We start from the raw sequence: 72,089 nt of genomic DNA, 5'->3' as shown, positions 1-72,089 counted from the left end.
TCTGACTGTAAAATCAGGAAAAGATAGCCGTGTTTTTGTCGTTTCAAACTCGATACGGAAATAAAACGACGTGTCCTTGATCGCTTTTTACTTTTCAGGTCAATGACACTAATTATGAAAGTACTCCTTGGTCGCAAGATCAAGCGGTTCCCCCAAGTATTATTTTATACTTTTTCGGGCTTGAGGGACACAAATTTACGAAAAAGTTCAACTTGGAGTCTTCTTAAGTTTTTCAGACTCTCTAAAATTGAAAAACGCTGAGTTTCTCCTATACTGGGCTCGTTAAACATTTCACAGTAAAGGACCTGTTCAATTACAAACAGGAACGAACCACTCCTTCCTAGGGTTCGAATCAAAACTGGGTTGGACTCATCCGAAGGATGAGCTTATAATCAAGCATATCTTATCCTCCTCAAGCTTGTTAAAAATAAAGAGGTACTTGCCAGAAATGGTGGGGGCAAAGAGAGAAGAATGAGCCTATTTGTTACCTTTTGTCTCAAAAGAAACTTTATTACCACTCTTGGACACGACACTTTTCATTCACCTGGGTTGGGAAATCTTTTACCTCACAGTCAATCAAACCGGGTGCGGACACAGCTGACCTTCCTAGAAGTCTAAGACATTCTAATGACAAACAAAACAAACTGGAGCTATCCTTCTCTAAACATACATTATGATATGAGAAATCAAGTGTTTCATTCTTACCTTTGTCCAAACGCTGTTGTAGAAGTCCAAGCTTTGTTGATCCGGATGAGCTCCTCCCTTTCTCCAAAACCTGCAACCACCAACAGTCAAACAATTAAATAGCACCTGATTATAACATAAAACAAAGCATATTCAACACATAGACCAAGAAGTACATGAAATAACCCATAAACAACAAGTTATCGAGAAGAATGGACCAATTTGCATTAAAGGTAATCAAAAGGAACCATTACAACCTGAGCCTTGGTGTTGTGCAAGCTCCTTCCAGGGTCCACAAGAGTCTTCCTCTACTTTGACAAAGCTCACCCACTTCCAAATAGAACAAGTAAAGATGACAATCTCTCCTCACAAGCTTCTAACTAGGAGTCCTAATTCCTGCAGCATTTACCCTTAGAAATCTATAGCTTTCAACCTTCTTCCTTCTGGCTCAATGCCTCTTTTTATAGTGCTCAAGAGGAAGTTAATCAGGTCCACCATCAATGGGATAGTCCCCTCTTTGGATGGGATCACTCCCTTATTGATGGGATAAGTTCCTCTTTGATAGGAGTGCATGAACCATCTGGAGGCGCTCAATACACATCAAACAACCTTCTAGAATGCTCTAGAAATGACCACAAGTAAGTTTTGAAGATAAAACTTGCGCATTTTAACCTTTTCAGAGGGACGCACCTGCCCCTTTAGATACAGAGCGTCCTTGGACGCAGACCTTATGAACAATAGGTGCGTACCCGCAGGCAAGGCTTGAGAGAACCTGCGTACCCAGAGATAAACATATTTTTAAAGACTTTCTCTCTTTCTTGGAGTTTGACATGAATAGCAGAGGCATAAGACTTGCTCAAGAGGGTAGTATGACTGTTGATAGAGCCATACCAACTGTAAATAGCCATGGTGACATTTTTTAGTGTAACAACGTGTCCACAAATGCCATACATCGAGAAATATTATTTGGCATGTTAACATTGAGAAATATTCACCCCACACATATTCATTGGCATGTTAAAATCAAACAATAGTATTTGGCATAAAGCAGTATTCCCCAAACATCAAGCAATATTCGCTCCACAAATGCCATAAAACTCTGGCAATGTCTGAGACATTTGAGCAACTGCACCAAAATGGTCTCTCTAGCAAATCATTTTTTGTTCTAATGACTTCTTCATATTGACTAACTATATAACGCAGACTAACATAACTATTCTAGTATCTGCACTCTATTCCTATGTATCCTAACAAAAATTCTGCAATCTCTCTATATATCCTGCTAACATTCCACACCAAATTGTGTAATGTTCCACAGGTCTACCAGAGGTAATGCTTTATATTTTTTTCATTTTGCACTGTAATGTATATCTTCCATGATCTAATTTCCGCCAATCCAATTGAAACTGTATTACATCCATCGATTCCTATCTATGTTTGGATGAAACTGATCAACGTTTCCACAGCCATAGGTGATGAAGAAGACTATGTAATCATCCTCCCTTCAAACGCAAAAACCATCCTCCAGGCTCTATAATGTAGACTTTGTAACATTTAGACTTGTAACCTCATGTCTTTCGACTTGTAAATTTCTAGATGATAACTTCTCTGGCATTTGCAGAAGCCTCTATGTTTATGTCAGTATGACATTAACAAATAACATATTGCATATGTTTGAGATTCCTCCTTCTCTTATAACTAATACCACAGGTTCACATGCTAACTCCTCTAATTTGTAACCTTATATTCATTACAGGGCAGGTTATCATACCATTGTACCACTATTTTGCCAGACTGATTCCAAGAGCACATAATTTCTTTATAAAATTGAAACCATTTTGGCACCTTAGTTTCATGAATTTGATCATCCTTTGTTGTCATGCATTTTTTTTCCAAAAAACTTGGCTCAAAATCATCCTCAAGCCTCTTGAAACCTTCATCATCTACTCTTACACCATCCATGCCTTTTCTCTCAAACCTTTCTTTCGATAAGATAAAATTTCGTCAACATCACCAAATATATTCCGATCTTCTTGTAAAGTTCTTCATTGATTACTTGCTTGAGGGAACTTGCATTTTTGTTGCATCTTCTTTTGATAAACTGATGCAAGAGCATCCAGCTAAGGGCACCATGACCGGGTGTTGGTCTCAGCTAAGGTGGAGAGATTTATCACATTTGGTTTTCTTTATGTTTGATTGATCAAAACAGAGTGTAGGGACTTGTTTTCTTTTAATTTCATTATTAGTTAAGGGGAACCTAGGAACAGTACAGTTAGTTTAGGGTCGTTACCGACACTATCTGTCTTTTTATTGATTAATTCATCTTACAGCTGTTTTCTTCATTTAGAAAAAAATATATAAAAATTGTATATCTTACAGCACAAGAAGACCCGAAATAAGTTATCGATTATGTAACTGAAAAAAAGCAACTGAAGAATAATTGTGAACAGTTCAGGTAACTGTGGGCAAACAGTACAAAAACCAATGTAATACATTTTGGAAAGGTTCGATTGAGGAGAACAGTAATAGAATACAGTAGAAAACAATTATCAAAACCCTGAGTATCTGAGTCCATCTGTAGCAAGCAATCCTTCATTTCAATTTCTTTTTTCCTACTAATTATTGTGTATGACAATCAAACACGGAAATGTGTCTCTTTATTTCCTAGCAATCTTTTTTTATAACAGGCAGAGACAAAGTTCTTAATTTTCGAACGATGAGAATAGGAAGCATAGCACTAACAAGGAACAAAGTTACGTAACCCCAACAAGAAATACAAGTTCCAGAACCATGGCACAAGCAACCACTAAAGAAGAGAGCAAACAGAATGCAAACCCTGTAGAATTCCTCCACGACAGAGGTAACCATATGTAACCAAATCTTTCGTTTCCATTATATATAATTTAATGTTGGCATTTCGAAATAAATAACAGTTATCAAAAGCGTAAGACCAGCAACAACAAACTGGAGTGACCTCCTCCTCAGACAGTGACAAACAGTGAAGCTAGGGTTTGAAACCCTATATGACTACAGTACTGTCGAGAAACAACAGACAGAGGAGCCAACCCTCTCATTCTTCTAACCTACTGGAAAACTAAACCAGCGACCAGAGAAGAAAGACTACAAATGGAAAATCTATAGCAGAGAACGACCCTACCAGTTTCACTGACAGAACCCGAGCCACGACTCGACCTGGAGCCAAACCCCAACCTGCAGTAGAAACAATAGAGAAAAGTTAGAGAATGTGTTCCAAAAACAAGTGTGATAACCAGCAACCAACATTGGAAGAAAGGGTATTAGCTTCATTTTACCTGAAGGATAGATAACGCTAACAGAACGAGCTCGAAATTGGGTCGCAGACACAAAGGGAGCCCTGCTCATAAGGAGCGGCCACCATTAGCATCACAATAAAAATGAGTTGATAGCTATAGCAAGGAAGGAGAAGACTTACCTTGCTAGAATCTGTTGAAGCCGAGCATAGGGGTCCGTTGTGAATGCGACCTGGAAACCACGGGGAGTCAACAGCAGACTAACCAGAAATGCCACCAAAGTAAATCATGCAGTGAAAGTTAAAAAAATAACAGAGATAGCAGCATCCATGGAGAAGAGTGATAACTAGCCAGAGGAATCCATAGCCAGGCCCAAACAAAGCGCCATTACAGAGCTCAATACAGTCGCATACAAACCCTCGTTGCAGGCATAAACCCTCATTGCATTTTTGCATAGCGAAAACAAGATATGACCGAATGACAAAGAACCGAGGCTTTTGGTAACATCAAAGAGCGGGAAAACAGTAACCGAGGCGGGTACAACCAGCAGACCGCCATTAAATTTCGACATAAATGCCAACAAACAAATATCCAGAATAATCATTTGCTTAGAGCCTAATCATATGTATTGACCCCAGATTATTTGCTAATCACACATTTGTTGATTAAAGCGTTGGTGTATTATTATTATTATTAGTATTAAAACATAAGTTACGGGTTGGTCCCATCATAAACCTTGATTTAATTGTTTAATCAACTGCTATATGCCCATGTTTATGGAAATTGAAGCACTTGACATCTTCCAATAGGGTAGCAAAGGAATTGTTATCCCTCCTTTGGAATCTTATAGGCTTCCTAAACTCATCTCTAGGTGCAGATTACATTTTTAAAAATACACTTTCTTAGTCTCATTCCTCAACTACTAGTTTTGCTGCTTGTTCTTTCTTTCTTCTTTTCTAATCATGTTGATGGCATATTCTCCTACAAGCCTTTTTGGTGTTGCTTTATTATCTTCTGTGCCTACCTTTGAGCTCTTACTATTTTCTGACTTATTTCTCATGAAGACAACCTCTGATTCTAATATTTCACATTGTTTATCTCTTTCCTTCAGTTTGTTGTTGATTACCTCTTCAACTCTTCTCACTTCTTCCAATTGTGTCCTCAAGCTAATGATTTCTTCTTTGAAATCATGCTCTTTCTCATTACATATCTACAACAATTTCTTTTGATCTATGTTTTCACTTGTAAGTCTTTCTATTTCAAACAAGGCTAAGTCAAGCTTGGCTTGGTCTTCAACTAACTTATCTTCGTGACAATTAAGTACTTTCACACTAGTAGAACAAGTCTCATTTGGCTAAACAATTTCTTTCTGAGAGTCCTTTTGCTCTTGTTTCTTCCAATTGTTGTGGTGTCAACCTTGTAAGTTGTGGAAGGCTAGGAGAAACAACACTTCCATCTTTATAGTTGTGAGGGGTAGAATTCCTTATTTCCATAATTTTGCTTTCCACTTTTCTTGCCAACCTGAATGCCTTCTCCAGTGAATCAGGTTCCCAAAGACGAACCTCAAGTTGAATGTTATCCTTTAAGGTCCCTATGGAGACATTAATCCTCTGCTTCTCTAGAATATCATTTTCCCTTATATTCATTTTTGAAAGTCCTCACTGTGCTCTTCCATTGAACACTTTTGTTTGAGATTTATCAATTTGCTAAAGAAGGTGTTTCTCTTTGTATCCTCATAATGTGCTATCATTTCCTCCGTGAAAATTGACCATGTAAAAAGTGGTTTACTAAAACAAATCCCTTTATACCCTAAAAATTGATCTAATTCTAAATAATTAGATGTAATGCGTACCTTTTGTAACATTGGTACACCATGTAGATCAAAATATTTCTCCATCTGTAGTATCCAATTTACTGGATCCTTCCCATCAAACTTCCTCATATTGCCTTTTCTTGATTTTAGGAGCTCAATCTTGAAACGATTGTAACTCTGTAATTTTGGATCTTCCAATTCTAAAATCATGACCTGCAGTAGCCCTCTACGTCCTCTTTCCAATGCCACCAGTCTGATCGAAATTGGATTCTCCAAGAAAGAGTTATGCACAATCTCCCAAGATGACCTGATTATATACCTTTTTAGAAGAGTGAACTTGTATGAAGTGCCATGTGTCACTATTTTGACCTTCAGATCTGAAAAATATACACAGAAAACTACAATCCATTCTCTTTCTGTAACTTCTTACGAAATTTCAATCTGATGCTCAGAGAGAAAGTTATGACAATTTTCTCAAGTCACCTGTTTAATATGTAATTTGGGAGTCTACAAACACCCTAACTTCCTCAGATCATATATCCGAAACTGTAGAGAAAAAAGATCTAAAATTTGGACCCGAGATTCAGATTGCTTTCTTTTCAAATGGGTTGTTTTAGCTTCTGAAACTTCATAGCGAACACGTTATAGCGAAACTTCCACGATGACCTGTTTTAGATGAAATTCTAAAGCTTGCAAAACTCTAACTTCCTCATATCACATCTCTAAAAATATAGCAAGAAAAGATATGAAATTCGGATCCGAGATTCAACAAGATTTCGTTTCAAATGGGTTTTTTTTTTAGCTTCTGAAACATCATATAAAACAAGTTATAGCGAAAATTCCACGATGACCTGTTTGGAGCAGCGAAACTCTAGAATCCAAAGCTCTAATACCAAAGGTTATGAAACCAGCTCACAAAAACATAGAAAAGATAGATCATGCGTTAGAAATAAGCCTCTTCGAGGGGGCAACCTCCTTTACATTACACAAATGAAAAATTCTTAGATGATACAAACGACAAGACCTCCTTTCTATATATAGGAGTCTAAGGGTTCATAATAAAATCAGAGCCGACATAACAATAATAATGTAAGGGCACAATAATAACAATAGTGGGCTTTTATGGGGCACAATAATAACAATATGGGGACTACATGGGCACAAAAATATAATAAGGGGGTTGTACTAATAACAATAAGGGGTTACACTAGTAGTATAAGGGCCTAACACTCTTTACAACTTTGGATTGTGTTTAGCTTAGGAAATTTTATAACTGGCTAATTATATTTTTATATAAATTTTTATGTTTTTTGGCTGGAAACATTTTTTGTATTTTTACTTTAAAACATAAAACAAAGAAAGAAAGGGAGTTAGTTTAAAATATAAGAAATTAGCACACAAAACAAAGAAAAAAAGGGATTTTGTTTGAGGATGGGACATTAGGAGCGGAGTAGAGGCAAACCCTATAATTTCACATGAAAATTAGAATATGTGCACCATGAGATGATTGAAATTACATGAGGGTGACATGATAGCCATGCCCAAGGTAAAGGGTAAGGATACTTTAAAATATGAGGAAGAGGATATAGTATTTATTGACTATAGATTTACTATTGCATATATGGGAAAGAAGGACATAAATTATTAGAGAATCTATAAACTTGTAATGTAGGATTGAAATCGAAAATGTAATTTAATGAACTTTGCCTTGTACCAGTTTGTTTGGGTGGAAATTTAAAACGAATTTAATCAATTTTGCCTTAGACTAGCATTTTAGGGTTGATTTCACTCGACTAGTTTTTGCAACAAGTTAATCATGTATGAATCATTTGTAATTGTATATCTATGATGTATGAATAATTTGTAATTGTATACCTATGTTAATAGTTTCACTAGCTGCAGTTTGGAAAGCAGTATAATGGGATAGAACTTATTTTCGAAAGGGTTGTGTAATAGGATAAAACTTTATTTTCAATGGGATAGAACTTATTTTCAAAAGGGTTGTGTAATAGGATAAAACTTTATTTTCAAAAGGCGTTGTTTTCTTTAGCTGGGTGGAGTCCTCATAGTAGCCCTCATGAGGGTTGGGATTTGACAACTTAGGTAAATAATGATACTTAATTGAGTCTATTTGGAATTAATAATAACAATTGTGTACAAATAATAATATGGCTATGTACAAAAATAAAAAATAATATGGTGACGTATAAATTAAATAAAAAATAAATGGTTGTCTAAAAATGTCCAAAATACCAAAAATTCAGTTATGAAGAACTATATAATTTTGTTTACAAGACTTACAATGAAGTATTTTCATTTTAATTTTTAACAATTAATTTGATTTTCAATTTGGTTATTGAGAAATTTTGATATAAAATATATATTTTAAAATAGAAAATATTCTATAATTATTGATTATATAGAAATAATCAGATTCAATAACTCATTTGTGTGTTATGGTCATTTTGTATTTTTTGTTATGATAAATATGTGACATTTTTAACATAATTGTGTTATAGAAGGGTAATCTTTTACTCAAAACTTTTTTGGTGAATGGTTAATTTATTATCAAAGCATCACTAGTGAAGAGTAAAATTTTAAACATAATATTCTTTGACGGGTAGTATGAAGATCTAAAATGTCAGAAAAAAATGTTTATTCCACATATATGTATGTCATGTCAATTATTAGTCAAGGTTGATTTGATTATATAAAAATATATAAAAAAAAAATTATAAAAAAAAAATTGTGTAATTTTTATATTATTTATTGAATTATGTATTAGATAATTATGTATGGAATGGGAAATTTATCTTTAATAGTGATCTTTTTGAGCTCCCTATAATCCGGACACATGCGCCATGATCCATCCTTCTTGTGCACCAATACTACTAGAGCAGAGAAAGAACTTTGGACAAGTTGAATTATACTAGCCTCTAGCATTTCAGTAACCATACGTTCAATTTCACTCTTTTGGGCTTAGGGATATCTGTAAGGCCTGATGTTTGGAGGAACACTTCTTGGAATCAAATGAATAGCATAATCATGATCACGAATAGACCAGTTTAGGTGAGATCATGATAACTTGAGGGTGGAGGTGGTTTAACCTTTGGAGTCCCTAGTTGGTTATGTCTTGGTTTATCCCATGATATCCCTCATTCATGCTTGGACTATGGAACAGGGGTGATTGGTTGAAAGAGATATTTGGTTCAGCCTAACCTATGGTCAGGTGGTATGTGGAAGTCCCTGACTTGGTTGGATTTTTCATATGTAACAATGAGCTATTTTCCTAATGTGATGAATGAGAAAATGAATTTGTTATTATGTTGATTTCATGGCAGATTTGTCATGGTTTCTATTATGGTTATATGCATGGTTCTATGATGTGTTCTAGCTATGGCTCTTGTTCATTTGATAAGTTAATAAATGGTTGATGAATGCATGGGCTAACAAGTGTTGTTGTAGTTAGCTTGAGAGGGAATTGAGCCTTCTTAGTGATTCTCATATGAAATTTAGACTCTTATGATCATACATGCATTCATGACTTGTAGCTTCTATGTTTACCATATGTTTGACGAAATGTCTATCATGGATTAGGAATGGCTAGGTCAAGTTCTTGTTAAAGTTCTAAATGGTTAGCATTATTAGCATCTTGTTATTTTTTGGAAACTTACAGGCAGTTCTAGGTCGTGGTCCAAAGGCTAGCCTAGAAAAGTGGCTCAGATCTCAAAACCGCTTGCATAGAACTAGAGTTTTCAGGTCATAACTACATGGAAGAAAGCCTGTGAATGTGGTTATAGCCTTCCATCTGCATGCATGAAGTGTCAAGGGTGTGGTTATGAAGCTAGGTCAGAGAAAAAGGGTTCCTGCTGAGGGATTGATCACTTGGGGTGCCTATTTGGCTCCTGAGTGGTCTGTGGTCCCTAAGGGATGTCAAAGAGGTTTTCAATTTGTAGGTCCCACTTCCATAATGGGAACTTGGATGTCCAGTCATGTCATAGTGACACTCAACTCATGTTTAACCTGGAGGGCTTGTAAAAGTGGGTAAATGTGGGGTGGGGCATTACACCTCGCCTCCACATATATCATTTCATTTATAAAAAAATATCATTAATGCATATGTAAAATATAATAATAAAGTCAAAAGAAACTAAAATCCATAAAAATGGATAGAATGATCACAAACCCATGATCGTCTTTAACAAAAAACAACCCCCATCATAAGAACAGTTGTAGCAGGGCGATTCCAGTGATCCGGATCTGAAATTTCATTGTTAATACTGACAACATCTTCATTCATGTTGTTTTTTGTTTTTAGTGGATTCTCTAAAAAGAAAAATTCCTTGGGAAAGAAATAGGTTGACAAACTCGCAGCAGATATCCTTTATTTTTCTTTTTTAAACATTTGAAACAAACCAAAAAAGTGTTCTACCTTTTGTAACTAAATTTCATTTATAAGCCTCTAAATTATGGCTTGTAATTCCTTTTAAACCATGACAAGTACCCTTCCATGGCAATTTCTCTCAATTTTAGGGTAAAGTTTCACCATTTCCACCAGTGCGACCATCGTCAATAGTTGGTGGGAAACTTGTAAAACCCTCAATTCGCCCCCAAAATTTGGCCCAACCAGGCCCAATGTTGGAAAATAGGCTCTGATACCACTCGATAATGTCCCGAACCTAACACAAACGACATTAAGCAGCCATAACAAAAAAATATTCTTTTTTTCCATAAGTTACCATGTGCCTCACAAATTATAATTAACTAAATATTGAAGTACCATCTACCACACACATATATTTTACATCGCACACAACAAATATCGCATACCACAAAGAAAACATAAGGAACTTATCTGAGCACACATATTATCATGATTGCAAAATTGAGCCATTTATAAAATTATGTAAAACCCTAGCTAGGGTTACAATACACACCCCACAAATTATAAGGTTTAACACACACATAGAGAGGTAACAAAACTTCCCATCTTAGGGTTTACCATCAAAGCATATAAAAACATACGAAGGCACCCATAAATCATTTTAGGGCACATAACACACGACATCCATAAAAAATATAAAGTATACATGACAAAATTACCAAATAATAACAAACAGTTAAGCACGAAACACTATAAGTAGGGTTTCTCTCTATTTTAGCTCAACAATATCAAACATAAACAAATAAACTGATACAGGTAACTTTGAGGCACTTATCTATATAAAAGAGGTCGACTGGTTGTGGGTTCTCTACGTTCCACCCAACCATAGCCCTAGTGGTTCATAAGATCAACCACCGGACCACCCTCAAGTTGGGACAACAACTCCAAAGGCAATGGTAACTGAAAATATCCACACATCCATGGCCAAGGTTCCAACCCAATGGTCACGTTGCTCCACAGCTCTAGACAGCCTCTAGATTATTTTCCAAGGTGCCAAGCCAACAAAAATGACACTCTAGGGCTCCAAGCACTCTCTACACCATAAAATTACATCAAGTTCCCATCAAAACTCCATTTCCGCCAAGCCATAAGCAGGATCGTCAGACCCTTGTAGCACCAAACTCCCAGATCCAACATAGGGGCTCACATCATAACGAGATGCATCCATATGGCACGATTAACTTAATAATTGGAACTCGGTCAGTCCAAAGTCCAACCCCATGACTCACTGGACATTATTTAGTTTTAGAGTCCACCCCAAAAATCATTAACTAATTCCCCCTCTAACCATCCCCTGGATGAATGAATGAATTTGTAGGAAAACATAACCTTTTATAACTGCATGGCCCTAACTAGCCAAGTGGCACTCCCTGGAGCCCCATGGGCCTCGGGGATCACTTTTCACCAAAAGAACACAGTCATTGCTTTTTTGTCTAAAGTTGCACCCCCCCATTCTCTTTTTGTGGAGTGGGCTCCATAGCTAGCCTTATTTTTATTATTATGAAAATATTTTATTCTATTAATGATGATTCTTTCTCTAAGGCCTCAGAACCTTTCCAGGCTTATAAATATTCGGCCACGTTGGCCCCACAATATATTTAACTTCGTTACATGGACACACTAGCCTCAAAATATCATTCCGGCTCACCATCCTCAATAATAATATTTAATGAAATTATGAATGGTGGGGGTATTACAATCCTTCTTTCATTGATTCTTTTGACATTCTTAGTGTCTTCCCACCAGATGGAAGCCCTTCCATTCAATTGGAAAATGGCCACTGTATTATTTATGTTCCCTGGGTAGTTTTATACTTAGAAGCTTTTCCTCAATCCTAACAACCATGCTTCTAGTTCCTCATCTTTCTTAATTTTTCATGGAATGTAGGTGAATTTTCCTTCTTCAACTCTTTATGTAAGGAACTCCTACAATGACTTTCCCTTCTTTTCTATGGGAGCTTAATATGATATCATTGATGATAATCTTTCAAAAGTGGGTGTCCTCTCATTGGAGTATTCTACTAAAGTGTCACCGCTATGTGCGTCCCTCTTGGTACTCCTCTTCCTTTTTCTTTAGGAACTTCTCCCTATGTTACTATTTTCTAGCCTGTGGTTCTAAACTTGTAATTGGATTTGTATCATTCTTGCATGATTCCTCTTTGTGTTATTAGCAGTTGGTCCTTGTTGCAAGTTCCTTTGTATTTCAAATAAAATCTGCAACACTAGTTTTAATTTATTCTACTTCTCTTATTCTCTATTGAGCCTTTCATTATCATGTCTACAAATCTAAAGTTCAACCTTCAAAATTCTCATTCTCTCCACCAAATATAAAGGAGTTTGTATCAACCTCATCTCATCTAATTCTTCATCTCTAATATGGGAGGTCTCTTCCATATTGTGTTGTACCATTTTGTCGATGTTTCTTTACTTCATGGTTTTCTAAGTGCTAAAACAATAAGATACAAATAGCCAATCATACAATTCAAAATGCATGTAGAAAATTGGCCTTGATAATGCTTTCATTGACCTCTATAAGTACAAAACTTGGACTATTCTTGCTACAATTCACAGTTAGAGATTTCTACTAGTGTAACAGTATAATTAACCTTCTTGCAACATTCCAGCTATTTTAGCACTGATACAAATATGTTATAACTTAAGTTCTTCATATTTTTAGACCCAAAGTAAGGAAATAAATATAAATATTTTGTTGTGAGACATTAGGGAAAACTTGTAATCTATTAGTTTTGCAATTACAAATTTTAATTTTACATTATCTCAACATACTTTTTTTCATGACTAGAGGAATTGACAAACGAACCAGTTTCTTACTTGCATGATAAGGGGTCAATTCTGACTGCTACCACTATAACCTCTAGGTTCATAACATATGTCAATTTTGTGGACACAAGTAAATCGAGGGGATTTGAACCTTGAATCTCATGGTACATAGCACTTCATTATCACAATGGTCACCAATTGAGCTTCCAAACAAGGGCTAATCTCAACATAGTAGTTTCCATCATTGGAAATTCCATTCTCCTAAGCACACATAGCCTAAATGTTGTAAGATTGCTCTAATACCACATTGTAACAAACCTAACCTTCCAAGTCACCTTGAGGAGATGGAAGTCATAAATCATTGCTTCTCTCTTCAATTTTGAACTCAATTTCTAAGGTTATCTACATCCTCTACTGACCAAGATATTTTTAATGATATAGATTTCATCAAATCTTGAGTTTAACGCGCCAAATTATAGATGCCCTTGGAAGATTCCACCATTTGTGCCACATTATCATGCATAACACAATTGACATGTGGTAGATAATGTGGAATCCTACGTCGATGTGTTGCTTCAAGGGTGGTGTGGCGCCAATGGAAAATCTTCAAAGGGCTCTAATTTGGCACTGTAGACATACAATTCAATAAAATTTATATTTTGGGAAAACTCTTAATAAATAGAGGATGTTGGTAACCTCATAAATGGGATTTGAAATAGATGAAATACGTATATATTTATGACCCTAATCTCCCCAAGGTAACTTAGGAGGCCAGGTTTGTTATTACCACATCCACATTTCAATTGCTTTGGACTTTTTGTTCTAATTATTGATTGTTTTATAAATTCATATATAATTATATGTCGAAGGAAACAATTGTTTTCCCCAAAAATAACTTTATGTAATCATTAACTATTACCCAAGAGCCATGTGTGATTTGCCGTTGTTATCTTTAAAATGCTAAGGATGAGATATGTGGTTGAAGAACTAGATCTACAACTAGATGCCAAAAACAATAGGTATTCAATCTTAATTTGATTTGGATCTTGGAGATGGTAGAACCTACAAATATCTTTGAGAAAATGAAGAGGGGTTTATAAAGGTTTTCTTTGATACCATGACGATGTTCACAATAACATCCCAAGAACATAAACTTTAGTGAAGTAATAAAACACGTTATACAAGGGATAGTGGAATTGATCTATTAGATTTGTTGTATCAAATATAAGAGAATGTCTAATATATATAATAAAGAAAAATATCTAGTTTTCTTTGTTGAACCAATAAGGATGCCCACTTAAACAATCAACAATACTTGGTTGTATTTGAAATTTGGAAAATAACACTAACAATTTTTAAATCCCACTATGCAATTGGAAGTAAAATTTATTATAGTTGAAACATTTAATAATGCGTTTCTTAGTATGAAAGAGATGTGCAATTCATTTCATGTTTAATAGAATGGAAATGTATAATTCTTTCCATATTTAACATAAATTTAACAAATAACACCTTTCTCTTTCACATATATATATATATATATATATATATAATTAATGTAAATCCTTTTTATCTCTAATTTTATTATAAACTAAAAAAATAAAAAATAAAAATATTTACATCTCCAAATATTTAATTTAAAATAAATTTAAACTAATAATTATATCTCGATTGATAAAAATATATTAGCGTGAGACTTCATTGTCCACCATAATATTCACTAACAATAGTATGGTTACGCCTATTATTATTATTGTTACCATTTTCTCCATAAGAAAAATATCATTGTTGAAGAAAAATAATTTAACCTCACACTTTACCATGACTCAACTCTTCCAACTATCAATAATTCACAATGACGTGCACCACGCGAATGATGATTGGTGACTATTGACTTGACCGTTAACTAGAGGGGTCTTTGATCAATTATTCCATCGAAAGTCGATGTACCGCGTGATGTAACGGTTACTTTCCACAAATCTGTGTGCCACGTCAGGCAATGGCTAACGGGTGTTGACTTCATTAAGACTCTGTGAGAGTGACGTGACGTGCACCATGGGAATGGTTAATGATTAATTGTATTATAAATATTCCACGGAAATGATTTATGAGAATTGACTTCAGTATCTAAAAGTCTTTGAGTTATCAAATTATTTTATTTGAAATTCATGTCATTACAAGTAAAAGTCTTTGGATGACGAATTATTCTTTTGAAGTCTTTGTGTGCCACGTCAGTCAATTCTTAGTGTGGAGTACAATTATTGCGAGTGACGTGCACCACGCGAATGGTTAGTGACTCTTTTAACTTCTTCCTTTTAAAAGTCTCTCTATGTGTGCCACATCACTCAATACTTAGTGTGGAGTACAATTATTTTATTTGAAATGCATGTCATTACAAGCAAAAGTCTTTGGATGACGAATTATTCTTTTGAAGTCTTCGTAGTGCGTGACTGGTTAATGACAATTCACTTCTTCCTTTAAAAAGTCTTTGGTCTCTCTGCCACGTCAGTCAATACTTAATGTGGAGTACAATTATTGCGAGTGGCGTGCACCACGGGAATGGTTAATGACTCTGCGCGAAAAGTAAAGGTATGGATGATCAATTATTCTATGTAAAGTCTTTGTATTATAATTATTCCGCGACTTCATTATTTAAAAAGTCTTTGAGTTATCCAATTACCTTCATGAGTTACCAAATTATTTTATTTGAAATTCATGTCTGTGCACACATATATAGTCACTAACCGGATGAAGGTTAGTGACTATTGACTTCATTTATATATTTGTTAGATAAAAATATTTCTAGATTATTAAATTTTGATGATTTATAATTTAAAATTTTTAAATTCCACTAGACCACGCTTTCAACGTAATAATCTCTTTATCGGGCAAATATATGACTGTCGGTTTGTTTTGGAAAGTTGATTACTTCATCCTACAGTGTAATACACTGTACACACTTTACGGGGATATGAATTAATAAAAACACTTTTATTAATAAATATTTGAGAGATATGAATAGGTTTAAACCATTTTTAGAATATAATAATATTCATTAATAGGGTGATAAGGGGTTATAAAAAATTTTAATAAAAAATTAATTATTTTATTAAATCAACATATTATAATATTATTTTATCAAAATAAAATAAAAAAATTTAATTATTTAATTAGATTTCCTTATATGTTTTGGTCAAAGCCCCGATTTATTTATGTCTTTAGTTAAATTTAGTCAATTAGTTATTACTCACTAACCACTAGTTAGCAACAATATCTCTTATGTGATTTTTCCGAAAGATGTTATTAAAATTATTATGGATCACATAAGTCTTAACTCAAAAATATACATAATATTAAAAATAATTCAATTTTATGAAATAATACTTGAAATTATTACTATTTGTTTGTTTTTGCAAAAAATTAGGGGCCATATTGCAAAACAAAAAAACTTCCTAAATTTTAGCCGAATGAATATTGTAATGTAGAATAGATTTTAGATTGAATTAATTAATAATTTTTAATTTTAGTAATCTAAATTATTGTTTTCTTCTAATTAAACTTTTAGTAATTAAAATAAATGGCTATATTATCATATTTATTATTATAACATATGAATAGAAAGTTTAACATATAAGAAACATTAAACCATAGCAAATTTAACATATAATCAACATTAAACCATAGCATAAGAAACTAGGCATAAGGGCAGCACATGGAAAAACCACGAATTTGTTGTTGTGTTATAAAGTAAACACCCACTCCCTTTTTACATCATCTTTTGTAGGCTCCAACCTCTTTTCTATCTTGTGAGATACAACTTGTTGGAAGCACCCACTCCCACATACATCAATTTTCTGCAGGCGTCTACCTACATGAGGCTTCTATCTCGATTTTCTTTTGTAACCTACAACTTGGTTGGAAACTCCTACTCCTTCTACAAGATCTAACCTGCTCTTTTTTAGGCTACTACTGGAAAGGAGACAACTATCCCCTGATAAGATTACAATTTTATTTTTCTAGTTAGCCTACTCTTTATCTTTGCTACGTACTTTGTCTCAACCTCCTCTTCCTCAATTCTGCTTCACATATGCTCTTCTTTCTCTTTCTTTCTTTACTGGGAAATCCACAAACTTGGTCTCACAACAACTCAATCCTCAAAAAAACTATCCTGCCATCCAAAAGCACATATATTTATATACATGACTTGTTGATTGTTATTGTTCCATGTAGGAATCTGAAATGAAAGGTTGTCTCTTTGTATTTCACATATTCATTTCACATTTTTAAGATTTTGAATATCAAAACAAAATTAATGGTCTACCCCCCTGATCGAGGTGCAATACAAATCATTGTCCCTCTCAAGATTTTCGTCATGCATGAAAAGATTGGTGACAGGGCTGGAGGGCAACTCGACCCTTGCCCTCACATGTACGATCAAGATAGTGGGGTGACAAAGCGCATGGGAAGGTTTAATGTTGAAGCGACGAGCTGCAGGGCTCTTAAAATCTAGGTGGGGAGGGCGTGGAGTCCCACTCATGCAATTTTCTTGTCTTGGAGCTCAGTTCTTGGAGGTAAGCGCAAACTCTCGGCTTTCAATCCTCTGTCTGCAAGAATGGTCGGGAAGTTCTTCTCTCGGGGCGTGACTGACCTTTGGTCCATGGCATGCTTGGTCGGATATGATTTTTTCCTTTTCTCCCTTCCTCGGCCACGGTTTGTTGACAATCTCTATGAATTGAATGTTGTAAGAAAAGGAATTGTTTTTTCGGAAAGTGGGAAAGTTTATGTGGTTTTGTTTTATGCTGTGTCTGTTGTTTCTATGCCAGGGTATGTTTTATTTGTTATTCTATTGCTTTGAATGGGAATGAATGGAAAAATTTGGGTTATTCGTCTTCTGTTGAAGGATTGTCTGCCTGATGGTAATGGATATCTTTGTGATTTGTTGGCCCTCAGCAAGGGAATGTCCTTTAAATCTTCTTCTCTATTTTTTTATGGTTAGGGTGTGGTTTTCAATGGTATTCGGCTCGCGGAGCTGGTTTGTGGAACCTCCCTTCTGAGGCAACTGACTCTCTCTAGATTCTCTCTATCTACTGGCCCAATTGAGCACGAAGTGATCGTTATTATAATAGAGTGGCGTCGGTGGCCGCCCTTTTCGACTCTTAGTGTATATGTAAGGCTCGATCCTAACACAGTCCGTTTCTTGCTCTTATTTTATGTAATTGTGTCAAGTTTTAAAAACTTGTGTAACCACCTATCCTGTGAGTAGACGACCTAGTCCTCGCCTGTGGCTTGACTTGTTCAGTTGAAAGTTTGTAATTTGATTGACTGGTTTCTATTTCAAATGGATTTTCCCTACCCTGGTGTTGGTTCATCTAGAAATGGGGGTCGGGGTTGCAGCAGAAGTCGGGGAATTGAGGTGGTCAGGGTTCTTCCTTCACTCGACCACCTTAGAAAAGCAGCCACAAGTCGGATGCTCAGATCATCAATGAGGCAGCCCAGGAATATAATACGGGGACCCCAACCCACCTAAAACAAACTATTTTGACATGGGAAGCATAACTCAATCAGCGGGAAGAAGTTGAAGTGTAGTTATAAGACTGGCGAGTCCTAGTTCCAGAACCCAGACACACTCATTGGCGTACCACCCAGTATAAACAAATTGTTCATCTGTACTGGATGATGAAAAGCATTGTGGCCAGAGCTATTATGACCTCTCCTACAAGTTCTGTCAAATCTGATCTAGGTTTCCAGGAAATTCAGAAAGAATTTCAACTTGTCCAATTTCAAATCCAACAGCAGAATGTTTGCCTTGACCGTATTGAGAAGCACATTTTGCTAAGGACCCAATTCCTATGGATTCCTTTGGTGATTAGTTGTTAGTTTCGATGTAGAAACTCCTTATTTTTTTATTATTTTCTGATGTATATGTTGGTTAGTAGTAGTTATTATAGTTTTTTAGGTGAAAATCTGTTTACAGACACTCAGTCATATAAATCTTTGTTTGACAGACTTAATTTATTTAGATTTTGGATGGCATACACGATGGCCAACAAACTTGGCTTCCCAATTGGCAGGTTGACGCCATTGAATGTCTTTCATGGATGTAATCTTCTTTTTTAAAATGAATGAATGAAAAGGTCCTACCAATCTTACAAGAAAAAAAAAATCATGGTCCACCAAATATTATTTAAAAGAGTAACATTAGTTAATTGTAATGATTACATAAGCCAAAACAATGTAGATTTATTTTTGCACATTGCAAGATGCATACTCATATATATGTGGTCTTCTCATTGAACAAATGTGTATTTTCTATTTCATTATGGTTTTTCTTGCCGTTTCTTTCAAGAACACCAATATTCTTCGCTCATCTTTGACTGACAATATACAACAATATTAGTAGCAACTAAGCACTCCAATACTCTGACAAGCATATCTTTCAAGACACACTAGAAATACGTTATCCTCAAGCATTTACACCACAATTTTTGCAAGCATTTGCATCCCAACATTTGCAAGCATTTACATCACTATGTTTGCACTTGTTGCAAGACCATACTTCTAACAAGCTTCATACTCACTCAAAAGCTTACATGATCAACGAATTTACATGAGAAACAATACATACATAGGAAAAATAATACATATTCAGCAATATCAATGACGAATACCTCTAATACTAAATGAACATCTAAGTAGGTGCTAACTTGGGTGAACAATGTTCTCTTTGACATAATTTCATCTTTTAAACCTTAAAATTTATGTGGATGCTGACAAGAAATTGCTTCATATTACACAATGACCAACACAAGAAGGTTCATTCAACAACCCTTGCTATTAATGAGAACTTCACCAACAATCTCCCCCTTTGGCATTGATGACAACACTGATTTAGTCCTCCCAAATGTTTTCTTAAGAATCATTCCTCCCTATTTCTTCTTATTGCTCCTAACCTCCCCCTTTGACATCAATGGCAAAAGGGACAATGAAAATCAATAAGGAGAGAACTCTTTTAAGACCACAAACTTCATTATTTGCACAAATAGGGAAACCATTGTTGTACGTAGTTCCATATATGTTAAAGATTTTTTTTAGGTCCTATATAGAAGACAAGCATGATAGAAGATTGAACATTCATGGAACCAAATTTATGACATCACCAACTCTATAATAGATATAATATTGTCAATGAACACATTCATGGTTCAAATTGCATGGTTCAAATGGCACAATTGGATGGGTTTTTATGGATTTTTCTCCATTTGCACATTGAGGAAACCTTATTTCTCCACTTACCACAAAAAATTTCATAGAAGCTCCAATATTTTGAGCTGCAAAAGATAACCTCTGAAAATAATCCAACTACAATCTTTCTTACTGTCACGGAAGCAAAAGCATCTACTTAAATCTCTGTTGCAACTATTATGGGTGAGGATGAAGCATCTGCAACTTTCTCATGTTCCTTGTTAATAATTTTGTTTTTAATGGGATTATGAACGGAAATGACATTTCGAATAAGAGAGGAAAGATAGATTACCAACACCATGTCATTTTTTTTGTTGTAAAAGCCTTCATTAACTCATTAACATTAAATTTTGGCAATAGATTGAATACATACTGAAAATTGTATATAATTTCATGGTTAAGTGGAAGCCTTCCATCAACTACTAGATCCAGGTATCCCTGGAGATTATATATAATTTCATGGTTAAGTGGAAGCCTTCCATGAGCTACTAGATCTAGGTATCCATGAATCTCCCTCAACGGAGCTTTGAGACCCTTAAAAGATGTCAATTTCCCACTCACCTTTGTTGCAAGAGTACCGATAGTATATTTTTTTAGTATTATTTCCACTGGTAATCTGAGCTATATCCTTTTCAAAATATTGTACCTGATCTATTTTTCTCAAGATGAAGGACTAAAAAAAAACAAATTTGGGAATTTCATCAGTTCTAGAGGAATGCATGCCCCTATTCTACATTTTCTATTGCATATTTTTAATATAATCATCTATATCTTCATCCATAATAGATGGATCAACCATAAAATAAAAAAGGTCTCGTAAAACCATAACTTCTACTCCAATTTTCTCAAAGAAATTAGAGGCATGAAGGAAGTCCTCACGCAAAAAGTCTAATGCACGTGGATGATCAAGGTCTACAAACTGAGAAACATCAATAATACAAATAACCATCATGGTGAAGAATATTGTATTCACTTAAATATCCAGGCACAAGTTTTCATATATAATATAAGATACACATCATGATGACAACCTCTAAACAACTTTCACGTAATTTATCCTCTGACAAGGAAACATCTTTGAATTGAAGTGCAACCCAACCATTTGTTCCTATGAATTACAAGACAAGAATATGAAGTCTTAGAAACATTGGTGTTGGACATTGAATGGTGGTTGCCTTCTGGTTCGAAATATTACTCACTTATTTTTCTACCTAAGTCTTCACCATTTTTCTTTGATTGTGCTTGCAATATAGATGCCTGAAACAACAGTATTCTTGGACATATATTTCCTTATCCTTGAATACAAGAATAGAAGTTTTATATACTTTCGAAGGCAGTTCACAAAAGAGTATATTTTCTATAGGTATGCAGGACAATCAACAAGCAAAGGAACGCCTTGTTGTATAGTCTGCACAACTAGTACAAAATAGGGGTGGTTGATAACTTTTCCATCATCATGTTGTCCACAAATTCCATACATCGAGAAATATTATTTGGCATGTTAACATTGAGCAATATTCACCCCACACATATTCTTTGGCATGTTAAAATCAAGCAATATTATTTGGCATGTTAACATAAATCAATATTCCCCGTACATCGAGCAATATTCGCTCCACAAATGCCATAAACCTCTGCCAATGTCTAAGACATTTGAGTAGCTGCACCAAAATGATCTCTCTAGCAAAGCATTTTTTGTTCTAATGAGTTCTTCGTATTCACTAACTATAATAACGCAGACTAACATAACTATTCTAGTATCTGCACTCTATTCGTATGTATCCTAACAAAAGCTCTGCAATCTCTCTATATGTCCTGCTAACATTCCACACCAAATCGTGTAATGTTCCACAGGTCTACTAGAGGTAATGCTTTATATTTTTTCATATTGCATTGTAACGTATATCTTCCATGATCTCAGTTCCACCAATCCAATTGAAACTGTATTACATCCATCGATTCCTATCTATGTTTGGATGAAATTGATCAACATTTCCACGGCCATAGGTGATGGAGAAGACTATGTAATCATCCGCCTTTGAAACGTAGAAACCATCCTCCAGACTCTATAATGTAGACTTTGTAACATTTAGACTTGTAATCTCATGTCTTCTGACTTGTAACTTTCTATATGATAACTTCTCTGGCATTTTCAGAAGCCTCTTTGTATATGTCAATATGAAATTAACAAATAACATATTGCATATGTTTGAGATTCCTCCTTCTCTTATAACTGATACCATAGGTTCACATGCTAACTCCTCTAATTTGTAACCTCATATTCATTACAGGGCAGGTTATCATACCATTGTACCACTATTATGCCAGACTGATTCCAAGAGCACATAATTTCTTCATAAAATTGAAACCATTTTGGCACGCCAATTTCATGAATTTGATCATCCTTTGTTGTCATGTATTCTTTTTCCAAAAGACTTGGCTCAAAATCATCCTCGAGCCTCTTGAAACCTTCATCATCTACTCCTACACCATCCATTCCTTTTCTCTCAAACCTTGCTTTTAATGAGATAAAAGTTCATCAACATCACCAAATGTATCTCAAGCTTCTTGTAAAGTTCTTCATTGATTGCTTGCTTGAGGGAACTTGCATTTTTGTTGCATCTTTTGTTGATAAACGTCGATATAGTTGTGCATTCAACTGCTATATGCACATGTTTATGGCAATTGAAGCACTTGACATCTTCCAATAGGGGAGCAAAGGAATTGTTATCCCTCCTTTAGAATCTTACAGGCTTCCTAAACTCATCTCTAGGTGCAAATTGCATTTTTCAAAATACACTTTCTTAGTCTCATTCCTCAGCTACTAGTTTTGATGCTTGTTCTTTTTTTCTTCTTTGCTAATCATGTTGATGGAATATTCTCCTACAAGCCTTTTTGGTGTTGCTTTATTATCTTCTGTGGCTACCTTTGAGCTCTTACTATTTTCTGACTTATTTCTCATGAAGACAACCTCTTATTCTAATATTTCACATTGTTTATCTCTTTCCTTTAGTTGGTTGTTGATTACCTCTTCAACTCTTCTCACTTCTTCCAATTGTGTCCTCAAGCTAATGATTTCTTCTTTGAAATCATGCTCTTTCTCATTACATATCTACAACAATTTCTTTTGATCTATGTTTTCACTTGTAAGTCTTTCTATTTCAAAAAAGGCTAAGTCAAGCTTGGCTTGGTCTTCAACTAACTTATCTTCGTGACAATTAAGTACTTTCACACTAGTAGAACAAGTCTCATTTGGCTAAACACTTTCTTTCTGAGAGTCCTTTTTCTTTTACTGGCATCTCTTTCATGCATGACCTGCAACCTATCCCATACTTATTTTGCATATTTGAGACCTATTATCATCTCACGATATATACTTTGAGGTTTGTTGTGAATTGTACATTTATCCTTGGCATTCCACTATTATTCTTACTTTAAGGGGAATCTTTACTATATAAATCACATACTAGCTTCCAAACATCAAATCCAAAAGCTAACAGTTTATACTTTACCTCCTCTCTTGATTCCTGAAAGCTGATAGCACCAAGCACATGAATACTTTGATAATCCATAATTAAACCAACTATACCTTCCAGCTATTGGGCTAATACAAAAGTAACCTGCCCTGATACCAATAGTTGGAAACATGGCTATACTAAGAGGGGGTGTGAATCGATATAATGCATTTATGGTAATCAGTTTACAATTTTTACTTTTCTTTTCAATAGTTATTTGAACTATGAGATGAGTAGTAGTGCATCACATGAATAACATATTTAACATATAAGAAAAATTAAACCACAACATAAGAAACAACAAACGATGGAAACATATGTAGACACCGGATATAAGTGGAAACCCATAAAGGGAAGAACCATGAATTTGTTGGTGTGATGTAAAGCAAGCACCCAATCCCTTTTTACATAATATTTTGTAGGCACCCACCTATAGGAGGCTCCAACCCCTCTTATATTTTGCAAGCTACAACTTGTTGGAAGCACCCACTCCCACTTACATCAATTTTTTGCATGCTTCTACCTACAAGAGGTTTCTACTTTGATTTTCTTTTACAAGCTACAACTTGTTAGGAAGCTCCTACTCCCTCTTCTACATGCTCTAAGCTACTCTTTTTTAGGATACTACCTGAAAGGAGACAACAATCCCTTAAGAAGATTACAAATTTATTTTGTTGGTTTACCTGGTCGTTGTCTCTATTTTGTACTTTGGCGTTGCCTCCTCTTTCTCAATTCTACTTCACATCTTCTCTTCTTTCTCTTTCTTTCTTTTCCAGACAATCCACAAACTTGGTCACACAACAACTCAATCTTCCAAAAAACTATCTGACTATCCAAAAGCACATAGTTTATATACATCACTTGTTGATTGTTAGTGATCCATGTAGGAATCTAAAATGAAAGGATATCTCTTTGTATTCCACCTATTCGTTTAACACATTTTATATTTTTAATGTCAAAACAAAAATAATGGTCCACCAAATATTATTTAAAAGAGTAACATCAGCCAATTGTAATGATTCCATAAGCCCAAACAATATAGATTTATTTTTGCACATTACAGGATCCATACACGTTTCTCTTAAAGACAATATGTGTATATACATGGTCTTCTCGTTGACAAATGTGTACATCCTATTTCATTCCGGTTTTTGCTTGATTTTTCTTTCAAGAACACTAGTATACTATGTTCATCTCTGACTGGAAATATACTAGCAATCTTAGTAGCTACTAAACACTTTGATACTCTAACAATCATGTCTCTCAAGACACACTAGCAATACATTAACTTTAAGCACTTATGTCACAACTTTTACAAGTATTTACATCACAACTTCTGCGAGCATTTACATCACTATGCCTACACTTGTGGCAAGGACATACCTCTAATAAGCTTCATACTCACTCACATCTTCATGATCAAAACCTTTACATGATCAATAATACATACTCATCAATATGAATGATGAATACCTCTAACAATGAATGAACATTTGAGCAGGAGTTGAACTGTGTGAACACTGCTATCTTTGACACTGTTGTCTCTTAGGAAACCAATTTCCTGGCTGTGGAGAAATTGTGCCTAAGACATTAATGATTTATTATGTTTGTCACTTATATCATTGTTGAATCACTATTTGAAGAATCCGAAAGACTTGACCTTAAACCCCAATATTTAAATGACTGAAAAAGTCTCAAAATGCCATGTGATGCTGAATATGAATGTGATGTGAAGAATATGTAAAGAAATTAAAGACACTATGTTGTGTTTAACATGAACTATTCTCTGTAATTTAGAGGAAACATATAGAAAGAGGTTTTAAATATGGGAGCGCCCTTTAAGGAATTTAACTTCATTTACATAGGTAAATAAAGACTTGCAGCTTCATCACCATATTTAAAGAGATGAATAAACAAAATGACACTTAGTGGAGAAATAACAAAATCATACCCAACATGTATGGAAACTCTTGATTCTTTCATTAATCATCAGTTTATCGAGTACAAAAATAGTACAACCTTTTCTTCTAACAAAATCCAACCCTTTTTTCATAACCTTTCATCTTTTTATACATTCGTGGGACAGTTGGTAATTGTCAAAACCGTCAAACCGCTTATCTAACTATCTTAAAGTAAAAGTCATTTTAAAATGTTACATTAGAGGGTAAAAGACACCTCTTTCTCAGAAAATAAGATAACAAAAATTAAACTATGATTGGTGATTGTTGATCACTGTTTGAATATGAAATTTTAGCAGGCTTATCCGCTAGTGTACCCTTCACCTGTTCTATCATCCATTCCTTGCACTTTCTCCACAGTGGCATATTTGATTTAGGTGCTCCTTCTAGTTTACCAAGTGTTATCCTGAATGTTGTAATCCTACTATAAGTAGGCTTATCTGTAAACAAAGTTTGCATCATCCACAGAAGTTTAAAATCTTTGTGAAGATAGTTTACAATAGTGGCTCCTTTCAGTATTGTTGTCAAGATAGTTTACAATAGTGGCTCCTTTCAGTACTGCTGTCTTTTCATGAGTATTTTCAATCTTGCTCTTTGTTTCAACCAACAAAGTTTCATACGTTTTCCATGGCAGCGTATTTCCCTGTAAATCCCAATAAGAGGGAAGCCCAACCCTCACTCTTTTATCAAACAATATGCTAAACTTAGAGACAACTTCCTTCATCTCTTTTAACTTCTTTTCAGCAGTATTCTTGTAGATATTTCTAACAATCATTTTATTGAAATCAATTGCACATGGTGTCCAGTCTGGAAGGTCATGCTCTTTAAGCTCTGAAGTAGACTTGGAATTGATAAAATCTATCATTCTTTTAGCAAATTTTGATCTGTCCAGATCTTTCTGCTTGTCCTTCATAACTTCACCTTCCATATCTCTAACCAGTGCTTTTTCATCAGACATAATGACAAGGAACTCCCAGATGTTGCTGATAATCTCTATGATTTCATCCCATAAAATTTCCCTGGCTTGAATTAAGGACATATTACCTTTAAATTTTTCTTTTAGTCTTTTCACCTCTTCTTCAGTCCTTAATAAATTTTCCCGGTACTTCTTTGCATTCTCCTTTTCTGTCTTTCCTTCTTATTCACTCAAATTTAACAATTTGCAGGCCGTTTCCAACTCCCTTTGTACTTTCTTGGTATCATGTTCAACCATTTTCAACTCTGTTTCCAGCTTTAATACCCGTGCTGCTGAATCTTCTGAATTTACTGGCATGACTATTGTACAAACATGAGAAATCACTTGTTGTTGCAGTTTATCCAAAGATTCTTTAAGTAAAGAAACTTATTCAATTTTTTGCAATACATCCTATAATAGCTTATATTTTTCATTCTCTACTTCAGCTATCCCTGCGGCAATGGGATGTTCACTTGTAGGCAGATGTAACTTTTTCTTCAAAACTCCAATCTCTGCCTTTGCAGACTTCAACAGTTCTTGTACTGCACGTTGATCATTAGGGTTGATACCTATCTTGACAATAATGTTCTTCAATTCTTCTACCTAGGCATTCAGGGCCCTAGAATTGGCTTTTTCCAACTTCAGTTGTTGAATTACCTTCTTCAACATTTTCTCTACTTTAATAGCAGCTGCATTAGTCTTGTGTAAGTCATTAACAATCAATTTCCCAGTTTTCATATGCAAGTTTATCTTGTCAAGCATGGAAAGCTTGTGAGTACCAACAGTCAAATTAACAGTTTTGAAATTGCTGGCAGATCTAATAGATAACTCAGTAGGATGATAGAAAGAAATTTTAAATTGACTTCTCTACAAGTCCATAGTAGATAACAATCTTGTTTGTTGAGGAACAACTTGAGACTCAGCTTGAGCCTCCATATTTACTTGCACCTTTTTATTTCTTTCAGCAATTTGAGCAAACATATTTTGAATTAAAGGAACCTGATCATGAGCAGGCTCTCTGGAAGATGGGGAGGCCGATGTGCCCTATGTTTCACCTAATTGAATTATTAGGCTAGGTTGAGCTATAGTCGCTACATCCGAAAGTTTAGCTCTTTTGGTTGCTTCTGCTTCTTCTTCATCCAAGTCGATAAAATTTTCTCTTGCCCTCTTGGCACCCTTTTCTGAAATGCCAGGAGTTTCAATCTCCACCCCCTGGGTGACCAGTAAACGTTCATTTTCCATCTTCCTTGTTTCTGGTCTACTATCATGTACAAATGCTGAATACCCATTCTCCATCCTCCTCTTGGAAATAACCTGGTGAGGGTCATAGGCCCACTCAACTACCTGTAAAAGACACATGGCAATAAATAGCCCCTCAACCTCTTGAGCAGCTTGTTTAGTGTTCACAATGAAAGGACCTATTGCTCTGGGCAACTTAAACAAATAACCTTTTTTCATGGGAACAAAATGGACTTGATCCACATTCAAAACCTGTTTGATAAATTCCAGGGAAAAGAGCCTCATTGGCACAAATTTGGGCAATCTGTATGGCTTAACTGAGGCTCCATAAAGCCTAATCTCTGGATGATCCTCAAAAACATACCAGTCACGACACCTCACATCTTTACTCAACTGAAGGAATTCCTGAGCTTTGGGAAGGAAAGCTAGAGGTAAGGTTCCATTCAAGATCTTGTAAACCACCAGAAGAAATAAAGAGGTGAACTCAACAGTCCACTATCCCCTGGATCACCTCTGACCAAGTCTGTCCAAAATAACACTGATTGTTTTCTCTTGTTTGGATCAACAACATTTAATTCCAACCCTGAGAAGTGCTCAACATTATGGTATAAAAACAGATAAGTAATGACTGAAGGGAACTTAAAAGATCTAGTAAGAGGTAGAGTCATGAATTGAGTATTGATGACATTTACCTAAAAAGATGGGATATATAGCACAACTTCTGGCTTCATCATTAAGGAGAAGAATCCCAGTACCACTTTATCAACCTGTCTGGAATCTTCTTTCCCTAAAATCTTTGAAATTACTTGTAAGACTAGTCTTATATCAACTGCAAAAATATCTAAAGGGAACAGATTATCATCTAGAGAGAATTGTCTTGACTTAGGAGCTAAGAATGAGGTGACATGAGACAATTCTTGGGGTGACAAGCTATTCTTGGGGTTTTGTTCCTTGTGATAAATATGTGACAATTTTTAAATTATGTAATTGAAAGGTAATTTTTTAATCAAGTATTTATTGGTGAAGGGTTAATTTATTATGAGAACGTCACTCTTGAAAGGGAAAATTTTATGCAAAACATTTCTTGATGAGAAGCATAAGGACCCAAAACGTAAAAAAAATAAAAAAATTATACGACAGGTAAAGAAAAATCCAAATTCCAACCCTGGGTAAAATCCTTTGGATGATCAATTATTCCATCAAAAGTCAATGTACGGTTACTTTCCACAAATTTGTGTGCCACATCAGTCAATGGCTAACGAGGGTTGACTTCATTAAGACTCTGTGAGAGTGACGTGACGTGCACCACGGGAATGGTTAATGACTCTCGCATCGCTCTGTGGACAATCAATTGTTCCATGCAAAGTCTTTGTATTATAAATATTCCACGGAAATGATTTATGAGAATTGACTTCATTATTTAAAAGTCTTTGAGTTATCAAATTATTTTATTTGAAATTCATGTTTGTGCACATTAGAACAATTCTAACCCAATTGTCCTCGAATTTGGAGGACAATTGGGTTAGAATACTTCTGGGTGTTCTGCATATTCCTGCATTGGCCAAAAATCTCATTTCTGTAAGCAAGTTGGATGATGTAGATGTAAGAACAGTGTTCGAGAAGGATACTTGCAAGATGGTTCAGGGAGCACTGGTATTGATGCGGGGAGTTCGGATTGGAACTCTGTAAAAGCTGCAAGGTAGCACGGTTGTTGAAGGGTGCAACAGTTCTATGGTTCCTGAAAGTGGAGCAAAAAATCTAGTGGTCTCTAGAGAGAAGACCATGTTGTGGCATCAAAGGCTTGGACATATTGGAGAGAAAGGCCTTTGAATACTTCATGGTAAAGGTATGGTAGAAGGTATGAGTAATAGCTCTCTGGATTTTGATTTCTGTGAAAATTGTGTATATGGGAAGCAAAATCAGGTGAGTTTCCCCTCTGGTGGTAAGAGGGTGAAACATATATTAGAGCTTGTGCATAGTGATGTGTTTGGACCTGTGAAGGTTTCATCACTGGGTAAGTCTGTGTACTATGTATCATTTATAGATGACTTCTCAAGGAATACATGGATATATTTCCTTAAGAATAAATCTGAAGTCTTTGACAGGTTTAAAGAATTCAAGGCTCTCGTGGAAAACCAGACAGAGAAGAAGATAAAGGTGCTGACGACAGATAACGGTGGAGAGTGTTGCAGTAAGGAATTTGAAGAATTATGTAAGAAGTGTGGTATAACACGACAGAAGACTACTCCATATACACCCCAACAAAATGGAGTTGCAGAAAGAATGAACAAGACGTTGATGGAAAGGGCAAGAAGCATGCTTAGTGGTGTCAAGTTAGGACATGAATTCTAGGCAGAGGCGGTGGAGACAACATGTTACCTGGTCAACAGATCACCTTCATCAGCGTTGGAGGATAAAACTCCACAAGAGGTATGGACTGGTAAGAAACCCTCTCTTTCACACCTGAGGGTATTTGGATGTGATGCCTATGTACATGTTCCAAAGGAGAAACGAACCAAGTTGGATAGTAAATCTGAAAAGTGCATCTTTATTGGGTATAAGGATGGTTTAAAGGGTTATAAGCTTTGGAACCCAGTAACAAGGAAGGTTGTGTACAACCGAGATGTGTGTTCAGAGAGGTGAAAGATGTTATTAAACATGAAGTTCAACCAAAGGAACCTCAGAAGATAGAGTTTGAACTAAAGGAGGAAGAATCAAACTCTACAGTAGAGGAGGAATCAGAAGATGAAGAGCCACAAACTCCGGGTGTGAGAAGATCAGTTTGAGAAAGAAGGCAGCCAGAAAGGTATAGTCCATTTGCTTTCTGTTCAATTTTTTCCTTATCTATTACTGATGATGATCCTAGAACTGTGAAGGAAGTAGTAGATTCAGAGGATGGAAAACTCTGGAAAGAGGCCATGGTTGATGAAATGGCATCTTTGCACAAAAATGACGCTTAGGATCTGGTGGAGTTGCCGGCTGGAAGGAAACCCATTGGCAGCAAATGGGTGTTCAAGTAGAAGACAAATGCAGAAAGAAAGGTGGAGAGATATAAAGCTTGGTTGGTAGCAAAAGGTTATTCCTAGGTGCTGGGAATTGATTTTGGTGATATTTTTTCTCCTGTTGCCAAGGTAACCTATATTAGATTACTTTTATCTGTCGCTGCTACTTTTGATTTTGAGGTATAACAGATGGATGTGAAGACAACATTTCTTCATGGGGATCTGGAAGAGGAAATCTACATGAAGCAACCCGAAGGCTTTGCGGTGAAGGGTAAGAAAGAACTGGTATGCAAGTTAAAGAAGTCTTTGTATGGGTTAAAATAGTCACCGAGGATGTGGTATCAAAAATTTGATACATTTATATGGGGACTTGGCTTCACCAAAAACAAAGCAGATCACTGTGTGTATTTTAAATTAATTGGTGACCGTGTTATTTATTTAGTCATGTATGTGGATGATATGTTGCTAGTTGGAAATGATAAAGAAATTATCCAAGATTTGAAGACCCAATTGTCCTCCAAATTCGGCATGAAAGATTTTGTTGCTACAAACTATATTTTGGGCATGAAAATTAAAAAAGATCGGGCAAAGAGTAAGCTTTGGTTAAACCAGAGGAAGTATGTCGAGACAATATTGCAGATATTTAATATGCAGGATAGTAAACCGGTGAAGGTTCCTACTCTTGTAGGTCTAAAGTTATCTGTTGAACAGTGTCCCAAGACATAAGAAGAGGAAGAGGACATGTCCCGTGTTCCATATGCAAGTGCAGTTGGTAGCCTGATGTATGCAATGGTCTGTACTAGACCAGACATTGCACATGCAGTGGGAGTATTGAGTAGGTTTATGTCAAAACCAGGAAAGGAGCATTGGACAACAGTGAAGCGGGTTTTTAGGTATTTGCATGGCATTAGTGATTATGGTTTGTGCTACCAATGAAGACCAGGATTGGACAGAGTATTGGATATTCGTGGCTTTGTTGATGCAGATTGGGCTGAAGATCTGGATCAGAGAAGATCTACAAGTGGGTATGTGTTTAACCTATTTGGAGGTGCAGTTAGTTGGATGAGTAAGAAACAATCTGTAGTGGCACTATCAACTACAGAGGCAGAATACATGGTAGCTACTCATGCAAGCAAGGAAGCAGTTTGGTTGCAGAGATTGTGTTCAAGTATGGGGTTAGTACAGGGAGCTATAAAAATAGACTGTGACAGCCAAAGTGAAATTTTCTTGGCAAAGAACCCTGCATATCATTCAAAGACAAAGCACATTGATGTTCAATATCACTTTGTGAGGGATATGATAGAAAACAAAAAGGTGTTGCTGGTAAAGGTGGGCACTTTGAAGAATACTACAGATGCATTGACAAAATTTGTGAGCTCTGAAAAGTTCTCTTGGTGTAGAGAAACAATGAGCGTTGCAGGGCTGGATAAATGACTAAGCTCTCTTGTGGCCCCCTGTGGAAAGAAAACAACAAGTGGGAGAATTTTTGGGTTGTGTTATATTCTTTCCACGACTAGCCCACGTAGTTAACCGGGGGGTTAGAGGGGGGGCAGAGCCCCCCCTTCGTTGCGCCGATTGTGTAGTGGGGGCATCACAAGGGGTTTGAGGGGTGTAGGTTACCCCACTTTATGGGGTCCAGGGTAGCGCCCTGGAAAATTTTGGCTTTGGAACCTATGTTAGGTTGGGCGGACCCACCTATGGTTTTGTGCATGATTTTCACACATGTTTTTTTGGATGCGATGGTTTTCGGTCCATGGTATTGGATGCAATGGTTTTCGGTCAATGGTATTGGATGCTTCGACATGTATAAATATGTATTATAACATTGAAAGGAACATAATGAAAAATCAAGCTAGTAGTCTCGGTTTTGGGATCCAGGGGAAAATCTCTGTGTATATGTGTTTTATGTGTTATGATTTCACATTGTTTATTTTATGTGTTTTAGAATTCGTATGCAGGTAATTTCTGCACGGGGTTAAAAACTACAGTCTATAACCTTTGCCTTGCTCCTTAAGGCTTTGCATACATCTTCTCCCTAGAGAGCATATAGGTTCTTGACTTTTCCACCAATCTATTTCACCTATCCTGTTGCGATGTGTCTAAGGAAAACCTGTCCCTTACTAAAAATCACATCATAGCGATGGTCTTCCAATACCATGACAGAAACAAGATTCTTCTTTAGTCCTGGAACATACATCACGTTTTTTATTATGAGAGGGGAGTTAGACTCCCTCGCAAGGTAATTGTACCATTGCTAGTAGCGCTATACCTCCCTTGATCTCTAAAATCTATGTTCTGCTTGAGGTCTTTCTCCTCAAAATCACTAGAGAGATCTTTGTTCCCCGTCATATGGAACGAGGCACCGCTGTCAAGATACCACATGCCTCCCATTACAGTTCTAGCCATGCATGCAATGAGAGTGAAATTAAGTTCGAATTGTGAAGCTAGAGCTTCACATGTTGCCGCTACTGCTAGCTCCTTCTTTCTTGCTTTCTTCTCTGGGCAATTCGTGGCATAGTGCCCGTGCTATGTTAGGCCCCTATACTATTAATGTAACCCCTTTTTATATGCAACCCCCTTATTGTATTGTTGTTCCCATGTAGTCCCCATATTGTTATTATTTTTCCCCATACACGCCCATTATTGGTATTGTTATGCCCTTACATTATTATTGTTATGTCGGTTATGATTATATTGTGACCCCTTAAACTCCTATATATAGAAAGAACGTCTTGTCATTTTTATCACCAAAGGATTATTCATTTGTGTAATGTAAATGAGTTTTCACCTAGAAGAGGCTAATTTTGAAGTCGTTGATCTATATTGTCTTCTACTTTCTGAGCTAGTTGCATAACATTTGATATGAGAGCTTTGGATTCTAGGGTTTCGCTGCTTCAAACGGGTCATCAGGGAATGTTTGCTATAATGGTTTATCTATGAAGCTTTAGAAGCTGAAATTGAAACCCATTTAAGATGAAATAATTTTGAACCTCGTGACCGAATGTCAAATCTTTTCTTGCTATATTGTTTAGATATATGAATTGAGGAATTTAGGGTTTTTGTAGGCTTTTGAATTCCATCTCAAACATGTGACCTTGGGAAAATAGTCGTAACTTTATCTTTGAGAATCAGATTCTAATTCTGTAAAGCATGACATAAATATGACAGATGGTAGTTTGTTGGGTATCATTTTTTAGGGCCGAAGGTCGAAACAGGGACATGTGGCACGTCGTACAGGTTCACTCTACCGAACTAGTCTATAAGCAGGACATAGTGGGAGATTGGGCATAACTCTTTCTTGGAGAATTGAATCTAGATCAGACATTTTCGGTTGGAAAGCAGACTCAAAGGGCTACCATAGGCCAAAATTTAAGAACTTGGAGATCCATCTCAATCATAAATCTACCCACAACCACCCACTGAAATATATACATGAGAAATAACCAAAATATAAAATAATAAGACTAGAAATAAGAATTCAATTTTTTTGTGTGTGTATATATATGGGGTTGACATTGAAATATTATTTAATCTAAGATATTGAAATATTTTATTGTGGTACACACATATAAAGTTGATATTGAAATAAATTAATTAATATGGGTATTCAAATAATTTTAATTAATATGAATATTCAAATAATTTATATCTTGTATTGAGGTATTTTTAAAAATATCAAAATTATACATCATCCTCTCATATTAAAAAGTAAAGATATAATTTTCTTTTTTTTACTTTTAATTATTTTATCTTTTTTTTTTTTTAATTAATATAAAATTATGTTATTTTATATGGACATTTAAATATGTTATTTATGGTTGAGTGTGAGAGAAATATCTTTACCATATCTCCTTCTAACCGGTTTGAAATATTAATAATTAATAATAAAAGCAACACAATAAGAATGAGATTATAGATATTTTATAATATTTTTAATTAAAACTAACTAATATATTAATTATATTCTCTTTTTATTTAGAGAATATTTTATTTTTATTTTTATTTAAAAAAGGTAATGTTAATCATACCTTTAATATAAATTAAATCACACATGACCATTATATTTGGGTGTAGAATACCCCTCTATATTAATATACATAAATTTTTATTTTTTAATAACATATTATTATTTAAAAAATAAAAAAATTAAATATAATAATTTTTTATTTTTTTATAAAATATTAATATAAAAGTTGAGTTGTAAATCTTTTGAAACCAAAATAAGCCATCAAATATAAGTAAGGAAATTGAGAGGGAGGAAATGGTTTATTTAACCTGAATATTAATTTTGGAGTAAGTTTTTTTTAATAAAGAATATGAATTTTTTAATATCAAAGTAGACTTTATACATATGTTATAATTAACTTTTTTTTAATACCAAATTGGACTTTATACATATGTTATAAATTAACTTTCTTTTAATACCAAATTAGACTTTATACATATGTTATGAATTAACATTTTTAAATATCAGACTAAACTTTATACATATGTTATAAATTAATTAAATCAAAATTTAAATAGAAAATAATTAAAGAAAATTTAAATTTAAATAAAGAGTATTTACACTATACAATCAACTACTAAAACATAAAATTAGAAACGTGAAAATAAATTTATGCAAACGATAAACAGAAATTAGAAAAAATAAAATGACTTAAAACGATATGTGCGTGATTGTAAAAGTACAAAAAAAAAAAAAGTGAATGAGCCATTTGAATTGTAACTAACATGCAAGTTAAGTATTGTTGTTACACATGTAAATATCTTCTTAATAAAAATTATCCCTACGCCATTAACTTCATATGCTCGAAGCTCTATGGGCTCCACCATTCGTACAAGACACGAAGTGACAGTGCGTCATCTACAATTAATTACACCTCACCTCCTCCCATCTGCCCAAACTTTCTCTATTATAAATACTCATCATAATCCACATACTTACATATATCACTGCATTTCTCCTCCGCTGCTCTGCCCAATTTCTGCTCTCCGCATTTAAGCACCATGCCATTCCTCTCTTTTCCTTTCTCTTTTCCTTTTCCTTTTCGCATCCTGTTTTTCCTACTCATTTGCCCCTTCTCCTTCTCTACGCACTTACTTTATGACGATGGAAAATCACTGTTGGCATTTAAGAACCATATCACCTCTGATCCCCATGCTTCAATGGCCGACTGGAGCCCCGCAGTCCCCTTCTGTAACTGGACTGCCGTCACCTGCAGCCACCGTCACTTGCACAAAGTCATCTCCCTCAACCTCACTTCCAGGGATCTGCACGGCCCCATCTCTCCTTCCCTCGCCAATCTTACGTTTCTGCATACGCTTGATCTCAGTGGCAATCTGCTCCACGGCTATATCCCACCTCAACTGGGATCCCTGTTTCGTTTGAAGACCCTCTGGCTGGACCACAACAATCTTACTGGAAGTATTCCGCCAGAGTTGGGTTCCCTCACACATCTGCAACAGCTTTTACTGGGGTCGAACATCTTGACAGGTATAATTCGTCTTCCTTCGGAAACATGTCATCTGAGTATTGATTATTTTAGAATTTGCAGAAACAAATATCTTACTCACTAATTTTATTGTAAATTTTCAGGGAACATTCCCAATTTTTTGTCAAATCTCTCTATTTTGACTGACTTGGAAATTTCTGGAAACAAACTTACTGGTTGCATTCCACAAGAATTGGGCCTGCTCACTAGTCTCCAAATTCTTTATCTGGATGAGAATGAATTATCAGGGAACATTCCCAATTCTTTGTCAAATCTCTCTATTTTGACTGACTTGGAAATTTCTGGAAACAAACTTACTGGTTGCATTCCACAAGAATTGGGTCTGCTCACTAGTCTCCAAACTCTTTATCTTGATGAGAATGAATTATCAGGGAACATTCCCAATTCTTTGTCAAATCTCTCTATTTTGACTCACTTGGGTTTTTTCAGAAACAAACTTACTGGTAGCATTCCTCAAGAATTGGACCTGCTCACTAGTCTCCAAAGACTTCATCTTGGTGAAAATGAATTATCAGGGACCATACCTGCGTCTTTGTCAAATATCTCCAGTTTGACTGTTTTAACCATTCAAGGAAACAATCTCATTGGTAGCATTCCCACTTCTTTCTCAAATCTCTTTAACTTGAGTTACCTATATTTATGGGGAAATCAACTTAGTGGAACAATACCAAATTCCATTGGAAATTGTTCAAAACTAAGGGACCTCATGCTAAGCCACAACAAGTTAAGTGGGAGTGTGCCAATACAACTTGGTAAGCTATACCTCCTTGAAAGATTATACTTGAATGTCAATCAACTTGGTAGAGGTAGTTCTACAACCATGTCATTTCTTATAGCCCTTACCAATTGTTCCCACCTAAAACAACTAAACTTGAGAAACAATAAACTAGCTGGTGTCTTACCCCTTGACATAGGAAAACTTTCTACCAATTTGTCTTACTTGTCATTAGCAAACAACATGATAGAAGGAAACATCCCTCCACATATAGGCAATCTTAGCAGCCTAACCTATCTAAATTTATCTAGAAATCTTTTAAATGGTAGCATTCCATCTTTAAGAAACCTTAAAAATTTAGAAAGGTTATATTTAGGAAACAACAAATTAGAAGGAAACATACCTGATGACTTTGAACAATTACGACGACTTGGTCTCTTGGACATCAGTAGAAACATACTCTCTGGAAAGATTCCCAATTCCCTTGCATCCCTTAAACAACTAAGAGATCTCCTCCTTCATCACAACCAATTATCAGGGAGCATACCTTCCAACTTAGGAAATTGTACAAATTTGGAATTGCTTGACTTGTCTCACAATATGCTCACTGGAAGCATACCACGAGAAATTGCTGGACTTTATAATCTACAATTCTATTTGAATTTGTCATGGAATTTATTAGAAGGCTCCTTGCCCTTGGAGATTGGTAAAATTTCAATGGCTCAAGCTATAGATATCTCTGCTAATCACTTGAGTGGAGTCATTCCATCTACACTTGGAAGTTGTGTTGAACTATTTTCGTTGAATTTATCTCAAAATTCTTTCCAAGGCTCTATTCCAGATTCACTTGAAAATTTAAAAAGCCTTATGAGCCTAGATCTCTCTTCCAACTCCTTATCAGGGATAATACCACCTACTTTGAACAAGTTGCAAATGCTTCAATATTTGAATTTTTCTTTTAACAAACTCACTGGGGAAATTCCAACAGGAGGACCTTTTGCAAATCTATCAATTTCCATTTCCCTAAATGGAAATCCCAACCTTTGTGGACCACAAGTATTCCAGTTATCTGCTTGTCCAACACCAAGAGGCCATCCTACAATTGTGAAAAGAGTACTATTTCCAGTCAGTGGAATTGTTGCTTTTATACTATGTTGTTTTCTTTTGACCCTATGGCGAAGGAATATGCATATACAAAATATTTATGTCTCAAGAGCTATTTTCCAAAAGTTTGGGCGTCAAAGGATCTCATATCAAGAGCTTCATAGAGCTACAGATGGATTTTCTGAGGCCAATTTGTTGGGAACAGGTAGCTTTGGGTTAGTTTATAAAGGAGTTTTGATCGATGGCACTCTTGTCGCTGTGAAGGTTCTTAGCTTGCAAAGTGATCAAGGTGAGAAACTTTTTAAAGGAGAATGCAATGTCTTGAGAAAAAATCAACATCGGAATCTAGTGAAAATCATAACTTCATGCTCAAACCTCCATTTCAAAGGCTTAGTGTTTGAGTTTATGCCTAATGGAAGCTTAGAGAAGCATTTGTATCCTAATATACACAACAACGATTTAGAGGTTGTGTGTGAATTGGGATTGAGAGCACGACTAGACATTGCCATAAATGTAGCCCATGCCATAAAATATCTTCATCATGATTCTTTTGTACAAGTGGTGCATTGTGATATAAAGCCTAGCAATGTGCTTTTGGATGAAGATATGGTAGCCCATGTAACAGATTTTGGTATTGCAAAACTAATTGGTGAAAGCTCCACTGGTTCATTATCTTCTACACTTGCTTTGAGAGGATCTATGGGCTACATTGCCCCAGGTATGACATTTTAAGATATTACTTTCTCTTGTCTTTTTCTCATTAAAAATATTGTATGCATTGCTTTAACAAAATTTGTTGTCTTTATTGTAGAGTATGGATTAGGTGTGGCAGTGTCCTCTCAAGGAGATGTTTACAGTTATGGCATTCTGTTATTGGAGATTCTTACTAGAAAACAACCAACAAGTGGCATGTTTATTGGAGACCTAAACTTGCACAATTGGGTGAACTTGGCATTTCCTGATAGGGTAAAGGAGGTAATTGACAATGACCTTTTTATTGAAGTGGGCAGTGATGACTTTGAAGAAAACAAAGTGTACAAATGCTTAGTTTCTTTGTTGCGTGTTGGTTTGCTTTGTTCAAAGCATTCACCAAATGAAAGACCAACTATGAAATTTGTAGTAACGGCTTTGGAGTGCATCAAAGAAGATTTGATAGAAAATTCAATTACTTCTAGAGGATTGAGACGAAGCATATCCAATCTGCTTAGCAATTTAAATACAACTAGCAATGATGCACCTATACTAAATGACCAAAGTTCTTCTGCCGATTAGTTTGTGAAGTTAACAACAACAAAAGCTTTTGAGCCTTGTCATTATTCTTTCAATGACAAATTTTTTTGTACTTCAAATTTCCATAAATGTATATTATCTATTTGTAATACAAATTTCCAAATAAATTTCCATAAATGTGTATTATCTATCTGTAATTATTGTCCTTGGAAATAAAGGTTTTTTTACAATATAATATTAAATAGATTGTAAATATGCATTTGATTTGATATATTATCCTTACTTGATGTTACTATCCTTTTTCTTGAATTAAATTATAGTCTTTTCAATTTTATATATAAAATAATTATTATCTAAATTTAAATCTTAATTTCTAATTTAACGAATTAATTCTATAAACCATGTTTTGAGGGTAATTATTTCATTTATATTTAAACTAAAGATTAAGTGTCATTACTTTTAAGATTCTTTTAATTCTTTTTAATATATTAAGATTTATTTTTTTAAATGTAAAAAATAATTGAACTTTTAATTATTAAGGATGCAGAAAATAAATATGTAAAGCCAAACTATCTATCTTTCAACAATGTTAAATCTGATGCCTATGCCAATATCATTCACGATGGCTTTCCTTCTAAATTTATTTCTTTTTCCTTGAGTGATGCATGACAAAGAAATCAATAGTCATTTCCGAACTCCAAAATCAAACTACTTTTCATAAACTGTCACAAATAAACAATATATAAATGAAAGCACATGAAGCCAATAGTTAGTGGACCAACCACACAAGTGGTGCAGAGGAGAGCACTGGATAGAATTTATTAAAACACACACTGAAGAATTGGAAGTGTGTAAATAATGGAGAGTTTGCTATTTAAAATAGAAAGAGAAATCACTAGTGAATATGGAATACTTTTATTCGGCAGGTAATCATGATGGTGAGAAATATAATGTTTTCTATAAATAAATTTTAATATGCGAATTCAATAGCCATCAGAAATATCCCCACTTTTATGTTTATTTTCAACTATTACATACTTATCATTTTATAAAAGAAGTCTTTGAAATCAATATTATTAGTGCCTGGTATTTTCTTTAAATAGATTTTAATATGCAAATTCAATTGTTATCAGAAATATCTCACTTGACATATTATTCCTCACTTTTATGTTTGTTTTCAACCATTACATACATTTGTTCTTTTTATAAAATAAGTCTTTGAAATCAATATTATTAGTGCCCTCATCAAGATTTTTATTGATATTCAAAAAAATAAAAATACAACTCATGTTTTAAGAAGTGTTTTTTGACCTTGTCAACCAGATTAAAAATATTTATACTATTACAAGCTCATCAGTGGTTGATTTGTTTGTGAATAGATAACAAAACTTGGGTGAAGATTTAGCCATGAGGATTATCTATACATTCAAAAATGCCGTAGTTGTTGACAGCATGAAATTTCGACAACAAAGTGGATTAAGTAAGAAAAGGACAAACATACTAGGGTGATGAAAAAAGACACAGAAAATTACCCAAAAAAACACGATTGGAGCATCGGATATCAGAAAACCAGAGGAGGAATCATTCGTCTAAAATGATTATAGGTTGTTTTGGAGAAGAATTTTCACTGACCATATGGACTGGGGTAGCGTTGATGATCGTTTCTCCATCCTAAGGTGATACGGAATCAGCGTCTGAGTCTATAATTATATAGCATTTTATTTTATTCAGATGAACAACAATATCATCCATATCAGGTATAATGTTCCGCATAATCCTTTTCAGTTCCTCTTAACCAATGAAGAGTTAATAATTGTCAACCTTCTTATCTCTAAACACCATGTGAAGTAGAGGATCCATTTTTCTATGTGTAAATAGGGAATCTAGACAATACATGCATATCATCATAAAAACTCTGCAATTTCTGTTCTCCTCATCCGCATTTCAACAACCATGCCATTCCTCTGTTTTTATTTTCCTCTTCATACTCGTTTCTTTTTTCTATTCATTCTCCCCTTCTCCTTCTCTACGCACTCACTTTATGACGATGGAAAATCATTGTTGGCATTTAAGAACCATATCACCTCTGATCCCCATGCTTCAATGGCCGACTGGAGCCCCGCAATCCCCTTCTATAACTGGACTGCCGTCACTTGCACAAAGTCATCTCCCTCAACCTCACTTCCAGGGATCTACAGGGCCCCATCTCTCCTTCCCTCGCCAATCTTACGTTTCTTCATACGCTTGATCTCAGTAGCAATTTGCTCCACGGCTATATCCCACCTCAACTCGGATCCCTCTTTCGTTTGAAGACCCTCTGGTTGCACCGCAATCAATTGGGAGGGAACATCCCAAATGAACTCAGCAATTGCACAAATTTGGTTGACTTGGCACTCTCCTACAACAATCTTACTGGAAGTATTCCGCCAGAGTTGGGTTCCCTCACACATCTGCAACAGCTTTTCCTGGTGTCGAACATCTTGAGAGGTATAATTCGTCTTCCTTTGGAAACATGTCATGTCAGTATTGATTATTTTAGAAATTGCAGAAACAAATATCTTACTCACTAATTTTATTGTGAATTTTCAAGGAACATTCTCAATTCTTTGTCAAATATTTCCATTTTGACTATCTTGGGAATTTATGAAAACAAACTTACTGGGAGTATTCCACAAGAATTGGGCCTGCTCACTAGTCTCCAAACTCTTTATCTTTATGAGAATGAATTATCAGGGATCATTCTTGTTTCTTTGTCAAATCTCTCTATTTTGACTGACTTGGAAATTTCCACAAACGCTCTCACTGGTAGCATTCCACAAGAATTGGGCCTGCTCACTAGTCTCCAAACTCTTTATCTCGATGAGAATGAATTATCAGGGACCATTCCTACTCCTTTGTCAAATATCTCCACTTTGACTCTCTTAGACATTGCCACAAACAATTTCACTGGTAGCATTCCCCAAGAATTGGGCCAGCTCATTAGTCTTCAAAAGCTTTATATCTCAATGAATTATCAGGGACCATATCTGCGTCTTTGTCAAATCTCTTCAATTTGAGTTACTTATATTTATGGGGAAACCAACTTAGTGGAACAATACCAAATTCCATTGGAAATTGTTCAAAACTAAGGGAACTCGAGCTAAGCTACAACAAGTTAAGTGGGAGTGTGCCAATACAACTTGGTAAGCTATGCCTTCTTGAAAGATTATACTTGCAAGGTAATGAATTTGGTAACGATACTGCTGCAACCATGCCTTTTCTTATAGCCCTTACCAATTGTTCACACCTAAAAGTGCTAGACTTGAGAACCAATAAACTATCTGGTATCTTGCCCCTTGCCATGGGAAAACTTTCTATCAATTTTTCTTACTTGTCATTAGCAAGCAACATGATAGAAGGAAACATCCCTCCACATATAGGCAATCTTAGCAGCCTAACCTATCTAAATTTATCTGCAAATATTTTAAATGGTAGCATTCCATCTTTAAGAAATCTTACAATTTAGAAAGGTTATATTTAGGAAACAACAAATTAGAAGGAAAAATTCTTGATGATTTTGAACAATTACAACGACTCAGTCTCTTGGACATCTGTAAAAACTTACTCTCTGAAAAGATTCCTAATTCCCTTGCATCCCTTAAACAACAAAGATAATTAGAATTAATTACATCCCTTGCATGCCAGTGTGCCATGTCATCTCAAGTGTGGGTCATCTACAATTATTACACCTTACCTCCTTTTCATCATAATCCACATACATATCACTGTATTTCTCATACTCTGCTACTCTGCTCTCGCAGTTTTAAATAGTCTTGAAAACCTCTGCGATTTCTGCTCTCCTCCTCCGCATTTCAACTACCATGTCATTCCTCTGTTTTCCTTTTCCTTTTCCCTTTCGCATCCTGTTTTTCCTATTCATTTGCCCCTTCTCCTTCTCTACGCACTCACTTTATGACGATGGAAAATCACTGTTGGCATTTATATCCTTGACGTAAATTGTAATCTTTGTTATTTTACAAATGAAATGATTATTAATTAAAAATTAATTATAAGTTCAAACTTAATGAATTAATCTATGAACCATGTTTAAGGGTTATTATTTTATTTAATTTTTAACCAAAAATCAAGTTTTGGTTTATTATTTTATTTATTTTTAACCAAAAATCAAGTTTCAGTTGTGCATGAAAAATTCAATAGACGTTTTTAACCTCAAATTCAAAGTACTTTTTAGAAATAAGTCTACCAAGGCATACATACTCTATTCCCTCTATCCCTCTGGTTTTGAACCTATAACCTTCTATCCCTTTGATTTTGAACCTATAAGCTTTTAAGAAAAAACACATGTTCTTAACCATTATGCTCACTCAAATTAAATAATTAGTCAATAATTAGTCAACCAACCACAACTCACCCATAATAGATTAAAAAAACACCAACTTAAAAATTATTAAAACATATCACATTGACGAATGAAAACTGCATAAATAACGGAGAGTTTGACATGTAAAACTGACACTGAAGTCCATGGTGAATATGGTATAAATGCAGTGTTTTCTTTAAATATGGAATATGGTAAGAAACAGTGAATCTGGAATATGATAATCACGGTGGTGAGAAATGAAGTGTTTTTTTTTAAATTAAATTTTAATAATCGAATTAAATAGTCATAAGAAATATCCCACTGGTTTTGTGTTTATTTTCAACTTGGGCAGAGTTATGTTTATTCTCAAGTTTTACACAGTTCTGATCATTTGATAAAAAAAAATCTTTGAAATCAATATTATTGTTTTTCATGTTTATAATTATAACAGAGTTTCACATGTAAATGATTTCATAAAAAGTTTAATTTAAGTATATAATTAAAAATTAATTAATAATAATATATTTTATATTAAAAATATCTCTGTTTTTTTGTGATTAAAATTATTTAGAATTTCAAGAAATTGTTGGAATACAAGTTTTTGTTGTGAAACCTTCCCAATTCTATTGTCCCTAGGATTTTTTAGTATGCTGATGCCGTCAAAAACCAAATTTAAACAACAAAAATGAAGATTTAACCCAAAAAAAAATTGACTGGGTTCTGGCCAAAAACTTGTAAAAGTCTCATAGTTAAACAACTTAATAGAACCACCTTAATACAAGCACAATCTGACACTTAATATACATTAAATATCGACCTAGATCCGTCTTGATGCTTACAAAATCTAGCACTATTAAATACTATCCTAGATCATCTTAACCCTGAATCTATTAAGTGCAGAGATCTCTCGAGGTGCAAACTTTTTCTCAAATTTTACACTAGAAAAAAAAATTTGTATCTTGAAAGATTTGATCCCTATTTACACATAATAGATCAAAATTAAAATAAATCTAAACTCCTATTTAATATATTAAATGCTAAATTGTATAAACATTAAATACACTTTAACCAATAATAATATAAAGGTGGATTGAACAACATTCTAACATTAAATCTCATATTATATTTAGATAATAAATTGTAATTGAAATCTAAACATTACTCCTATGGATTGTATATGAAATTGAAATGGAAACTTGGTATATATGAAACTAAATTGAAAAAGGGTAAACTGAAAAATCGACAAAATAAATTGGGTGGCATCGACTAAATTGAGAAAGTTCTGATACCAGGGAGCTTTTGATGTTGTTGGCACTTGGTTGTGGAGCCCAAAGAACCAAGGGAATAGAGAAAGAACATAAGGAGATAGGCCCCTGAAAGGATCCTGAAGGGCTTAACACCTAAGTGATATGCCGCCGGTCACAACAGTAAGTCCTATGGTGGAAAAACAATAAGAGGCGAAGCAAAAGGGGCTAAAGGTCAGGCTCAAAATCTCACGATTTCATAACATCACCTTAATAAAGTTATGAGCTATGGGGCTCCAATATTGCAGCACAAAGGCGTATGAAGGATGAACGAGTCAAAAACTAAGAGTAAATGCATGTAAAAGAGTTGTTCAATGGAATAAATAATGACTATCAAGATCGTTGAGTCAAGGACGACGAGGACCATGATCTTTATGGAAGAGTGTTGGGTCTGTCTTTTGTTCAAATAAGCTACCTCTCACCTCTCATGCACGCTTCATTGAATTAAATGAAGAATAAAGCCTTTGAACAAAAGATTTTATTATACAAGGGAGAACCATGTTTGAGGTATGTGTTAGTCTCTGGAAGACAATTCGGAAGTATGTCCTAAGTGGTAAAGAGCTATACTGTTAGTACAAGCTAAATTTAATGGAAGAGTTCCTTCTACAGTGTGACTGAGATTTATTTCTCAGTAGGTTGAAAGACACTCAGGCGAGCATTCCTTGCGTTAATTGTACTGCAACCACAGTTGGTGAGTGAACGAAGCTCATTCTTTGATTTAATGCTACAATGGCATAATTCAATCAATGAGACACAATAACAAGATGGAGAATGCATGCATAGGTACACTTTGATAGTGTGAATGGAAGAGTGATGGCTGACAGAGACAACATCAATCACTATGTTTCAGTGAAACAAAACCCAGGATTGCAGTTGAGCAATTGGGGGAAGCAACATTGTTGCTAGTGAGATGTGTGGAGAGTTTTGTGCGTGAGTGTGTTGTTTTATGAGACTAAGTGAGCATGTGATGCAAAGAAGAGGCTGAGAGTGCATATGCAGAGGAAAGACGCCGAAAATGCCAAAGAAGAAGAAGAAGGTCGAGAGTTGATTGTATGTTGTTGAGAGCAAAGGAATGAGTATAGTGTGTTGCTACAGAGTGAGCAGAGGACAAAGTGCAGCATGGGATTAGTAGAGGAAACAATGTTGAGGAGAACATAGTTGATATCAAGTAGAGTAGCTACCATCTACAAAGAAAATTAGTTCCTTATTGAGTATGGGTTGGAGCCTACATACAAGAAGTTGGTGATTCCATCTCTAGTGAGTGTCTAAAGAAAGCTTGGGGGTTGATGCCTCCTCCAAGTTGGTGCTTTGATAAATATAGGGTTCTACAAGTTGGTGATTCCAAAAAATCCGTGAAGTTGGTGCTTCAAATGATGCTTCTGGTAAGTTGATCGAGTGTCTACAAAATGAGGGAGTTGGTGCTTCTGGCTAGTGGGTGTTATCAAGCAAACAAAGGGAGTTGGTCCTTCCTGACAGTGGTGGCTCACAAACATATTGATGTAATAGAGTAGGTGCTCTTATTTTTACATCAATAAAAAAAACAAGCTTTGGTTCTTTTTCTCCCGGAAGGTTTTCCATGTTAAACCTTCATGTCTCATGTGTTTGTTACTCATGATGTCTATGCTTTTATTGCTTGACATGGCTATTGTTATGGTTTGTTAATGGTTGCTCTCATATAATGGTTTCCAAATTTGAATGAGTAAATATAAATTAGCATAAAAGTTAAAATTAGCCTTAATACTGATTCACCCTCCTCTCAGTATTAACATTGTTTCCAACAATTGTTATCAGAGCTAAGTTCCTTCAGGAACAACTTAATCGCTCAAAGGTAGATCAAAGGGAAAAAATGGCTAATGAAGGTTGGCTAACAAGATAAGGAGTTCCATTTTTAAATGGATCCAAGTATGTACTCTGGAAGGTTAGAACGGGAGCCTATTTAATGGCATTGGATGTTCATGTATGGTGCTCCTTATTGAATCGAGAAAAGAGTGAGAAAAATGAAGAAGCCAAGGAAATCATCATGAAAGGGATATCTGAACTAGATGTTGAGGAAGTAAGACATTGTGAGAGAGAAAAGGAAATGTTAGACAAATTGCAATGTATGTATGGAGAAGATTGCAATGTGGCTCAAGAGAAGGCTGAAGAACCTTGTTGCTCAAGTAGTGAACCAGAACATGTAGTTGTTAGTGATAAGAAGAAAAGAAAGAAAAAGGAGAAGGCATCTAAAAGGAAATATGCTCAAAATATTGAAGATATTTCTTCCTGTGAGAAAACTCCTGATATTCACTCCAAGAATGGTGAAGAAGAAGACCTAGATGAGATACCATGTGGCTCGGAAGGTAAGCTATTGCTTTGTGATAAATGTAAATAAATAGGTCACTCATTATCTAGATGTTCATGTGAATCACTTGAGGATAGAGATAGCCATGCATCTAGTAGTAGTAATGAAGATATACCTACTTTAGTAGCAATAGCAAAAGAGGGATCCTCTAAAGAAGAAGAGGGATCCCAAGTGTGCTCATCCATAGGAGAAAATAAGAGTACCCCTAGTAGTGATGAAGAAGGGATACCCCTTAGACCTATGGAAGACTCCATGGACACAGAGATGGTTTTATATCTCTATGGTGGCTCATCCAACACCTCTGATAGCAAAGAAAAGGATCTAGATGAAAGGATATATTTGAGGAAGAAGTTGATCTCTACTCTAAAAGAGATCAAGGAGATATCATAAGCAAATCTCAAACAAAAGGAGTAGTTGCACGAGTATGAGCTTGAGAATGAGAAGTTGATAAAAACAATAGTTGATCTAAATGCTCAATAAGAAGAGGCTAGTAGATTGAATGGGAGATTAGTCATTCAGCTAAATGATGGAGAATCTTACTGTGAGAGACTACAAAATGAAGTAGTCTCATTGAGACATGACCTAGAAAGGGAAAGTGAAGAGTTGTCTCAATATCAGAACCTTGAGGAGAGAAAAATGGCTTTGAATGAGATAATTGCTAAGTAGGGATCCCCTCTCATCAAAGTTGGTTTGGGTTTCGAAAAAAATCCAAGTTCCAAGATTGCAAACGCTGAAGAGTCAACTTCCCAGATAAAGGCAGATCGAGGTTCTAACAACAACAAAGGAAGAGAAGTTGTTGAACTTCAACAATAGAAAGGAAAGGATCCATAACAAGAGAAGAAAATCTAGCAACAATATGCTAAGAAGAAAGAAAAAGGAGAGCAATAGAAGAGAACCAAGCAACAACAGGGAACAATGCAAGGCAGTAGCACATTCTTCCATGGAAGGTACATGAAGAACCAACATAGGTCCTTTCCTTCTGAAGGACACCACCTTTGAACAAAAGGTATTGTTAACTATCAGAAGCCTTTTCATGGTTATTGTTTTTCTTGCAATAATTTTGGGCATAAGGCCATAGATTGTAGATGGCATGGAAGAAAACGAGATACGCTGGGTAGTAGAAACCTAAGCATGCATAAAGAGGCTAGAAGAAGGCATGTTGACGGTAATAGAAGGCTTGAAAAGGGTGTTCTCAAGAATAGAAACTCCTCTACCCCATTCTTATGCCAAATTGAATGCTAGAACTGTGGCAACTTTGGGCATGAGGCAATATGCTTCAGACATGGGGTGAAAAAGCATGCTTCTCAGCATATGCATGAAAATGTAGCAGCGCATGATTTGAAGTCAAGAAGGAAAAATGGAGTAGAGGAATACAAGTTTGTCTTCAATGCTCAGTATCAAAAGATCAAGATGAAAAGAGGAGGAAGAAATTAGAAGAAAACCAAGAAGAATGGTCCTCTTACTCTTGTAGTAGACCCCTCTATAGGGAAAAAAAGCAGCAAGAAGACTTGGGTTAAGAAAGAGGAATTGAAGGAGAAGTTTCCTATAGCCATGTGTAGCTAGGAGAAAGCCCAAACATGGGCAAAGAAGAAGCTAGAGAGTAATACTCATGTAAGGAAGAAGAAGGAAGATGATCTTCTCAGGGGAGTGGATCCTCTATTTTTCTTCAGTAAAGGAAGAGAAAGACCTTAAGGGAGGTCGAATAAGTCAAATGAAAGAAGACTGAAAGAATAGAAAGAAAGGTGCATCTGATTATTGAAGGTATGGTCGAGTCCCCCTACTGATTACAATAATGTATTTGTATATTTCAAATGTATCAACATTGAAAGAGAGAGGAGTACATCCAGCTTGGTTTCAAGGGGAGTAAACAACAACATCATATGTTATGGGAAGAAGAGGATGAGCTGCAACAAAAGTATGGAATGATAAAAGGTCCACAAGATTTGTCCTCATGTAGATGCAAGGGAGAAGATGCATGAGATCAAAGAGAATTGGCTCAGGGGAGGTTGATTTATTAAGCAATAGCAGGAGACAATTGTCATCCTCAGGAAGAAATATTGCACATGAAAGGTTTACATCTTGGTTGAAATACTCTTATTTCATTTAAGTTGTGAATTTGATTTTTCCTAGCAGTCTTGTGTTCATTGAACACAATAGGTACAAGATTTGGCTCTCCCTTAGCTTTCAATTGGTATCACTATGTCAATTGGTGGTATGGGTTCATATGGAGCAGCCTTTTGTGAAAATGGGAATTTCTTTCTGAAAGGAAGTATTAGAGTTTTCCTGGTACATTATCCAATTTGTATCATCCTTTTTGGTGTAATTGGTATTATTTAAGAAGCAATCTATATTTGGATTAGCCTGGTATCAAGAGGAGCATAGGTGGTTAATGTAGATGCTCAGGAGAAGTGAGCAAAGAGGATGAAGTCATAGGAGCAGTGAAGAGAAAGCTTAATGCATCACTTATGGGCGGTATCTACATTCAATAGCGGTACCATGGGCAATTTTAATTGGTAGAAAATATGCATTAGCAAAGAAAGCATTCAGTTGACAACCATAAAGTGTCAAAAACTGGAGGTTTATTGACATGGAGGAAGTATATGTTCAAAAGGATCATATCACAAAAGTCCAATTGATAGAGTAGTGACATCTATTATCCCTTGAAGAGAAATCTGTAAAGAGGAATGCACAACAACAATTAAACCCTCATAATCGACAGTCAATGATTGCATGGGGGAGAAGAAGCAACTTGTAGCCCTTTTCCATTGATGTCAAAGGGGAGAGAAGCTTATTGGAGAACAAGTTGTGATGGCCCAAGTAGAGGAAAGAAAAACATTGGTGGCTTATACAAGGAGATGTGTGGAAGTAGCATGAGGATTGTCCATCAATGTGGAGAAGTGAATAGGTGTTTCCATCTATGCCAAAGGGGGATATTGTTGGACAATTGACACTATCTGTATGGCTAGTGCCAGTAAATGTGTTGGCATTGATGTCAACACCCATGATGTGATATGTGTTGCGAAGTTGGTATTTCTTGATAGTTAGCAAGTATGTTGAAAATGATGTTAACCAAACTAGCATGGATGTATGTGCTAGCATGTTTGTTCCGGGGAAAGCCCCATGGTTGCTGCAATCTCTCATAGAGAATAATCATAGTAGCAGGCCTATTGGAAAAGACATAAAAGGATGATTGTGCTAGCTGGGGAGTCTAGGATTCCAAACACAAGAAGAAGAGCCATGCTAGTTTGTAGAAGACAATTCAAATGTATGCCTTGAGTGGTAAAGAGCCATATTATCGATACAAACTAAATTTAATGGAAGATCTCCTTGAGTCTATAATGTGACTATGATTTATTTCTCGGTAGGTTGAAAGACACCCAAGTGGACATTCCTTGCATCAATTGTATTGTAGCCACAGCTGGTGACTGAACGAAGCCCATTCTTTGATTTAATGCTGCAGCGTGAGAATTCAAGCAATGAGACAGAACAATAGGATGGAGAAGCCATGCAGAGGTACACTCTGATAGTGTGAATGGCTGACAGAGACAAGATTGATAACTGCATTTCAGTGAAACAAAACCCAGGATTGCAGTTGAGCAAGTGGGGGGGAGAAACAGTGTTTCTATTGAGCTGTGTGGAGATCTGTGTGCATAAGTGTGTTGTTGTGTGAGCCTGTGCTGCAAAGAATAGGATGAGAGTGCCTATGCACGGGAAAGAGGCTGAAAGTTCCATAGAAGAAGAAGAAGGCCGAGAGCTAAGTGTATGTTGTTGAGAGCATAAGAATGAGTACAATGTGTTGCTATAGAGTGAGCAGAGGAAAAAGTGTAGCATGGCATGCGTAGAGGAAAGGTTGTTGAGGATAACAAAGCTTATATCAAGTAGAGTAGCTTCCATCTACAGAGAACATTAGTTCCTTATTGAGTGTGGGTTGGAGCTTGCATACAGGAAGTTGGTGCTTCCATCTCTAGTGGGTGTCTGAAGAAATATTGGGGGTTGGTGCCTCCTACAAGTTGGTGCTTTCATAAATCCAAGGAGTTTCAAGTTGGTGCTTGAAACAAATCTGTGAAGTTGGTGTTTCACATGGTGCTTCTGGTATCTTATCAGGTGTCTACAAAATGAGGGAGTTTGTGGTTCTTGCTAGTGGGTGCTAGCAAGCAAACAAAAGGAGTTGGTGCTTCCTATGAGTGGTGGCTCACAAACATATTGATGTAATAGAGTAGGTGCTATTATTTTTACATCAATAACAAAAACAAGATTTGGTTTTTCGCCCCAGAAGGGTTTCCATGTTAAACCTTCATGTCTCATGTGTTTGTTGCTCATGATGTCTATATTTGTAATTTTTGACATGGTTGCTGTTATGGTTACTTAATGATTTCTCTCATATAATGGATTCTAAATTTAAATGAGTAAAGATAATTTGGCATAAAAATTAAAATTAGCTTTAATGCTGATTAACGCCCTTCTTAGTATTAACATTGTTCCCAACATAGTATTCGTCCAAGTCTAAACCATATCAATACCTCCATAACACATAATGGACCATATGATTTTTATTGTGGCCCAAGCCTTCAAATTTTAAAGAGGATGAAACAATTGAATTCATATATGAATATAAGAATTATAGGTATTCATATATAAATTCATTTAAATTTATATTATAGTACATATATAGTTGACATTTAAAACATTACATATAGAGCCCACATTTAAAAAATGTTTACATCTAACATCTAAAGCCTACACATCTAACATTTAACGCCTACACATCTACCCTATATTCCACTGTAGAGTCCTTCCTCCACAATTAAAGTAGAGTTTAAAACCTAAATCACTTTATAGAAAGTTTTTGAATTTTTTTCTTTTTAAATATAGTGGGAAAACCTATCATAATTTAGTTTTCAAGTAAGAAAACCATCTTTGGCTGCTAATCAGGAATGTAGGCACTCATCATGATTATTCAAGGAAAAGCACGAAACTTGGAATTATCCCACTGATGGTCCATAAGGAGTAGGCTTTCACTCTTGTCATATGCCTTTCGGTCTTAGGACGTTAACTTGTTTTCATATGTCCGAAGAAGATGAGCTCTTAGCCAAGAAAAAATAGTTTTAAGACATACTTCAAGCCTAATAAATCCAATTACACAAAAAATATTAACAATAATATATTTTGTATTAAAAATTATCACACTTTTACTTAAATTAATAAAATTTATTGATTATATCTAAATAATGATTAGTCTCATAATTGTTCCCAGATTACTAATACTCTATTTGGCATCATATGATAATTCATGGGAAAGTATTAATGGGAACCGAATAAAGGTACTTATCATTGATAGCTATTCAAGCTGAGATTTAATCGCTCCTTTCTTCTAATTATCGTCGTGTTTGTTTCTAGTTCACAGTAAGATTTAATGAACCTAGAACCTTTTAAAAGAAATGAAGACCATAGAGGTATTTGAATGAGGTTGGTAGTCAAAGCGACACATTATAAAGGTTTAGAAGGAAAATATATGTTGATATACATATCTAATCTGATTCCTTTCACGGTGGCAAAAGAGGTCAAACGATATGTCCAGTGACGCGATCAAAATTTGAAAATAATGCCCCACTCATCATTCAGCTACTTCGGTGCTAATCATGTTATCTCTATTTGCAGGATGAGAAACTACTTCCCCACATTTTTGGTGATTCATTTGAATTTCAGCAATTTATCATTTTCATCCCAAACAATGAAATAGTTCACCGAAAACATTTGATGAATTGTAGGATTGTTGATCGTATATGCGTTGGGAAAATTTGAAATTTATGATATAAATTATTGCATGACATATAGCGTATCATTAACTGTGAAAGAGAACGAGTTACTCTGATCTTATATTAAGTTATTCAAATGGTAGTTATCATAGTATAGTTAAAGGTCAGATATCAATACACCCCTTGAGTTCAATAACCATTTCCCAATTCTGCTTTTTGATCTACCTTCATTTTTAGCTTACCTTAGTATGTGCTAATATTATTGACTTGGGAATGTGTTCCTATATTATATTATAATTGACATTACTATGTTAAGATTTAGTGTTGACAATCTTATAATTTTTTCTTTAGGATTTGATGAGAATATGGCATCCAGGGAGGAGATCATGTGATTCCTTTATTCTCATTTCTCTCTAACAAGTTTCACACATTTTACATCTACACACTCCCACACCTCAACACTTCAAGAAACAATATCGTGATTTGGGGCCGTTGATATGATTAGAAAATAATAATTTTAAAGGTTATTTAAAAAAAAAACATAATTATTAAAAATTGATTATAAAAAATAGTTGAAATTGGATGGTTTTACTCTTAAATTTATTGGTGCATTCCACAATCTTTATGTAAATGGCATATGTATAATAATAATCTTCTCTTATTCAATTTGAATCGAGAATAACATTTTATAGTTGTGCAACTTACATCATAATAAATTATTAATTTACATGATGTAACTGAATGAATGCCCATGAAAACAAGGTCGCAAATGTATGAACTAACTATTGTATCTGAATAAGGGTTACTTTGTAGATATTCTTGCTTATTTTAAGTATCTTTAAATTAGAGTAAGAAACAAATACTACATACATGAATGAATGAATAAAGTGTTTTTAGTAGCCAAAAATTGATATGAACGTTGAAACCAAAATTCTAGAACCATATTTCCAAATAAAAAAAATAATTCTACCAAAAGTAGTAAAAAAAAATATTGTTTTTGTGGTTCTCTCTTCAGCCAAATAAAAAAAATAATTCTACCAAAAGTAGTAAAAAAAAAATTGTTTGTGTGGTTCTCTCTTCCGGATTTTTCGCATTTTACTTGTTTTATGTATCGATGAACCATATTGTTATCTTACATTGGAAATCTGCTAACTAAAACAACTACCATATACATATATATATAACCTCTCATCAAATTCTAAATTTACACAATATTACATTTGTTCGAATACATATGAATATGCTCAAGATAAACACACAAATATATATGAATATACTAAATATGAACAAAAAGTATATGTTCTACAGAAGTGAAACACAATAAACGAACTAATAAATTAAAAAAATATTGACATTGTAATGTTTTAATGTACTTTTACATTGTACAATTCTGAAAATTAATATTAAATTAAATTAGATTGCCCATAATTTTTTTACACTTTACAATTCTCAAAAGTAATATCAAATTAAATTACATTTCCTACAGTATTGAAAATAGTTCATTAATATTAAATTAAATGGGTTTGCTCATAAGGTTAGAAAACAAGAGAGGATTATGGTGGGTTGTGCATGATATAATTAATTGTTAAGGTCAGTGGAATCAATATAATTATTTATGGATGTTGATGTCAACATGGATACGGGTCTTTTGATTTAATGCATCTTTTCACAAATTTTCTATCAGAATATGAACTAGCTGCGTCATTTGAAAAAAAACGAAATCAGCCACCCATAGGTGATAAGAAAAGTGAAGAGGCAGGAAGCATTTGTCAGTATTATTTAAGATGGATTTATGAGAGTATAATGTACTAATAAAGTGGGGATGAGAGATATTTCATTCATCTATAATACTATGTTTTTCGGCAAACATTGCTTCCAAATGTAATAATAAACAAAGGTAACATGTGATTTGCAATGGATATTATAATGTACTAATAAAGTGGGGATGAGAGATATTTCATTCATCTATAATACTATGTTTTTCGACAAACATTGCTTCCAAATGTAATAATAAACAAAGGTAACATGTGATTTGAAATGGATATTTGTAGTTGTACCATTGGGATATGTGTCGCATCTTTTGGTCCTGTAAAAATATAGGGAAGGACTCCAATTGTCCAGGAAACAAGAGGAAGTTTTCCTCGAGACGATACGCCGGCGTAAAAAACAGCAATGAGGAAGATGAAATGTAGGACAATGTTTTCAATATCCCCTTGGTAAATAAAGTTGTCATATGGAATTTAATGGGTCCAGGATTCATATTTTATGAACTAACAATAGTGCATGACTATCGTTTTGAAATAAGTACAATGCCATCATTCCGAAATAAGAATGAAACAGAGTAAACCAATCAGAATACAAACAAATAGAATTAAAATATTTATGAAAATAAATTAAATTCTTTTTATAATGTAGATTTTAGACACTATTATTTAATTTTTATGTCAAAGTGATTAATTTTTCAAAGTACATGGTACATATATCATTAGTAAAACTAACCAATCAAAATGTAGAAAAATTAGATTTAAAAAAATATTTTTTTTAAAGATAAACATTAAATAAAATAATTTAATTTTCGATAAATTTAAAATTACAACTTTCATAATACATCAAAGCCACCTCCCGGAGGCAAGGAAATCAGTGGAATATGCAGGAAGTTAAGGCTTGGCTATAGTAGCATCGGTCGAGCAAAGCTATCGCTTACCTCAACTTCAAAGAACTCCTTGTGTGGTATAGCTACCTAACATACCCGCCGAAAGGAATACGACGAATAGTGATCCTTAGAGTAAATCAGACTGAGAAGAATGAAACAAAAGCCGCGTAATACAAAGGACTATATATATGTATCACTGTCAACATCAATATTTTTTTAATACATTATTACCCTGCCGTTGCAGAGAATAAAAATAAGTAATTTTAAATTAAAAATAAAAAAATTATAATTTATGAAAATAAAAATAATAAAAAATAAAAAATTCAAAATAAAAAGGTTAAGTAAAAATGAAATAAAACTAAAAGCAAAAGATTAATAATTAACATAAATGGAAGTTAAATAAAAAACTCATAATAAACCTCAATCAATTACTTTACAAAAAAATATATTTAAATAATAATAATAAATAACAAAAATTAAATTCCAATAACAATAATAACAAGAACTGCATACCGCTTAGTTTAAATATAACTAAAGTAAAGTAAAACACAATAAAGGCATAAAGTAAAATAATATATAAGATGCATTTAAAAAATGTTACTATTTATACACATGAATTAAGAAAATATGCATTTATAATGATATGGAGGATAGTCATAAAGATGAACTAGAAAATTGAAAGTCTGGACTTAGGTGAGAACTTTGACTTTTTAGTGAGAAATTAAAGAAGTGTAGTATTTTCTTTTAATATTTGGATTTTTTATTAAAATTTGATTTTTATTAAAAAAAATTGTTTTGTTTATTTAATAATAAATTTGTTTGAAAAATATACAATAATAAGTTAAAAAAAAAGTTATCATGAGTGATTGTGATAGAGGATTGTGTAATTATTGCAAATTAAATGAAACACATGGGTGGAAAAAACCTATAATATATTTATTTTATTTTCATGTATATTCTCATTTTGTTGTAAATTTGTGTAACCTTTTGTTAAAATATAAACAAATATTCAACGAAAATAGTAAATTCTTTACGATTTATAAAAAACCAATACAAATTAATGTCCATTAACATTTCAACTTTTCCCACACATATTTAAATTTTTTTTCATATTTCTAATTTATTATTTTAAATATTTAAACAATAAAACACAGTAAACTTAGTGATCATAGTGAAAACCTTCTTCAATGATAAGTTTTTAGGTGATCCCCTAAATTATGACTCGAAGATATTGCCGGGTTGGATGGTATGGTACCTTTAAGTTTAAGGTATGGTACCTTTAAGTTTGTGTTTTAAATATATCCATCAAATGATGTGTTCAATAATCAATATGCCAAATCTTTGAGCGAATATAATAGAAATCCCCAAAGACAGCTTAATTCTCTCGACGAAAAAGGGAAATTTGTTTTGATGTCTTGGCGATGTGACATATTGCGCTCTCGGGTTGCCTGATTGCACAATTGATTTCAGCGAAATGAAACGCTAGCGGATAACTATATCTTTAGTTAATCATTACTTGGAATAAACATAAATATATGACGTGCGAAAACCTTTCCACTTTACTCTTTTATTAAAGACATTTTTATTCATTAGAACATTGAAATGATGGAATCCCTGTCCAAAACTTTGCACATCAAGAGAAACATGTAACTCCAATATACCATAGAGTTCCTATCAATTGCTCAAACCTTACCTTCAATACACGATATTATCTATGATAATGCAATGCCATTGACATTTGGATCATGACAATTTTGTTCTAGTTGTTGCGTAATGGTTTTAATTTTCCTAACGACCTATAACAATGGCCAACTATAATAATCATCTCATTTTCCTAACGACCTATAACAATGGCCAACTATAATAATCATCTCAACCGTCAAAGAAGTGCTGGAATATTTGTAATAACCATATTATTATAGGTTGTTTTTAACGGAAAGAGCTAACCAATCATATATTGGGTATTTAATATCTTTAGAGCAGCACACTATTTAACCCGATAACACGGGAGCGGGCAAATTCGGCATTAAATAATATTTGCCCACTCTCGTGTTATCGGGCTAAGTGGCGTGCTGCTCTGAAAGCATTAAATACCCAACATATGGCTGATTAGCTCCAGCCGTTTTAACTCGAAAAATAACTTGTTCATTTGATAAAGGTGCGCGTAATTAATGCCCAATGAGAGTCAAAATTGTGTTGAATTTAATTGGAAAAGTATTTATTACGTTCGAAAATCTCATTTCTCATTACATTGACTAAGCCGGGACTTGAGCAATGGTTATCTTCCATTATGACAAGGACATAAGATATTACAGTATAATCAATATCAATTTGTAAACATGACATTATAGCCTTGTCATTAATGTCAGTAAAGCATACGCAGCGTAGACCCAAGCATAAATACCTGAATTTAAAGGTTGTTTCGTAAATGAGGATTGCATTCATTAAGTACCAAGGAGATCTAGCGCAGTGTAAGATCCTGCAGCTGCTCACCGTAAAATAATGATTACAGAATAAGAGTGAAGCCCGGTAAACCAATCAGATAAATTAAATTGGAAATTTGAAAAAAATAATAATTTAGTTTTATAGGGTTAACTTTATCCAACAACATTTGATTTTTAGTCCAACATAAGATAATTGATATTAAAAAATAACAATTTACAAAAAAATATTTAATACAGAATAAAAACAAAACCAAATACATAAAATACAAGTATAATAAATATAAAACATATATAAATAAATAAATACATATTATAAACATTTACCGTGATGCATCAGTTTTATTTAACTCTACGCAAATAAAAAAACCTACCACAACACTACTACTTTCAAATTTCAATCCCAATGATTTAAGTATTATTTACTGAACCGAGTAGAGAGAATTTCATACTAAACCCACCGCAGTAAATTTTACTTGAAGAAAATGCTGATCCTCCGACTGCTCTGTCTCTTTATATTGATATGGGAATCCCAATTTCTCTCACCTATTAATCTTGATATGCATGCAGACTTTATTCAAAGGCAGATCATTTAGAGAGTTTACAAGTGGAGCTTTGTCCAGGGCCAAGGCTAAAACTGCAGTGGGTCCTTTGGAAACTATCTGGTAACTTTTCTTCATTCATTCTTCGTTTTATTCAGAGACAAGATGAAATGTTTTTAATCTTTTTATTGGAAATTTCAAGTTGCATTCAATCCTCTCTTCTTTTAAACAAGGAAAGGTTATTTTCCATCTTTACTCATTTTCTTATGGCAAGGTTAATATCTCTCGGTTTCCATTGCGGCATCAGACCATTCACCAAAAGAAGTATTAAGGTAAACAATCCCTTTTTACTCATGTACTGCTTTCATTCCAGGTTGGAATTAGTTTGTTAAATTGTCATTAGCTTTTATTTATAGCTTAGGATCCAGAGGAACTCTGGCTGGTGTACTCATATTGGTTGCTTTCAAATTCTTGACTTTGTACATCCCAGCGCCAGATTCTTACATTGAATCCTTTGCTACCAGGTACTACTTTGATTGTTCCCCTGGTCGACCATCTCGTTAAAGCTTGCTGGCACAAATTTTCTGAGTTCTTATAGCTCGCTACAACTTGTTATTTAATGTTGTAACTCTCAGCATTAGTTGTCAGTGATGTCTAGGCCAGAGCTGTTAGGGTTGAATCTCAAATTTCACTTCACGGGAGGTTGCTATGCGCTGTATCATGTCTCGAGTGTTGGACGTGCAAGGAGCCAAAACAGAACTAGAAAAGCAGTTTCACCTCCTTTTTTCACTTCCAGCCACAGGAAAATGCTCTAATATTGTGTACGTGATTGTGTAGGTAAAGAAGAATGAAGGAGGTGAAATTGTCGTTTCTCCAATTTTAGTGTTCTTCTTTTATACCACAAAGGTCACAGGAAAAAGGGAAGAACGTCAATTTTGGTGTTCATCCCCTTCTCCAAGTCCATCTACCGCTGTCACTATTCTGTCTGCTCGAGGAAAAGCTGTCGGCACTCTAAACCACTTTGCTATAGGAGAAGCTGCCGGCACTGCAAACCACTTTGCTATAACAAGACACCAAGCTCAAGAAAGAACATATCCACTGTATCTGCTATCTGCTCTACTTTGTATTTTGCCATTGGCATGTCTACCTGTAATATTAGTGTCTATGTAATACATTGTGATTTCGATGACATCAAGGGACTCAATGAGAAAGCTGTAGTTCTAACTCCTAAACTACTATTTTATGTGTGTTGATTCTTGAATACTCCAATTTCTTGTATGTTTGATGTAGGAATTAGTTGCATCAATATTAATATTTTGTAAATGTTCTAAATTTTTGAATATATATATATCCTTGTCACATTTCGAATGTTGTTGTGTCCTGTGTTGGACGCTCGTATCCACGTCTCTTGCATGTCCCAAGTCCTGGTGTTGTGCGACCTAGAATCCCATGATGAATTGAATCACAGATCCATTTTTAATTTCAAATGAGTAGAATTGAAAGAACATTTGATGTTGAGTCTCTCCAAGTTGTTTGAATCAGTTGTTTTCTTTTGATGCATTGTATACTTGAGATTCAAAGTACTTGAATAAGATTAAAAAATTTATATGCAGAAATCTTCCAAACTCATCTCTTAAAGGGGTTCTAGCACCAGAATTGGCCCTTCTAGCTTCGCTGCAGACACTGTAAGTGCCTATTACTCAAATGAAGCTTGCACATGAGCCAAGTTTTTGTACAGTTATAAGTTAGTGTAGAAATATGAATATGTTGCCGAAAACTGTTGACATGAACAACCTCGAGCAAATTGGTATCTTATGCAGGAACCTTCGTGCAAACAATATCCTGGGTACCATACCGAGAGAACTTGGTCAACTAAAGAATCTACAGAATTTGGATCTGGCTTTGAATTGGCTTAGTGGTGCCATTCCAATGAAATTGGAAATTTGTCAAACATTGCCATAATGTAAGATAAATCCAATCTGGTGCACTTTGATCGAGCCCAACGCTGGATATTATTAACAAATGCATTAGCATGTCTCCCTTTTGATTATTTTAAATGCACTCGCATAAGTATATACCTTCTTGTGCAGATCCCTGGAGGGCAATAATTTGGCAGGCACCATACCTCCAGAACAGCAGTTGACTCGGTTTTGGGTGCCAATTCCAACAACTTGGGTAAAAGTGAGCTTACAGTTAGCCATTTGAACAAGCTGTTCCCATGGCCACATTACGCAATTTGAAAACTTAATGTGTACAAGATCAAAATTCATTCAGTAAATAGCAACTTTGAGCATTGAAATAGATAATAAGAGCAAGAATTGAGGTGGGGTGTGAAAATCCCATAACTTCAAGTCATAGAGCTATTGGCTCTGAGCACCATGGATCCCTCAATTATGAAAAGTATGGAAGTAAAGTTAGATAAACTACCCAGCAAAGAAAATTTTCAGGCTCCTGATCTGCGCAAAGCATTCCAAGTAAGTATGCTTTTCTACCCTTGGTACAGACTCCAGAGTAGAACATTGGAGATCTTCAATTTCAAATTTCAATCCCAATGATTTAAGTATTATTTACTGAACCGAGTAGAGAGAATTTCATACTAAACCCACCGCAGTAAATTTTACTTGAAGAAAATGCTGATCCTCCGACTGCTCTGTCTCTTTATATTGATATGGGAATCCCAATTTCTCTCACCTATTAATCTTGATATGCATGCAGACTTTATTCAAAGGCAGATCATTTAGAGAGTTTACAAGTGGAGCTTTGTCCAGGGCCAAGGCTAAAACTGCAGTGGGTCCTTTGGAAACTATCTGGTAACTTTTCTTCATTCATTCTTCGTTTTATTCAGAGACAAGATGAAATGTTTTTAATCTTTTTATTGGAAATTTCAAGTTGCATTATGCAGACAGCATGGTGCTTACTCTATATCCTACTGGAAGTTACTACTTAGTAATGGGCAAAATGGAAAGAAAACTCTTTTCTTTTTTTTCAATATCTATTATTCTTAGTATCCATTTAGGGGTTGGGGGTGATGGGAGGAGGGTTCGGTTCCAGACATTTTTTTTCTTCCTGTTCTTACTGTTTTTTAGGTCTTGGGCTTCCTGAAATTTATAAAGCCTTTTATCTTTTGGCAGCAGAAAAGCCATCATTCAAATTAAGTGTGGTTGATTACAAGGAACTAACTAGAGATGATGCAACGCGGAAATGGTCATTTTCTCATGGGGTTGTTAACAGCTTGGACTGCTCAAAATGTAAACGTTAGAAATACTGATCGAATCCTCTTGAAACAGAAGTTCCAGCTGGCTACGAGAATCCTTGGGTCTGGGAAACCGTGGGTTGTCAGATGAAAGCAAGGGAATTTGGATGGTGGAGGATGAATTCTGGGACGAAAATTACCCACTGTCTCTTCCACAGTGCTATCTCGCTTGACCTCTTCTCAATGTTCATGGGATGCTGCAACCATGGTGGGGTGGTGATGATGCTTCTGCATCATTGAACTTGGTGGGAAAAGGTGCTTTTGAAGTAATCTGACTGTTGACATCCACTTTGAATTTGAAGTCAATATCTCTAAACGTTGTATGCATGGCATTGGATAAAGGTGACAGTTACTTGGAGGCTAATTCTCATTTTGTCGGTGTTCTTTATTACTTGGAATTTTCTGAATTGGTTGGCCTTGGGAATCACTCCTGCTCAGTTAATTTTCTTCTACACTTGTCTCCATAACCCACAGAATTCAAGGCACTACAGTCACAAACAAAATTTTAAGAGTTTCTCATCATTGCTTTTGGAGATTTACATGTGGGTCTGCAGATTTGAGGTGTTTGAGAGCAGATTTGCACAAAGAATTTTAGCAAATTAATGATTATAAGAGCTGATCTGAACATTAGCTTGATGTCCCATCAATTTCTCAGCAGAATTTAGGTGTAACAATTGAATTACAGTAAACTAATTTTCTGATACCAAGTGTCTTTGTTGGTCAAAGTCATTTTTTTTGCACTTTAGATCACATAAGGATCTCTCCTGAGGGCAGAAAAGCACTAGCCCAAAGTGCAGAGGGAGTATACAATAGGTGACAATGTACCCTCCCTAGTTCCCTTTTAATTGGATGGCTTCTAAGCGTTAATTGTACAGAGAACTTGGAACTTGGGAATGTATGGCTTTGTATATGCAACCATTTGCCCTATGAAGCTCTATAGTTGGATCTTCTATGCCTGGCTTCAACCTTGTAAAATTTTGAGCAATCCAATTATTTATCAGGAAAATAACACTTCTCAAACTACATTTCTCTAAAGTTTGTTTACAGAATTTGCAAATCTTATTGCACTCCGAAGTTGCAGGATGCTTTTTTTGCTTTTGTCAAACCTGCAAAGCGCACAAAAATTTCGACCATGTTTTGGCAGGTGCCTAGAACTCACCCACTATGTCACTCTTAAATTGGTGAAAGTCAGTTTGTGTTTCCAGGGAACCTTTATTTTCCCTAGAAAAATGAGGGCAATCAGATGATCATTGTATCTAGTTGCATTGATAATAGAGAGTCAATTTAGAACACAAAAAATAGTGTGCACATTCTAGAGCAAACCACTTTGCTATAACAAGACACCAAGCTCAAGAAAGAACATATCCACCGTATCTGCTATCTTCTCTACTTTGTATTTTGCCATTGGCATGTCTACCTGTAATATTAGTGTCTATGTAATACATTGTGATTTCGATGACATCAAGGGACTCAATGAGAAAGCTGTAGTTCTAACTCCTAAACTACTATTTTATGTGTGTTGATTCTTGAATACTCCAATTTCTTGTATGTTTGATGTAGGAATTAGTTGCATCAATATTAATATTTTGTAAATGTTCTAAATTTTTGAATATATATATATCCTTGTCACATTTCGAATGTTGCTGTGTCCTGTGTTGGACGCTCGTATCCACGTCTCTTGCATGTCCCAAGTCCTGGTGTTGTGCGACCTAGAATCCCATGATGAATTGAATCACAGATCCATTTTTAATTTCGAATGAGTAGAATTGAAAGAACATTTGATGTTGAGTCTCTCCAAGTTGTTTGAATCAGTTGTTTTCTTTTGATGCATTGTATACTTGAGATTCAAAGTACTTGAATAAGTTTAAAAAATTTATATGCAGAAATCTTCCAAACTCATCGCTTAAAGGGGTTCTAGCACCAGAATTGGCCCTTCTAGCTTCGTCGCAGACCTGTAAGTGCCTATTACTCAAATGAAGCTTGCACATGAGCCAAGTTTTTGTACAGTTATAAGTTAGTCTAGAAATATGAATATGCTTGTCGAGCTGTTGACATGAACAACCTCGAGCAAATTGGTATCTTATGCAGGAACCTTCGTGCAAACAATATACTGGGTACCATACCGAGAGAACTTGGTCAACTAAAGAATCTACAGAATTTGGATCTGGCTTTGAATTGGCTTAGTGGTGCCATTCCCAATGAAATTGGAAATTTGTCAAACATTGCCATAATGTAAGATAAATCCAATCTGGTGCACTTTGATCGAGCCCGGCGCTGGATATTATTAACAAATGCATTAGCATGTCTCCCTTTTGATTATTTTAAATGCACTCGCATAAGTATATACCTTCTTGTGCAGATCCCTGGAGGGCAATAATTTGGCAGGCACCATACCTCCAGAACAGCAGTTGACTCGGTTTTGGGTGCCAATTCCAACAACTTGGGTAAAAGTGAGCTTACAGTTAGCCATTTGAACAAGCTGTTCCCATGGCCAGATTACACAATTTGAAAACTTAATGTGTACAAGATCAAAATTCATTCAGTAAATAGCAACTTTGAGCATTGAAATAGATAATAAGAGCAAGAATTCCCATAGCTGACCAATCTCATAGACAATCAGTGAAACCAGGACCTCCCTCAAGCCAAAGAAGAAGTGGATCATTTGCTGGATTACTTTCTGACTTCACAGAATAGTAGAAAAGTTCTCTTCCATTGGCCTCACTAACTGTCACATACCTGCATGAATATGAAGAAAACACAAAGACTTTCATGCAGTTAATTGTTCATCCAATAGAATATAAGAGTGGTAGAATCACATCTGTAAGCACTCCATATAACAATTTTCGCTCCTAGTCTTTTACATATTTTGAACTCTCCATGCAACAATTTTGACTTTAATATTTTTTAGCTTCAATTGTCACCAAATTTATTAAGTATCCATAGAAATTAAACTCTGTTCAAACATATTCACAGTCTGTGCATAACAATTAGATATCTGTATATCTTTTATGTTTTTCTGTCTTTCTTTGTCATATAAGCATGCACTCTACAAGCTATGAACATTCTACAAGCTATGAACTCTTTGGTTATGTTCTTAATCTTTGCATAAGTACACAACTAATTGTTTATTTACAAACAGGGGCAAATTCATGCATGCTATTTTTGAAAATTTTTGAAAATAACTGTGTTAATGAATAAATATTCTTTCCAGTGAAAAATCTGGCACTTTGAATTTGTTACTTTCAATTATTGTTACATTTGAACATGAACTTTATTCATGAATAAATATACTTTACCTTGGATAGATATGGCACTTACCCAGCATATATCTCATAACTAATATTGCCATGATATCCTGGAAAGGGCTCCACTCTGGCATTTGCAGGTGCTGCCTTGCAAGTCAGCTGGAGTGAGGTGATAATTAGAGATATAATTACATGGGTAGTGAATAAATTAACCACAAATTGCATGGACTTCGTCAGGGAAGACATTGTTATGGAAATACACCCAACCTCACTTCAATTAAAAAGAAAACCGTGCGTCTATACATATATATTTCTCGAGTGCACTTCTAATAGGCCTCGAAATGTTTTGATATATATGGACAGTTCATTAAAGACAGCGATAATTCTTATTTAAAATGATTCAGTTATTTTCATGACTCATTTGAACATTTAAAGATTATGTCAAATCGTACGTATCTCTATCAGTGTGAATATCCTCAGGCTAAGTCAACAGAATATTTTCTACATTGCCCCTTCAAGATGATCAAACGTTATCTTCTCTACCTGCCATTCATTTCAGCCCGCCAGCCGGTGTAAAGACTTCTTGTATCCATGTAATGCCTGGAAAATAGCATCCACTTCCATATCCTGGAGCTTATCTGATTGCCGATTTTCTGAATATTTGGCAATTGGATGGACAACGATATGGGCACGGTTAAAAATTTCACGGTTTTTATGTCCGCCTGATTATTAAATATTTGGGGAATCTACAATCCAGATAAAACACTTAGTCAAAAATTTGATTGCGCCTCCAAATATTTGGGGATTCTGTAATCGAAATAAAAAATGCTGTCAAATATTTAACTGCTCCCCTAAATATTTGGGGAATCTGCAATCAAGATACCATACAAGGCTGTACCCAAATCCAAAAGTGAGAAGACTAATTAAGTTGTTGGAAAGAGGATCCACAACTGGATATTTATGCCATGGGATGTTAGGCAAGCTACATAATTTCTGATAACCAGTTCCTCATTTTTCAGATTTCATAGTTGGAAATCATGTTTTGTCTTTGTATCGAAATGAATGGCACTGAGTGCTATGAATTTCACCTAGAGTACTCAGAAGCATTTTGAATACATTGGTGTTTCATCTAGAGTGTAAGTACTTGGTACAAGCAAAGTTAGCTTCATGTTCTCACCCATAATGTTTGCCTGGTTCGTGACCAACATCATGATAGGATAGTATAATATTGTGAAATTTTATCCTAGAGCATTCAAGGCATTCAACCCATATTATATAGCAAAGTACTCAGTACAATTCAAGTTAGCTTCATGTTCTCACCCATAATGTTTGCCTGGTTCGTGACCAACATCATGATAGGATAGTATAATATTGTGAAATATTATCCTAGAGCATTCAAGGCATTCAACCCATATTATATATACTATTACTTTCATGAATATCACTAATAAGGATGGGTGATGCTTGTAGGTTTAGTCTTATGTATAACAGGTATTGATTATTCGCATGATGATATGTGTCTCATTTTATCATATAGTATACTTGGAACTGTTTTCTAACTGAATTGATAAATCCATACCAATGATTTTCTCAAACAAAATTCGTAACTTCATCCCAATTATTTATGTTAAAGCTATACAAATAGAAACACTAACATCAGTGCTTTGTTCTGGTTGGATCCAGTGCGGAGGCCATGTTTGCAGACTTGGGCCATTTCAACAGGAAATCAATCCAGGTCCAAGCTATATGTCAAGGACATAATTATTAGTATTTCATCATACCTGCGTGCTTCACCCTCAAGTTTTAGTACCATAATGAGAAATTTGGGTTTTTCGTTGCAGCTTGCTTTCTGTGTGTTGGTTTACCCATCTCTGCTTATCACATATACGAGACAAGTGACTTATTTGATAGAAAACCCAGGGGACATAGGCTCTACATTTTACAAAGCAATACTACAGCCCGTGTATTGGTTAATGTTCATTGTTGCCACTTTAGCAGCCATTGTAGCCAGTCAAGCATTGATTACAGCAACATTCTCAATCATAAAACAGTCCATGGCTCTTAGCTGCTTCCCTTGATCTTATTTTCCACCACAGGGATGAAAAATGTTGCCTTATTTAATATCATAATGTACTGATATTCAGTATATAATGAAAATTCTAAGCATTTACCATGTTTTAAATATGCATTCATTTTTAAATTTATGGTAGATTATCTACGTATGAATCATGATTTGAAATCTTGGCATTGTAGAAGAAGAATACCAAAGTTTTGTGATTTTTAGGTTATCATTAGATAGCAAAAGATGGACAAGATATTACAATGTGTTTTTAAATTATGTTTTGGAAGAGATAAAAGTTTTGATAGCGTTTTCAATTTACTTCAGTTTTGACAGTGGATATGTCAGCTTGGCTATATGGAGATAATTAGAGCTATTTAATACTACTCATTGTTTGGTGAATTTGAGATTCAAAGTTTGTCTACCAAATGTTTTACAACAAATTGACAACATTGGCTAGCTTGCTGCTTGAATTCGCATCAGCTCTTGAAATGTCACCACTTATGAATTACCAACAGAGAATAATAGCATATATATGGTTAGATATTTTATTTTTCTTACTTACATTGTTACTGGTCTTGATGGTGTTGTTTTGTTTGTGGCGAATTTTAAGAAGAATTGATCACGCTCCTTTGGAAGTGCCAGCCCTTGATGCTCAGTGGTGATGTAAAATACAGGAAGATAGAAACCTTTGCATTGTTGTATTGATAATATGTTGTTTTTATTGACTTTTGGGGCTTGGAAAAACTTGTTTCCTTCACTGGTGAGAATATTAGAAGGATAATCTATGACAAATAGTGCACGGGACATCGTTTACACAAAATATTTTGCTTATACTACCCTTCACTCTGTTTTTTGCTATCTCTGAAGGCGTTTATCTATCATCTGTATTGAATAAGGTACCACAAGGAGGTTGGTGTCCCTTCCTAATTGCAACAATTTTTCTGACCATAATGTTCTCTTAGAACTATGGAAGGCAGAAAAGTATAAATATTTAGCACGGAGAAAACTCAGCATAGAAGGTTTGAATGGATTGCTTGCGAGGGTGAATTCACGTGTACCATGAATTTGTTTCTTTTGCAGTAACCTTATTTTTGGCATGTTGCTATTCTTCCACACACTACTATTACTTACCCATATTCAAAACACACATCACTAATAGTTTCAAGTGTAACTCAATATCATCCACCCTTGCATTCAACAATGTCCATTCACATGTCATTATTCTTCTACACACTATTATTTATAAAATATCTATATTCAACATACACATAACTAACAATTTCAATTGCAACTCTTTATCATCCACCCTTGCTTTCAACAATGCCCATTCACATGTCCCTATTCTTCCACACTTTATGCCTTACGGCATTTCCTTTGCAACATCAGGTGCAAATGCTAGTTATAAACATTTACCGTCATGCATCAGTTTTATTTAACTCTACGCAAATAAAAAAACCTACCACAACACTACTACTTTCGGCAAGGACTAACTAGCCATATATTGTGTATTAAATGTTGGGCCAGCTATGTATGTCAACCACGTCATGGGGGCGCATACATATCCATGGAACGGGACTCCGGCGACCACCTTGTGTTTCCGGTGACGAGCGCGGGACCCACCAACCGCGGCCCCCCGTCTCGAACTTGCTGTTGTCGACCTCCCCTCGCGCCAAAACGCGTTCGAAATCGGTCTATAGCGGCCTCTGCAACCCGGATTGACGCTGCACATTCCTGTTACATTCTATCGATTGAAATCTGATTTTGCAGAGACCTGGAAGGAGCATCGAGAAGGCCAATTTTCATTATCTATCCATTGAAGTAGCTATTGGATTTATGCAATAGGACGATATTTGTCGTGTATTTCTGGATTAACTTGATATCCATGGTGTATCCATCTGCCCAGATACTGGGTTTCTGTAATAGGCCAATATTCATTATCTACCCATTGAAAGAGCTATTGGGTTTCTTCAATAAGGTGAAATTAACCGTATAGCTATTGGGTTTCTGCAATAAGGTGAAATTAACCGTATTCCAGTCAGGTTTTGGGCTCTTGAGCAAACCCAAAACTTCATTGGTGCTGTGGGAAGATGGCTTGCAAAGTAGATGATGATTGACTATTTGTCTAAGGTGGTTCTAATTGGGTATTCTGGTATTGGTAAGTCCAATCTTCTTTCCAGATTTACTGGAATGAATTCATCCTGGAGTCAAAATCTACAATTGGTGTGGAGTTTGCAACACGAAGCATTAATGTTTATGGGAAAATGATCAAAGCCCTGATATGGGACACCTTTGGTAAGGAAAGTTCTGTGTTGGGAGATTGAGTATGCATGCCAAAATTTTGAAAGAATTCCTGGGAGAACTGTGGTATCGTGTATGCTAAAAATGGGTAGATATATCGAACAAGTGCAAGACAAGGAGGTGCCCAGCTTGTGCAAGAAAATGCATTGTGTAGCTGTGAAGCTGGAACATATAACCTTCTGTATTATCCTTGGTATTTCTCTAGGCTAAATGCTCCAGATCAGAGCAGCTGTCTCTACAGTTACATTATCAGAATTGGGTTTGAGGTGGATATCTTTGTTAGGACTACACTGATTAGAATGTATGCCAAGTGTTTGAAAAATTGTCTTAATGAAATTTGACCCCATGAAGTGGCTTGATTGCAAGCTATGCATATAATGGAATTTCTGGGGAGGCCTCGAGAGGCTTTAGTTAGACGCAGCACAGAGGAGAATGGAAGATGCAAGCTTATTGATTGATCAAATGCCATACGAGATGCCATCTTATGAACTTCGTTGATTGTAGGGTATATTGGACATGGGTATGATCATGGTTCCTTGGGTTTCCATTACAAAATATAAAGAACTGGAATTCAACTTGATCGAGCATGTATGCAAACTGTGAAAATATTGAAAAGGTATGATTAGAAACCTTAGGCTTTGAAATGGTGTGATTTTGTCCCCACACCCTCGCCTCCAAATCCCATATAGTCACATATTGCAAATAGGATTGCAGGATTTTGTTGGAAATTACATGGTCATCCACTCTTGTGCAAGTTGACGTGATACTAGGTCACGTACACTTCTGCAAAATATTGATGCCGGAGCATCCCTGGATTACTTGCTATCGTGCATATTAAAAAAAAAAAAAAAAAACAAAAAATCTGTTTGATATTCTTTGTTACAGTGTTTGTGGTTGTTTCTTCTCACCTAAACAATCTCTAAGGAATTCAAGTGAACCCACGTAGCTAATTCTTACCTTTCACTTAACTGCCGGAAATCGTTGGTAATAAGAGAGTGAGAGAGAAACATGTTTTGATTTCTTGTTGCATTAAACATGGAGGCCAATGGTTTTAAAGAAATGTGGATGCTTAATTTTACTTTATTTGAACTACAAAAGCGATAGATTTCTTTTTCCAGTGAGAAAATATTTCTAACATTGTTTCCTTTAATGAGTGAGACGACGAATTTTTTATGGATGCTGAGTGGTCGATGGCTATTTTTTCAGCATCTACTCTACTAAAATTAATAAAAAGAGGGAGAAATTGTTTTGCTAGAGGCAGAGGATAGATTGGGAAAATAGGAAAACACCAATGTGCTGGGTGTTGATGGCTATGTGAGAGATTGGGCATTTCTAGGTTGCTGGATAGAGCTACATCAAATTGTTTGAAGCTCTGGTCAAGGGGAAAAGTAGTTTATTTTTCACCATTGCTGTGTGAGAGAAATTGGTTTTTTTAAGTTTCAGTCTTCAAATTGGAATATTGTTGTGTATTTACTATCAATGCAAGTGATTATGACTATGGTTGAATTCAGTCTTAATAATGTGTTTATAACTCACATTACATTGCTGGTGTGAAAGAAAAAAGCAAAAAAATCAGATGTAGCATTACAGTGCTGGTGTGAACAATAATTATTGTTTAGATCTAACATTACAATGCTGATGTGACAAAATTTGTTATTGTGCATATCATTTCCCCAATGAATTAATAATCACTGCTATCTTTTCTTGTGGCTTTGATTTTGGTGAATATGTTGTGTATGTATTTGTAAATTGAAGAAAGAAAGGAAGTGTATGGTGATATCTCCTCTGTGGAAGTTGATGATGTGGAAGGTAACATAAGTGAAACATCTAAGGCACCAGAAAAATATAGTGTATGTGTCATGTACATAACTAGGCATGCAGCAGAAACAGCTTTTACCCATGGTAGATCCAGCCGACGACACAACTTGCAGCTTGACCCCAATAACACTCTTAATCATTTCAGTGTAGACGTTGCTGCTCTTCAGCTTTATAAAGGCTTTTGTAATGGAGAAATTAAAGTTAAGAAGGACTCCTATACTAGAATAGCTAGTGCTGAAAAGGATTCCTCTAGCAAAGTATTTCAAATTGAAACAGAAACCTATGTTGAGAAAAATGTTGTATTTAATTGTGGTAGCAATATAGACAATGTAGTTGAAAGCTTTATGGAGGGTGTGGGAATGATTTCACAAATATAAATGAAGGAAATCATTCTAATCCATAATGTTTATCACCCTATTTATAAGAAAATAATGCATTGGCCAAATTGAATGGTAGTAGCAGCAATAACAGTTATTTTTTCCCAAATATACCTTCCAACTGGTGTTCTGTTACAAGTTGCAGATATTTAGGACTGATAATCTTGATCTGCATA

The 72,089-nt window shown here is 35.0% G+C and overlaps 1 protein-coding gene and 2 long non-coding RNA genes across 3 annotated transcripts; all 3 read left to right on the top strand.

Annotated features, from left to right (window-relative positions):
- The first annotated feature begins 37,872 nt into the window (after window positions 1-37,872).
- Window positions 37,873-39,598, top strand: LOC149173332 (putative LRR receptor-like serine/threonine-protein kinase At3g47570). The gene is made up of 2 exons (XM_089424554.1): window positions 37,873-38,951; window positions 39,045-39,598. Exons 1-2 carry the CDS (start codon window positions 37,997-37,999, stop codon window positions 39,503-39,505), a joined length of 1,416 nt encoding a protein of 471 aa, XP_089280680.1. The 5' UTR covers window positions 37,873-37,996; the 3' UTR covers window positions 39,506-39,598.
- A 19,511-nt stretch (window positions 39,599-59,109) lies between these two features.
- On the top strand, window positions 59,110-60,788 carry LOC149173331 (uncharacterized). Its single transcript, XR_016259670.1, has 3 exons — window positions 59,110-59,192; window positions 60,474-60,545; window positions 60,681-60,788. It is a non-coding gene; the product is annotated as an uncharacterized LOC149173331 (long non-coding RNA).
- Window positions 60,789-61,096: 308 nt separating this feature from the next.
- LOC149173330 (uncharacterized) lies at window positions 61,097-62,025 on the top strand. The gene is made up of 3 exons (XR_016259293.1): window positions 61,097-61,334; window positions 61,576-61,670; window positions 61,992-62,025. It is a non-coding gene; the product is annotated as an uncharacterized LOC149173330 (long non-coding RNA).
- The last annotated feature ends 10,064 nt before the right edge of the window (window positions 62,026-72,089 follow it).

The sequence above is a fragment of the Pinus tabuliformis genome, chromosome 4_2, assembly GCF_031772625.1.
Source record: "Pinus tabuliformis cultivar Carrire ecotype Pingquan chromosome 4_2, CPIR1, whole genome shotgun sequence".
NCBI lineage: Eukaryota > Viridiplantae > Streptophyta > Pinopsida > Pinales > Pinaceae > Pinus > Pinus tabuliformis.
This window is presented reverse-complemented; position numbering and strand designations above follow the sequence as displayed.

What these genes read in the sequence shown, in the direction of transcription:
- LOC149173332 (XM_089424554.1), top strand. Translation starts at nt 37,997, where the DNA reads ATGAGCCTAGATCTCTCTTCCAACTCCTTATCAGGGATAATACCACCT. An exon ending in TATGGGCTACATTGCCCCAG is followed by an intron (nt 38,952 to 39,044) that starts GTATGACATTTT and finishes TCTTTATTGTAG; the next exon opens with AGTATGGATTAGGTGTGGCA.